The 70,926-nt window shown below is 36.9% G+C and overlaps 6 protein-coding genes across 11 annotated transcripts; 3 read left to right on the plus strand and 3 right to left on the minus strand.

Moving 5' to 3' along the window:
* The first annotated feature begins 1,559 nt into the window (after positions 1-1,559).
* On the plus strand, positions 1,560-8,873 carry LOC133851355 (kinesin-like protein KIN-7H). Of its 2 annotated transcripts, XM_062287732.1 has the most exons (15): positions 1,560-1,668; positions 1,808-1,964; positions 2,284-2,734; positions 3,192-3,281; positions 3,388-3,488; positions 3,587-3,700; positions 3,776-3,857; positions 3,944-4,011; positions 4,101-4,166; positions 4,299-4,423; positions 5,018-5,354; positions 6,486-6,590; positions 6,670-7,722; positions 7,856-8,175; positions 8,280-8,873. In XM_062287732.1, the coding sequence occupies exons 3-15, from the start codon at positions 2,524-2,526 to the stop codon at positions 8,599-8,601; spliced, it is 2,994 nt and encodes a 997-aa protein (XP_062143716.1). In that variant the 5' UTR covers positions 1,560-1,668; positions 1,808-1,964; positions 2,284-2,523; the 3' UTR covers positions 8,602-8,873. The 2 variants fall into 2 exon arrangements, with proteins under 2 accessions (XP_062143716.1, XP_062143715.1); XM_062287731.1 differs by lacking the exon at positions 1,560-1,668 and having other exon boundaries at positions 1,675-1,964.
* A 5,936-nt stretch (positions 8,874-14,809) lies between these two features.
* Positions 14,810-18,817, plus strand: LOC133851327 (probable LRR receptor-like serine/threonine-protein kinase At4g36180). Its single transcript, XM_062287683.1, has one exon. It carries the CDS (start codon positions 15,073-15,075, stop codon positions 18,478-18,480), a length of 3,408 nt encoding a protein of 1,135 aa, XP_062143667.1. The 5' UTR covers positions 14,810-15,072; the 3' UTR covers positions 18,481-18,817.
* Positions 18,818-26,211: 7,394 nt separating this feature from the next.
* Positions 26,212-28,081, minus strand: LOC133852266 (V-type proton ATPase 16 kDa proteolipid subunit). Its single transcript, XM_062288993.1, has 3 exons — positions 27,891-28,081; positions 27,531-27,816; positions 26,212-26,650 (listed from the first exon to the last, which is right to left on the minus strand). The coding sequence occupies exons 1-3, from the start codon at positions 27,967-27,969 to the stop codon at positions 26,518-26,520; spliced, it is 498 nt and encodes a 165-aa protein (XP_062144977.1). The 5' UTR covers positions 27,970-28,081; the 3' UTR covers positions 26,212-26,517.
* Positions 28,082-46,385: 18,304 nt separating this feature from the next.
* LOC133851715 (NAC domain-containing protein 37-like) lies at positions 46,386-50,784 on the plus strand. 5 transcript variants are annotated; one of them, XM_062288263.1, is made up of 5 exons: positions 46,392-46,524; positions 47,179-47,329; positions 48,275-48,451; positions 48,843-49,114; positions 50,061-50,784. In XM_062288263.1, exons 3-5 carry the CDS (start codon positions 48,286-48,288, stop codon positions 50,637-50,639), a joined length of 1,017 nt encoding a protein of 338 aa, XP_062144247.1. In that variant the 5' UTR covers positions 46,392-46,524; positions 47,179-47,329; positions 48,275-48,285; the 3' UTR covers positions 50,640-50,784. The 5 variants fall into 5 exon arrangements, with proteins under 5 accessions (XP_062144248.1, XP_062144247.1, XP_062144249.1 ...); XM_062288264.1 differs by lacking the exon at positions 47,179-47,329 and having other exon boundaries at positions 46,386-46,524; XM_062288265.1 differs by lacking the exons at positions 46,392-46,524; positions 47,179-47,329 and adding an exon at positions 46,725-46,978.
* Positions 50,785-60,271: 9,487 nt separating this feature from the next.
* On the minus strand, positions 60,272-63,040 carry LOC133852029 (uncharacterized). Its single transcript, XM_062288693.1, has 3 exons — positions 62,820-63,040; positions 61,197-61,691; positions 60,272-61,126 (listed from the first exon to the last, which is right to left on the minus strand). Exons 1-3 carry the CDS (start codon positions 62,889-62,891, stop codon positions 60,317-60,319), a joined length of 1,377 nt encoding a protein of 458 aa, XP_062144677.1. The 5' UTR covers positions 62,892-63,040; the 3' UTR covers positions 60,272-60,316.
* Positions 63,041-65,104: 2,064 nt separating this feature from the next.
* Positions 65,105-66,227, minus strand: LOC133851916 (histone H1). Its single transcript, XM_062288543.1, has 2 exons — positions 65,979-66,227; positions 65,105-65,767 (listed from the first exon to the last, which is right to left on the minus strand). The coding sequence occupies exons 1-2, from the start codon at positions 66,150-66,152 to the stop codon at positions 65,261-65,263; spliced, it is 681 nt and encodes a 226-aa protein (XP_062144527.1). The 5' UTR covers positions 66,153-66,227; the 3' UTR covers positions 65,105-65,260.
* Positions 66,228-70,926: the final 4,699 nt, after the last annotated feature.

The following is a 70,926-nucleotide window of genomic DNA, read 5'->3' on the forward strand; positions in this document are numbered from 1 at the left end:
TCGACAAATTATTTACACATTCTTGAATATTCTCATTTTTTTCATCACTTTGAATATATAACAAGTTTTTGACCTTTGTTCCTTCATTCGTGACAGCATTGTTACTATTTTTATTATTTCAACTTTATTGCACCCTATATTAGAATTGTTATTAGAAGCTGAATATTATTTACACATCTTTCATGTATGCTTCTTGTTTTAATTATTAAATCTTAATTAAACGTCAAAATCAATGGTATAAATGAGGCGAACGTTAAAAAGATACACACATAAATTCATAATATATATATATATAAATAAATAAATATCATTTTCCCTATTAAAGATACACACGTAATCTATACCAATCCTAATCCTTAATTCCCCAAGTTGATGAATAACTAACATTACTATAAGGGTATTACAAATCTTTTATAATCGTACGTGACAGTTTATATAGTATTTACGCTGCCAATAATTTTTCAAGATTCATATTCTTATTAATCTGTTGTTCGAATTGTTTTGAATATCAAATATAAAAGGATCCCTATAGAACCTATCTGTTCAAACAAAAAGATGAACTGCTTGTTGTGACATTTCACGTTACTATGGTGTAAAAAAGAGAATATTTTTATATAGAGCATGCTCTCTCTAAATAGTGTGAGATAGTGTAAAATTCAAAAATAAAATTGTGCGGACTTAATACGAAGCTGACAATATCATACCCTTTGAAGCGTTAAGTTACATTCATTGCTTGCTCGAGCAAATACACTCCCCGTTAGAATTTTCTTACGTTTTGTATTTAAATTATTAGTAATTAAAAAAAAAAAAAAAAAAAACTAAAAATCTCTCTCCAATTTTTCAACATAAAGAGAATTTGTAGAATGTGTAGAGATCCCGATCCAACTGAGTTTTACTTTTGATTTCTTTAAAAACGCATAAAGGTGTCACATGCTCAGCTAATTTCCGGGTGACAATTTATATCCATTCAATGCATTAGGCAATGGCCGGGCACGGTTGGTTGCCACGCAAATTAAGTAGAACGTCATGGACAAATCAGTCATTTGGGTCTCTGGTGTCGTCAAGGTCTGGCTTAGCGCCCAGCGCGGTAGTTTTAATTCAAAGGCTGATAATATTCAGAGCAGCGTAGAAAAGCAACCGACGAAGAAAGTGGACGCCATAACCACCACCATTCCTCGAAGCCCTTAATTTGGGACCAAAATACTGTAATTTCACAGAGAGAGAGAGAGAGAGAGAGAGAGAGAGAGAGAGAGTCTTGGCTTCTCAGTTCTCAATCTCTTTCGCCCTATTTTTTTTATTTTTTTTTTCAAAAAATATTTTATAAATATATTTTTTGGTTTTGAGTTTTGAGATTGGGATTGCATGAGGTAAGTGTTATATTTTTGTTGACAGTTGAAAGGGACGGCTTCTCTGTTGATTGAGACAGAGAACACCAATTCTACGGCTGTGTTTGGTTTGGCGGATAAAATATTGGATTTGGTATTCGATTTTTTGTTTTTATATTTAAGATTTGTACTCTTTTATACCTAGCAATGGCTAGCATTGTTGGGTCAGTTTCAAAGTTTTTTATTTTATTTTTATATAATGCGTCCAGAGTTTGGATTTGAGCTGGGGCTCCAGCTCCAATTTTAAGGTTAACTCTATATCTAACCAAACACGGCCTAGTTGGTAACCGACGAGTACTTCTGAGTTTGGTTTTTTTTATTTCGAAATTTTGATATATCCAGCTCAAATCTTCTGCAATTTCGTTGAAGTTCATCAAAATATGGAAGACTATGGTTAAGTTGTCTGGGATTTTGCTGTACAGGGCCAAATTTAGGAAATCAAATCCAATCACATCTCAGACGGCTCATTTCAGAGCTCTCTCTGCACTACACTGCATTGCACAGCACATGGAGCCAGTGAAGAATCTTCCATAGATCACAGACATTCTCTTGAAAATGACTGAATTCTCAACCCCCAAGGTAAAGTTCTCTCTCTCTCTCTCTCTCTCTCTCTCTCTCTCTCTGTGCATATCTTTTTTTTTTTTTTTTTCAATAACATCGTTTATTCAAAACGGGCTAACATGTGAGGAAGAGTTTGACAGTCTGTAATTGGGGACCATCTTAGAAAAACTACAAAATTTCCATTAAACTACATACCCCATTATTTGTTATATAATTGGTTATGTATACATGAATTGAGAAAGACAGACAAATAATACTGGTTTAATGCTTGAGACAAAACGCTGAATAAAAATTGCGGTTGAATTAGCACTGACCCATCATTAGTTTGTCGATGCAGATGATGATTGTTGGTGAAAAGTTTGAGTGGCCCTTGTGTTCTGTACAGAATAAACGAAGCTTGCTTTATTGAATAGTCAGAACCGTTATGCATTAGTCCAATAGTGCGGAAAAAGTTGTGGGGAACTGAAGATAGGAGCCAGTAGTGATAGGCGGTCTTCATTGGAATTCATTGATTTCTTGATATATGGTCTCAATTTGAGCCTTGCTTGGGAGGTGGGTTTCGGAAGAAGAGTGAGAGATGGGAGCAGCAGGGGGAGAGGAACTTGTGCAAGGGCCGAGTGGACGTGTGGAGAAAATTTTTGTTTCGATTAGGCTGAGGCCATTGAATGAGAAGGAGATTGCAAGGAATGATGTGTCGGAGTGGGAATGCATCAACGACAACACTATCATATACAGGAATAACCTTTCAGTTTCTGAGCGGTCCATGTACCCAACTGCGTATACATTTGGTAAGAAAGTGATAAAATTACATTTTCGTATGACTTGATTTTCTTTGGTGAATGCGGCTTTTGGGTCTTATTTCTCACATTGTGTCAATTATGAGATATAATTGATGCAATTGTAAATAGCACCCAATTTGACTCAAGTCTACTGGATAATGGAAGAATTTTGCTGGAATTGGTTTCAAATTTTTGGAGCTTGGAGTTTTTCTTTGATTCTTGTTTTTGTGAAATTCTTTCTGCCTGTAATGATTCTGACTTTATCCCTGGTTTTCATTTAAACTCGGCCACACTGATATGATCAACTTCTTTCCAGACGTTAGATTGTGTTTTGTGTTGCTCTGTGGTTTTGTTAGAAGAAGCATTTTGTACGGACAATACCTGTAGCGATATTTGATATGGATCTAGTTTCTCAAATTTTCTGTTCTTCTGATCGGTGTTGTTTTGTTTGGCTTTTTGGTTCTAGACAGAGTATATAGGAGTGATTGTTCCACAAGGCAGGTATACGAAGAAGCAGCCAAGGAAGTTGCACTTGTAGTTGTCAGTGGTATAAATGGTCGGTACATTCAATCTTTTTTATTTCTTTGCAATATCCTTGTTTCTTGAGCTTTGCTTTAAATTCCAACAACAGCTGCATTATTTTTTGGACAACCTATTTTCAGCAAGTATTTTTGCATATGGACAAACAAGCAGCGGAAAGACATATACGATGAGTGGAATTACTGAGTACGCTGTAGCAGATATATATGACTACATGGGGAAGGTAATTGAGACACTAATATTGATTTTCCTTTCATTCAGATATGCATTTTGTTATGTTCCTCGAGTTCCATTAATTTGATGAAATAATGTGATTCGTAGCACAATGAAAGAGACTTTCTTTTGAAGTTCTCTGCTTTGGAGATTTACAATGAATCTGTCAGGGACCTCCTAAGCGCAGATAGTACCCCGTTAAGACTTCTTGATGATCCAGAGGTGAATATCATTTTTTATATGCCGAAGAACTGTACATGTAAGGTTCTTTGCCCTAATATTTAGCTAATTTGATAGAGAGGGACAACTGTTGAGAAACTCACAGAGGAAACTCTGAGGGACTGGAACCATTTTAAAGAACTTCTCGCTGTCTGTGAAGGTAAGGAATAAAGATGCTCCCAACTAGTCTTTCTTTGATCAAATGATGCATGATGTGCACAGAAGTAATGTCCTAGTTCATTGCAGCTCAAAGACAAATTGGGGAGACATTCCTGAATGAAGCAAGCTCCAGATCTCATCAGATTCTCAGACTGGTATGAATTGTTTTCATTACAGAATTTAAACTGTTGGCCCTCCTGATAATTTTTCACATTTCCTTTCACTAAATAATGTGTTCTGTCAGACAATTGAAAGTTCAGCACGTGAGTTTCTTGGCAATGACAAGTCAAGCTCCCTTGCGGCTACTGTGGTATGAATCATTAACTTTTTTCTTCTTTTTACGAGAAAGAGAGAAGAAGAAAAAAAAAAATAGCCAAAGAAAACAGTAGTTCAACTGGTAATCAGCAACAATGACAACCATGTTTTTTTTTTTTTGGTACAGAATTTTGTTGACCTTGCAGGAAGTGAGCGTGCATCTCAGTCATTAGCAGCTGGTACAAGGTTGAAAGAAGGTTGCCACATAAATCGCAGCTTGTTAACTCTGGGAACTGTTATCCGTAAGCTCAGGTTTGTTGGTCAAGCTTGTATCTTAATTTTTTGCACTTCGGCTGAAGTCACCATGAGTTTTTTCTGCCATTACTTTAAACGTATTGGTTTCCTTTAATGAATGATCAGCAAAAGGAATTTATTATTGAACAATTCAATGATGATACTTAAGAGTTAGTGATACTATGTAAGGTGAAGGATTTAGTTATTGTGGTTCGCAGGAGTTATATGTAGGCGTTATGATTCACTAATTTTATTAGTCAGAGTTTTCAGCTGTTGTCTTCTGCCTTAAATTTGATCACAGCCGCGTGTCTTCTGAATCAAATGTGCCTTAGACTGATGCCTTATAACTTCGTATAACATTTAATCAACATTGTGTGGATATTGTGCTATCAAATAGCTCACTATTTCGATTGAGTTATGAAGATTTACTATGGTAGCGATTGTTATGGTCCTTCCCAAAACCATTTGAATTGTTAATGCTATTGTTATTGCATGTTTAGCTCTTTTTCTTAATTGATATTTTCTTTCAGAAATATGATTCAAGCCTTTGCATAGCATGCACAAATACTACACATCTATTGCAAACATAAGTAACTTTGAGTTTGGGTGCAGCAAGGGAAGAAATGGACATGTTCCTTTTAGAGATTCGAAGCTAACCCGCATACTGCAGTCCTCTTTAGGAGGCAATGCTAGAACTGCCATCATCTGTACCATGAGCCCTGCACGAAGTCATGTTGAGCAATCAAGAAACACTCTCTTGTTTGCAAGTTGTGCTAAAGAAGTGGCAACTAATGCACAGGTCAATGTAGTCATGTCAGATAAAGCATTGGTAAAGCATTTGCAGAGAGAATTGGCTAGATTGGAAAGTGGAATGAGAAGTTCAGGACCAACTTCTGTTACAACTGACTCTGCTGCTTTGCTTAGAGAAAAGGACCTTCAGATTGAAAAGGTAATGAATAGGCTTGTAGTATCAAATTTAGCTGCCTTTTAAATCTCTGGACTACCGGCAATGTCCTTAGCTTTGATTTAAAGGGGAAATGCTTACATTTAATTACAATTGAAGGTATACATCAATATTCAAGAACCATATGTGCTGATGCAACACTTATTACAGTTGGCCATCTTTGCAAGCATCACCTGTTGGTTCAGTCGAGTTGATCCAGCCATTAAAAGATTCATATTTTTCTCTAGGTTGTAGAATTTTAATTCATACCCAAAACTTCTACGATTTATCCTCTCCCCTTGTCTTTTTCACATTTAGAACTTTGAGGTCATTGCAAAGGTACTTGAAAAAATATCATATCAGTCCCATCACTCGATTCCAACTTTATCTTGCTCCTGATTCTTCTTAACCCCAGTTCAGCTATGCTTGGTATGTGATCCAAATTACATGAACAGTGACAACATATAAAGCAGGGGAAAGAGAGCAAGAGTGTTAAATTACCACTTATCATAAAAATTAAACCTGATAGGAAACGATGAATTTAATAATTTAACAAATGTTTTAACATTCCTCTTCACATGTGGACTTAGACTCTCCCTCGATAAGTAAGGCCTAACACGTGAAGCATTTAATTGAAATGAGAGCTAATTTATAAAGTTATGGCTCAAATTCATGACCCCCTCCTTTAATACCATGTTAAATCATTAGTTATTCCAAGAATATAAGTTAATAGGTAATGATAAATTTTATCACTTAATTAATGTTTTAACAAGAGTGGGGTGGCAAGGGTGACTTGGAATATCAATCATTGAAGAGCTTGAAAGAAAGGAAACCCAAAATGCTAACTGTGGAGGAACAAGAGGATAATTTACTTGTTAAGACAACATTCGACATTTTGCATTTCCTCTTAAGAGAGAATCTATCAACTTGTTTATGGTTGCTTGTGTCGTAAACTTTACAGATCCTAAATTTTACTGGCATCTGGTGCTCATACAGTAGTTATCTCTTCAAACTATGAGTTGAATGGCATATGTTTACAAGGACATGGCACAGATTTTGCCATTCATATAACAGAGCATCAATTTTATTTGATAAAACCTTGAGTTGTTTGGTTATTTTTCCTTACCCATCGTGCAGCTGAAGAAAGAGCTAAAGGAGCAGACTCTGCAACTAGACCTTGCTCAATCTCAGGTTAAGGATCTCCTACGACTGGTTGGTGATGATAGACCTGCAATAACACTGGTATGTCTAGTATATACTCAAGCATCCTTTCACCTTGGTCTACCTTCTTGATCCTCTGTTCCTCTCCATCTTTCTCCAGGCAGATCAAGATCATCATTACCCCAAATTGCGAGTACGAACTTCATGGGACTCTGAAAATCAAATATCTGAGACACCTGCTTCGGCAGATTCTCACTGCCTTGATGTTGGTGTCAGATCTTTTGATGCATCTGAATATTCAGATGGACACAGTAGGACTAGTTCTGATGAGAACTTATTCCACCTTCCTGACTTAAAAGAGAATTTTTTGCAAACCCATACCTCCCCACGCTTGTCAGTTACTATTCCTAATTTTGTTGGAATCGATCAGTATCAAGGGGCGACTGAAGAACAGACTGATGAAAAATCAGAGGATCTTTGCAAGGAAGTTCGATGCATAGAGATGGAAGAGCCAATCACAAACAGATACAGAGAGTCAAATATGTCAGATTCTAGCCCAAACGGATACATAAACACAAATATGTTAGATTCAAGCCCGAAGAGATACTTAAAATCAAATATGTTTGATTCAAGCCTGAACAAATACGTAAACTCAAATACATTGTCTCCTGTAGCAAACACAGCTACCTCAGGAGTGACAGTGGTTGAGAATGGAGATAAAGCAACTCAAGAGTTGGGGTCACCCCTGTTGAAGGAAGATAAAGAGTTAAGTAGCTTTCTTCCAAATTTTGTTGTTCCATCCCCCGAAAAGCCTTCTCCATGGTCAGTGGAAAAAGATATGCCTACCTTTAGATGCTTGAGATTAACTCGAAGTAGTAGTTGTAAAGAAAGTCTTATGACTAGTTTGTCTTCGCCTTGGTTTGATGAGGTAGAAAAGCACGTGAGCACACCACCAATTGGGTTTGAGAAAGAATTCATTGGAAGACCTGAGGGTCTTCAGATGAAGCTTTCTACCTTGAAGTATGAAGCCATTGGTGACAGGTTATCAAGAAGTAATTCTCAGACTTCGGCAGGGAGTGCTTCTGTGAACGAGCTTGAAGTGCAGGATGCCAAAAGTCCAAGTGATGAGAACAGTACCAGCAGATGCACGTCGACTGCAGGAGCAAATGAAATGTCCGATCTTCAGTGTGAGAATCAACATGCTGACCATGTGGTGAGTGTTTATACAATATCAATTCAACATGGACCATGCCAGTATTTTCTTAATAGGAAACTCCAGGAAGATTGATTTCTTTTGAGAATCTGGCTATTGTCATTTGTTTAACGTGGATTTTCATGCCTGTTAGGTACTGGAGATAGAACCAAAGCCCATAGCTTCCAAAAAGAACGTAAAAGATGTTGGCTTGGACCCTATGCAAGATGATACAACAAGTCCTTCAAATTGGCCTTCAGAATTCAAGAGGCACCAAAGGGAGATTATCGAACTTTGGCATGCTTGCAACATCTCATTGGTTCACAGGACCTACTTCTTCCTGCTATTTAAAGGTGATCCAACAGATTCTATTTACATGGAAGTAGAGCTCAGGCGGCTCTCCTTCCTCAAGGACATTTTTTCTCGAGGTTCTCAAACTGTGGAAGATGGTCATACTCTGACACCCACTTCTAGGTAACGTTAATTACATATTGTATACAAGGTTTCAGGTTTGTTAAAATTCATTTTACTTTGTTTCTGCCATTAGGAGAATCTAAATATGTTTCTTTTGTTAACAGCTTGAAGGCTCTACAACGCGAGAGGCAGATGCTGAGTAAGCAAATACAGAAGAGGCTCTCTAAACAAGATAGACAGAACCTCTTCCTTAAGTGGGGTATTGGTTTAAATGCACAGCATAGGAGGCTGCAATTGGTGCACCGCTTGTGGAGTGACACAAAAGATATGAACCACATCGCAGAGAGTGCCAGCGTTGTTGCAAAGCTTGTTGGTTCTGTTGAGCCAGGGCAGGCTTTCAAGGAGATGTTTGGGCTCAACTTTACACCCCGGCGATCGAGCCGGAAATCTCATAGTTGGAAACCCAATGTCAAGCATCTCCTGTAAGCTTGTTTCTGGAGCCCTATACAGAAAATTCGTGTGGATATGGAGTGATTCTGACGGCTCCATTTTATATATAGTTGATCATGAGAGCTAGTTATAACAAATCTTCACCTTTAATGTTTTCTGATTCTGTCTGCAGTTGAATGTAAGAAAGCTTGTAAATTTGCTTAGATTAGAAATATGTATAACGGTACTGCTTATGCTTTCCTCGTTTATTGTAAAGTAGCCTCTCCCATTTCTAATATCAAGCTGGAAACATATGGGAGAGTGTTTTATATGGTTTCTTACCTATAATATTATTATTATTATTTTTAAAAAAATGATCTTATAATTTCTTCATTTAATATTTCTCATGTTGGTCATGCTTTTCCTAAAATTCATCAAGACAATTTGCATGGACAAAAGTTTTTTCTTGAAACTTGGTAGGCCGAATTCTTCCAATTCAGTCGATTAAGCTGATAGGCTAAATTACTAACTGAATAATTAAATTTATCATTTTTTTTTAAAATAAATGATGATTTAAAATGCCACAATATTATTTTACGGGAAGAAGGTGAAATGTTACAAATCATTTCCGGTTTCGGCCTAGATATCATATAACTCTTAATTTGCATCTTCAAAACCACTGCCCCAACATCACCCTGCCCCAAAAACACATTAAAAAAAAAAAAAAAAAAAAAAGCTTTATAAATTTGGGAACTTTTACATTAACAATTAAGGGAGACCCTTCTCGTCCTGCTTAATTTCTAAGTGAAAAAAAATAGACCAATTGCTCTCTATCTGACATAAACATACCCTATTTTTCGCGCCATCTCTAAATACGATTGAGTCTTATTCTAAGATAATGGCAGTCTCATCTCTTTCACGAACAGCTATAGCCATGAGCCAGCCATCATCCGGGCAGCTCCGTCTCGAACAGTCATCTTATTGCAATAGCCAAGCCAATATATATATAGGGCAGCAAAATATATGTCGTTGTTTGGGCGCTCACGGGCCTCATATGTCTGGTTATTGGCGGCGAGCTAATCTGGGGCGCTGTAATGGAGATTAGACGTCCTGGCCACCCACATCGCAACGTAGCGTACGTTTGCGTGAGAATGGTCTTCGGCATCATCACTTGCTGTATTTTTCTCATCCCTGCCATTGCAGTTTGCGTTGAGGTGCTTCTGAATTGGTGGAAGACTTCACCTCGGTTACCTCTGCTCTTTGGGACACAGAAGATCACACCTTTACCCACTTCAACAGCCGCCGACGGTACTGCTCCGTCTACCTCAAACTCAACAATCATTATCGTCAACTGAAACGATCGACCGTAAACTGTGGAGATTTAGGGTTAAAATTATTATTTATCATAGAAGTTTGTAAATTTCTCTCCAGGGATCGTTGTCAATGGCATAATATATATATATATACCGTTAATAAAAACATGTTAGACTGTGGATAATTCAAGGCTTTAGGTTTTCCGAACAGCCAAACTTGTTGGCTAATTCAAATGGGTTGTATCTTTTGGATCTAATGGGCTTGGTTTGGCCATAAACTTCACTGACTATTGGGAGGAGCAGGTTACCAAATTTAGGGTGCGTTTGAGCTTGCGATTTTGAAAATAATAAGTGTAATTTTAAACAAAATCGTAGAACATAAATCGTTTGGAAATTGTATTTTTAAAAATTGCGATTTGAAAACGCAAGTAAGATAATGCTTTTTTGAAAACGCAAAATTTTAAAGGCTAATTTGCGATTTTATTAAACGCTTAACTGCGTTTTTAAAAATCATTTTTTTCAAAGGGATTTGATTCTTACACTACACTATCACAACAACTGCACAACAACCCCTCACATGAGGGTGAACTCCAGTGTGTGGGGCCCATCCTCATGTGAGAGGTTATTGTGCAGTTGTATTGGTGTTGTAAATCTAATATTTTTCTTTTTCAAATCACACATTTTAAAATCGTACTTTTTGAAATTGTAAACCCAAACGGACCCTTAAACTGGAAGATTGAGAATAAGCAATTAGGATCCTTTGCAATTTGTTGGAGTAGCTGGCCTTTGCAATCCTTTTCTTCGTGGATTGTTTGAATTGCAATGCAATCTGGGCACTCTAAGTGCTCTAAGTGCACGATTGCACGCAATTCAAGTAATCTCTAGAGAAAGGAAACTGCTGGATCTACCTATTTTAGAAAGTTCGAAGTGTAGGGGCAATCTTCTCGATCAAGACAGATGGGTTCTGTAGCTTCACTCTTTTCGGGGTTGCACGAATTGCATGCAATTCAGCTTTATAAGAGCACTTTTAATTAGTAATCTTATCAAATTTTACTATTCAAAATAATTAAAAATTACTTTTCTCTATTTTGACCGTTCACTTTTTTAAAGCACCTTTTTATATGATCGGATAGGATAGGAAGCCTTTTAAGCTAAATAGGTTTCTAAACTCACTTATATATATATATATATTGAGACACATTTTCGGAATCTTTTTCTTTTCAAAAAGGAACCAAATTAAAGAGAATCAATTATTTTCTCCTAAGAAAAGATAATTGTGGTTACTGGTTACGTACCTAACGAAGAACAAAGAAAAAAGAGATTGAGGTTAGTTCATATGTAGAGATTGCTCCCCGATAGCTTGCAGATTTTGGCCCACATCACTTCAATGGGCATTGTCACTTTTGTTCAAATCCAACAGTTCCACGTGATCCATATTAATATTGGAGAAATTTCATCATGTACACTAATCTCCCTTAGGAACAATACAATCTCCAACCGGTCATTTAACTCAAATTTATGGAGATCATTTATTTAATGGTCTAGGTTATATTTTATAAATTTAATTTTTAAATAATGTGCCATCATATACATTATTAAATGCATTAAAATAAAATAGATCCTCTTCATATATAAGTGAAATATAGAAGATCCTATTTTGCAAATATAAATGGATTTTTTTTTTTTTTTTTTCTAAAAAAAAATAAATTCCCTTGGAGAGTTCTTTAAATGAGAGGCCATAATATAACAAATTAAGACGTACATCAATCTAAAAGCTTAAGCTATTAGGTGTTCAATTAGGTTATATTAATCACTCATTTTTATGATATATATTTTTTGAACGTGGGACTTAACTGTTTTTCACACACATACATGTATACCTAACACGATCAATTTATATATATAAAAAAAATTAAAAAAAAAAAAAATCATTAAACCTAAGCCCTAATGCATTTGATTTTGGTCTCAACTTCATCTGGCGCAGTGAAATTAACTCATTCTTTAATAGGCAAGAAGCCTCTGCATGAGTAATTAATTACTATCTATTGGCCAGCTGGTCTAAGGCTGGATATTTATTTTTCTTTTTGAGGGTGGAGACTGGAGGCAAGAGTTTTCCGTGCTCATTACTCATTAGTGAATTTCTTTTTTATTTTTCAATTTTTGAGTTTGGCTTCTCTTGGTAAAAAATTCACTGGAACTCAACTCATGTAAAAATAAAAAATAACAGGAATTTTCTCTCAATCTTGCAATTTTTTACCGTTTATTTTTGCAAAGGAGAGATCTCAAGTGATTTTTTTATCATTTGAAGCAAGCTAAACTGTTAATTATTCTGGTTAGTTTTAAATTAATATTTGAATAAAACTTATAAACTGAATCGATTTTATAAAATTATAGAATATGTTTATAAATGATTTTGATTTTTGTTTTTGGGTTTTCCAACTATTTTGCCAGTAAGAACTACACTGGCCATCCAGTATTTCAAAACCGAGATCTATGGCTTTCCATTTCCATGCGACTTTACAAAATCTTCTCCATATATATATATATATATATATATATATATGTATGTATGTATGACATTAATCAATCGTCTCTCACTCTTAACCCTGAAAAAGAAAGAGAAGCCTCTCTCTCTGTGATCTCCATGGACAACAAGAGTGAAGAAAAGCCTTTATGGTTTCGAGCTTTGGTATCTCTCTCATGCACAGTCGTATGCAGTATAGGGATATACGCAGCCTACGCGGACATAATGCATAGAAAGCGAGGGACAAAGCAAAACTGGAGCTTCGTCTATTGCGTTGGAATTGCCTTTCTCATCATCATTTGCGTCTTGGGGTTTCTGGCTGTTGTGGTAGAATGGTTAAAGCTCATTACTAAAGCGTCCACAAATAACAAGGTTGCACCCCTGCCATTGCCAACCTTGCCTTAATTCCTAAGAATCTAAGATCATCAATTGCAGGTCTAGCTACTCAAATCATGATAACCCCATCTTTTTTTTTTTTTTTTTTTTCTTTTTTCACGAACTATAAGCAATTCTTTTTTTTTTTTTTTTGTACTATTATAAGGCTCATTCGCTCGGCTTTGGCAGAAAATTTATCTTTTTGATTATTTGTTTGTAATTTTTTTTTTAGTCTTCGTTTATAAGAAAAAAAAAAAAAAAAAAACTTTTCCCGGTGGCCAAAAAGCACTGAGAAATCTGGATAAATCATCGAAAAAAGATTTTTGGTTTTTTTAAAATTTTTAAAAAATTGGCGTATACAAACGACGTTAAACGATGTGTCGTATTAGGTATACGCCGGCGTAAACACAAAACGGCAATAGAATTTTGAACATTCTCGACGTTTTTTAGCGAAATTTTAATTTGGGCTTGTAATATATAGCTGCGCTTACCTTACCGGCTTTAATTACCAACTTATTGCATTCATCCATATTAGCCAGGAAAATAAAAGAATCGAAGAAAAATCAATGAAAGGAGAATGTGTTAGAAGTTGGGGAAATAAATTTACTCCTGCATTGAACTGTAATACATCACAACTAATAACCGGCATGTTCTGCCATCAATGATACTGCATGACCCCATTAAGATGCAATTAGATGTAAAATTCGGATGGGAATCTCTTACAATTGAACCGACCGAATTACGTTTAATTTTGACAGTTCTACCGAGCAGTCTCCCTTTTTGTGGGGTTATCTAAATCACTCTAAGTACTGAACAGTCTCTCTCTATATCTGAATCACTCCAAGTCTCTACACGTTTACGGGAATAGTGACTCGACAATTAGTTAGTTTGCGTACAACAATGCCTTAAGCAACAACACATTAATGGAAACAAGAATTAAGACACTCAATGACAGCTTTCATTGGGTAACGCATGCAAGCTCATCCTCTGTTCTGGTGATTATGCCAAGGCCAGGGTACCTCACCTGGGTAGGGTTATGAATAAACAAGCACTGACAGTACATTATAATGGCAGGCTGGTAATAAGAAACAATGAGGAAGAATTTGACATGTTATTATAGCCATAGTATGCATGTCGTATGTCCCAATCATTGTTCTTGCGCAAAGGGGGGACACTTTTTTAGTTTGCCAAGTGAATGGACATCTAAAGTAGTGAGTTAGAGAGCTCAATAGTGCAAGTACATCTCCCTCTTAACAAAAACTTATTCAAATGTGTCACAAGTCACAATTTACCGCCTAATGGCACCCAAATATGGGCCATCCTATGCATCATTCAAAGGGTTTGAGACCTTTATTTTTTTTTTTAGTTAGTTTTGGCCCACCAAGTTGATCTTGATTAACCTCCTCCACATAGTGGGTTTGCTTTTTCAAATGAACACCCCCGGATTTTAGCTCGTGTCCCTTTCCCTTCGACAGGCCAGGATTTCATCAAGATTAAAAGAATGTTTAATGACTTCTTACCTTTTCCCCTCTTTACCTCCCCACCTTTTCAAATGACATTTTGACCAATCATCTCAAAAACAAAACAAGAAAAGCTAAAAAAGGAAGAAGATCTTCAACAGAGACTTGTAGTCAGAATAATCCGACGAAAGAACAAAGGTGGAAAAGAAAAAATTGTCAAAGAATAAGAAAAAGTAGAGGATTGCTACCTAACCTTCCCTTCCCTTCCCTTCCCTTCCCCCTCCTCTCAATTCAATCAATAATTTATATACGTTTCAATTTTAAGGAGTCCAATTTCAACTAGAATCGAACCGAACCGAATTTACTGTGTTCACCAATTAGGTTTAAGAGGAAGGATTAAAAAAAAAAAAAAAAAAAAAAAAAAAAAAAACAGAAAAAGGCTAATCAAGAACAGAGCAAAGATAAAAACATCACACACAAGCCTCAATGATTCAACCCATCTCATGTCATATGAGGTTAAAAAGTGACCGGCCCAGGGCCCACCCCATATGCCGCTTTCGAAAAGTACTTCTTCAAAGGGTTTTGGGCAGAGAGATTTGTTTAGTATCTCAATATCTCTGTGGCTGTTTGTGGGTCTCTGAACACCTAACGTAAACGCTCGGCTAGCGCAACGTATGGCGACCCCTCTGCCCTCCTCCTCCACCTCCTCAAACAGCTCACCCTGGCCATCTCTGATAAAACACGCTCCTTGTGCGCACTCCCTTAATCTCCACCCCCACCCCCACCCCCACCAATCGCTTTGTTGATTTTTCATCCATTGCTCTTTTGCTTAAGCGCTTACACTTCTTGTTGTTCTATGGCCGTACCTGTTGCTGCTCTGTTCTTTGTGCTGGTGCTCTGCTCACCCTTGTTATCGTGCGCCCAGCGCGACGCTGAAACCTTAGCGGAAATCGAGGCCTTGACGTCTTTCAAGCTCAATCTCCACGACCCACTTGGAGCGCTCAGCGGCTGGGATACGTCCACGGCATCGGCTCCGTGCGACTGGCGCGGAGTCGACTGCGACACCAACCGAGTCACTGAGCTACGCCTGCCTCGTCTCCAACTTGGTGGCCGACTCAGCGACCGGCTGGCCGACCTGCGCATGTTGCGCAAGCTGAGCCTCCGCTCAAACTTCTTCAACGGGACCGTCCCTCGATCTCTCTCCAAATGCACGCTCCTACGCGCCGTGTTCCTGCAGTATAACTCGCTCTCCGGTACCCTCCCGCCGGAGATCGGGAACCTTACTGGCCTTCAGATTCTCAACCTCGCGCAGAACCGCCTCTCTGGCGAGATCTCCGGCGAGCTACCTCGGAGCCTCAAGTACCTCGATCTCTCGTCCAACGCTTTATCCGGCGATATTCCGAGGAGCGTGGCGAACCTGAGCCAGCTCCAGCTCATCAACCTCTCGTACAATCAGTTCTCCGGGCAGATTCCGGCGAGCTTCGGGGGGCTCCAAGAGCTTCAGTACCTCTGGCTCGATCACAACCTCTTGGAAGGAACAGTTCCCTCGGCGATCGCTAACTGCTCGTCGCTTGTGCACCTAAGTGCCGAGGACAATTCGCTTGGCGGAGTGGTACCGGCGGCGCTCGGGGCTCTTCCGAAGCTTCAGGTGCTCTCGCTCTCACAGAACAACCTCTCCGGTTCGGTCCCGGCCTCAATGCTCTGCAACGTCTCGACCTATGCGCCGTCGCTTCGGATTGTCCAGCTAGGATTTAATGGGTTCACGGACATCGTTAACCCCCAAATAGCAACGTGTTTCAGTGTGCTTCAGGTTCTAGATCTTCAACAAAATCAGATACACGACGTGTTTCCCTCGTTGTTAACGCGTATACCCACTTTAACAGTGGTGGATCTTTCCGATAACTTGTTCTCCGGCGTGATTCCGGCGGATATTGGAAATCTCTCGAGGTTGGAGGAACTCAACGTGGCGAATAACTCGTTCAGCGGTGCGATTCCGATAGAGATCAAGCAATGTAGCTCACTGCGCCGTCTCGATTTCGAAGGAAACCACTTTGCGGGAACGATTCCTGATTTTCTCGGTGATATGAGGGGTTTGCAGCTGTTATCCCTCGGAGGAAACTCGTTTACTGGGTCTGTTCCGGTGAGTTTTCACTATCTTTCGGTGCTTGAGACCTTGATCCTGAGAGCCAACAGGTTGAATGGGAGTCTTCCAGAGGAACTAATGGGATTGAGCAATTTGACTACACTGGACCTCAGCGGTAACGATTTTTCTGGTGAAATTCCTTCGAGCATTGGGAATTTGAGTAGGCTAATGGTCCTGAATCTGAGCGGTAATGGGTTTTCCGGGAAGGTCCCGGCGAGCTTGGGAAATCTCTTCCGGTTAACCAGTCTCGATTTGAGCAAACAGAGACTTGTCGGTGAGTTACCGTTTGAACTCTCGGGTTTGCCGAATCTGCAAGTGATTGCTCTGCAGGAGAACTCTTTGTCCGGGGACGTTCCTGAAGGGTTTAGCAGTTTGATGGGTTTGCGTTATTTAAACCTCAGTTCCAATGCCTTTTCCGGTCACATTCCGGTAAACTACGGTTTTCTACGGTCACTGGAGGTTCTCTCATTGTCCAATAATAAAGTTTCAGGCCTGATTCCACCAGAGCTCGGAAACTGTTCTGATGTCGAAGTTCTCGAGCTACGGTCGAACGCTTTGACGGGCCACATTCCGGCCGATCTCTCTGGGCTCTCGCGTTTGAACGTGCTTGATTTGGGTATGAACAATTTGACAGGTGAAATCCCAGAGGAGATTTCTAAGTGCTCGTCCTTGACCGCTTTGTTGCTGGACTCAAATCATCTTTCGGGTGGCATACCGGTCTCACTGTCTGAGCTATCCAATTTGACTAGGCTGGACCTTTCTACAAACAACTTGAGTGGGGAAATTCCTGCTAACCTTACAATGGTTTCCACCTTGGTTAGCTTCAATGTGTCGACTAATAATCTTGAAGGCGAGATCCCGGAACAGCTGGGTTCTAGGTTTAACAATCCATCGGCATTTTCGGGTAATCAATACCTATGTGGGAAGCCATTGAATCGAAATTGTAATGTTGTGGTGGAGAGGAATAGGAGGAAAAGGCTGATTCTGTTGATTGTTGTGGCTGCTTGTGGGGCTTGCCTACTGGCATTGTGTTGCTGCTTCTACATTTTCAGCCTCTTGAGGTGGCGCAAGAGGCTCAAGGAAAGAGCGTCTGGGGAGAAGAAAAGGAGTCCAGGAAGAACAAGCTCGCGAGCAAGTGGAGGCCGTGGAAGTAGCACAGATAATGGGGGTCCGATGCTTGTAATGTTCAACAACAAAATCACACTGGCGGAGACAATTGAGGCAACTAGGCAGTTCGATGAGGAGAACGTGCTGAGCAGGACACGGTATGGATTGGTCTTCAAGGCCAGCTACAGTGATGGAATGGTGCTCTCAGTCCGGAGACTCCCAGATGGGGCACTGGACGAGAACATGTTCAGAAAAGAAGCAGAGTCTCTAGGCAAAGTGAAGCACCGAAACCTGACAGTTCTTCGAGGCTTCTACGCTGGGGCCCCTGACATGAGGCTCCTAATCTACGACTACATGCCCAATGGAAACCTCGCAAGCTTGCTCCAAGAAGCGTCTCACCAAGACGGCCATGTCCTCAACTGGCCAATGCGCCACCTCATCGCTCTCGGAATCGCCCGTGGCTTGGCCTTCCTACACAGTTCCTCCATAGTGCACGGTGATGTCAAGCCTCAAAGCGTTCTATTCGACGCCGATTTCGAAGCCCATTTGTCAGATTTCGGGCTAGACCGACTCACCGCCGCAACTCCAGCGGAAGCCTCCACTTCAACTTCGGCTGGGACTTTGGGCTATGTGTCCCCGGAGGCAGTCCTAACAGGGGAAGCCACAAAAGAATCGGACGTCTACAGCTTCGGCATAGTCTTGCTGGAGCTCCTAACTGGGAAGCGACCCGTGATGTTCACACAGCAGGACGAAGACATCGTTAAGTGGGTGAAGAAGCAGTTGCAAAAGGGTCAAATCACGGAGCTATTGGAGCCTGGATTACTTGAGCTTGACCCGGAATCATCAGAGTGGGAAGAGTTCTTGTTAGGAGTCAAAGTTGGGTTGCTATGCACAGCACCGGACCCCCTCGACCGGCCCACCATGCCCGATATCGTCTTCATGCTGGAGGGTTGCCGAGTCGGGCCCGATATCCCCTCCTCCGCCGATCCCACCTCCCAACCATCTCCGGCGTAACCCGAACCACTTTCTATTTCGGAAACGTGCCTTTTTTAATTCCATATGTAACTGTAGCCGAATTTTTAGAGTTTTTCTTTCTTTCTTTTTTTAAGTTTTTGCCATTGTTTGTATTCCTATTGATGCCGGCTTGGGAGAAGGTGGGGTCCACAATGGTGGTTGAAATCCAACGCTTTCAGTCAACGATTGGAACAGCCATGGGGCCGTCACGAGCCCCATTTCCCGCCAAAAGGCTTGAATGACTTTTTTTTCTCTCTGTGTTGGTCACGTGGCTTCATGCCGAAGCCCCGGTTGTCGTTATTGTGGGGCTGAGCTAAAAAAAAGTAGCCGTTAATGTTGTGGGGACCGAGGTACACAAGCTGGCAAAAACTAGAACAACTGTTCTATCCAAAGCGCATTGGGCTTGGAAACCTTAGTTGCTTAGTGCACAGTTTCAAGGTGCTTTCGGTTCCATAGGGCGACACGTGGGCTCCTATGTTGCCGGCATTTTTTATTTATTTATTTGTTGAGGCAGTGGAGGAAGAAGACAAGGGGGCCCAAATTTTGAGGTCCCACTGGATCAGCAGGGAATGGGGAAGCCTGAGAGAGAGTTAAAAAATAGTCGCCCAATAGCTCATCCACTTTTGGAATCTTTTTTTGTGGGTCATGGTCATTGGTCGTGGAGGAAATCAAGTCTATTGGATTTTTGGAATCTAATCTGAAGTAGGACGAATGGAGAAGTACCACATATCAATCTATGTTTGCCTTGTCCTCCAATTGTTTTCACTTTGGCTGGAGATTAGTCTTTAATCTTTTGTTAGAATCATTTAATTTTGTTCTTAGGGATAAGTCTTACTTTCATATCAGGCTTGCTTTTTCCTCGAGGAGCAATGAGTGGTCTTACCCATTCTTTTACAAACTGATGTGATATTAGTTCATAATTGATAAAATGATTAAACAATAAGTTTTTATTTATCAATTTAATTAATTAATGATTGATTTGTCAATCATATTTTTCAAAATATTTAGAATGTAGTAAGGTCTAGCCGGCCAAACCAAAGGCCCATTGGCCTAGAAGCAAACCCGACCCCAACCCAAGACTCGAACTCACTAAGCAGCGCACACATTGGAACCTCTCTCTTTGCTTGCGCTCCAAACGAAAATGAGCTACATAAAGGAATTAAGATCCTCCTAATTAATGATTTACAAGCTAAGAATACATAGAAAAGGAAAATATAAGTAGCCGTCGCCTTTCCTCTACACTTTACTTGCACTCATTTTATTCATCTTCTCAAATTCATCTTCACTAACCTAAGCATCAAACGTAGTTTTAACGTCACCATGTCACTATTACTTTTGACTTTCTTGAATGTTTCCAATATTAAATGTTGGACGTGGATAATCACTATATCAACACTCTTTGTTGGGGATAAATTTCACTCAACCCGATCCAAGGAAAAAATAGACATTCAGCAACTACTTCAGAGAAATCAGGTATTAATTATCTCAGTAAATTCAGATTAAGACTCTACTCCAAGTTGAATTTGAGTAAGTAGTCGTAATCCGATCAGTACGTGATCCTATCCCCAAGAGAATTGGGATAGGACTCTAATTAGTCAAATAAGAGATCAAATAAGAAGAATGATTAGATCAGATGTCTAATAAAGGATCAAAGCCCAATTAGAACTCTAGCAATAGTTCTAGATCAACAAGGAGCAGGAATCCTACTTCAGGTTTGACTCTACCTCTTTGCCTATAAATAGGCCCATACCGCAGGTATAAACTAAGACTAAATTTTTATGCATAGAGCATTATTTTCTTATATAAGCTAATTTAAGCATCGAAGAGGACCCCCCCGAAGGGTTCCTTAGTTTTTGTTGTTTTGCAGAATTATTAAGAAGCGTGAAGAACACCATAAGAACGTGTAGATTCACATCATACCGAAAACTGTACCAACAGTTTGGCGCCGTCTGTGGGAAACGATTATTCGTTCCTCATAAAAGAAAAAGAAGATCCAGCATGGTGATGAACACATGTTCCGGAAGCCAGACCAACCGAGAGCCTAGAGCCCCACTAGAACCGGTTATTCAAAATAATCCACAACCTCCACAGCCTGATGCAGACCAGGATCGCATAGCAGCGTTGGAAGCCCAGATTGAATCCTTAACACAGCGGAATGCCGAGTTGCTGCGCAGGAGGCCGGAACAGCCCAATCTCGAGATGAACAGGGATGAGCGTGAGGAAGAATATCACAACAGCAACACTAATCCTCGGAGGGAGGATGACCGCCAAAGAGATTTGAGCAGAGTTATTGCCGAGCTGGAGAGAAGGTGCACGTACATGGAGATGGAAAGAAAGGACAAAAGCAGATCCATAGTTGTGGATAAGCTCCTAATGGGTACAGACTCACCCTTCACCAAACGAGTAGCAGACTATCAGCTACCCGAGAAGTTTAAGGTACCCCAAATTCTAAGTTATGCAGGAGACGGAGATCCCCTAAATCACCTAGAGAATTTCTGAGCTCATCTAGACCTTCACGGGACACCCGATGAAGTAGCATGTCGGGCCTTCCCCCTTACTCTTTCGGGGAATGCCCGGGACTGGTTCAAGAAGCTGCCCTCGAATTCCGTTGATCAGTTCAAGGAGTTATCCAAAATATTCCTAACGGAATTTCTAGCTTTTCGAACAAGGAAGAAGCCATCGGGATATTTGCTATCATTGCACCAGCAAAGAAACGAAAGTCTTAAGGAGTTCATGGCTCGGTTTAACTGAGAGAAGGTAACGGTCGAAGATCCGACTGAGGATATGGTCTTTGCTGCCATTTATCAAGGAATTTCACCCGAGGAGCCTTTGATGAAGAAGTTGGTCCGGAAGCAACCGAGTACCTTACAGGACCTCATGGATAATGTAGAAGAATTCATCAATCAGGAAGAGACGCTGAAGTCTATGGCCAGTTCTAGGCTACCCTGAGAGACAGCCCCAGAAAAGAAAAGGAAAGAATTCAGGAAAGCTGATGAGGAAGAGCAAAGGCAGGTAAAGAAGTTCAAAGATTACAATTTTACACCTCTCAATGCCGAGATATCAGAAGTCTTTATGGAGATCAAAAGAGATCCGGCGTTTTGGGAACCACAAAAGATACCAGGTAATCCTCCTTACAGGAATGCAGACAAGTATTGCGATTTTCATAAACAAGCAGGGCATTACACCGAGGGGTGCGTAACCCTAAGGTTGTTAATAGAAGAATTTATAAAGAATGGCAAGCTAGTTCGGTTCTTGGGAGAGCAACGAAACCAGCCAGGAAATAAAAGGCCTCGGAATCATCAGCACTATCAGCCCCGAGATCAGCAGCCACGGGATTACTATCCTCGAGACCGTCATCAGCCAAACGAAAGGGATCAGGAGAATGATCCCTGAGATGACATAAAAAGAAGAGAGGACCGAAGAAGTAGAAGCCCACGATATAGAGAGCCAAGGCAACAACATAATCTGCCCGTGATCAGGTAGAAAGAACTCTCGGAAATTTCAGGCTAGACTTTTATTTTTAGCATTTATGTTTGCAAAGAACTAGACTTTTATTTTTAACTCAGACATGTTATAATAAAAGACAGAAAATTCTCCAGATTTTGGGAATAAGTATTTCCAGAATAAAAGAATAGAGCTAACTTAAGCATCGGAGTGTTCCCGGTCTAAGGACCGAGAACCCGTAGATGTTGCTTCTTTTGCAGGCAAAAGCCTCTCGGATCAGTCCTAGCCGGGAGCAAGAAGAAAGCCTCTCGGATCAGTCCTAGCCGAGAGAAAGAAGAAAGCTCTCGGATCAATCCTAGCCGAAAGCAAGGCAAAACCTCTCGGATCAGTCCTAACCGAGAGAAAGAAGAAAGCTCTCGGATCAGTCCTAGCCGAGAGCAAGAAGAAAGGGGGGTCGGATTTAACCCTCGATTTTTGCAGGTTTTTCAGGAGTTAGCCATTCCAAGAGACAGGGAGAAAACTCTAAGGAAAAACAAGAAGGTAATGGGGGGTAAGATTTAACCCTCAAGTTTTGCAGGTTAGCAGGTTTTCAGAAGGAGACAAAGCTCGAGTTTCCTTAGACATAAAATTCCCGTTATTCAAGCAAGCTTCGGATAAGGGAATTGGGGGGTAGTTGTTGGGGATAAATTCCACTCAATCCGATCCAAGGAGAAGATAGACATTCAGCAACTACTTCAGAGAAATCAGGTACTAGTTATCTCAATAAATTCGGATTAGGACTCTACTCCAAGTTGAATTGGAGTAAGTAGTCGTAATCCGATCAGTACGTGATCCTATCCCCAAGAGAATTGGGATAGGACTCTAATTAGTCAAATAAGAGATCAGATTAGAAACTAGTAACAGTTTTAGATCAACAAGGAGCAAGAATCCTACTTCAGGTTTGACTCTACCTCTTTGTCTATAAATAGGCACATACCCCAAGTATAAACTAAGACTCAATTTTTATGCATAGAGCATTATTTTTTTACATAAGCTAATTTAGACATTGGAGAGGACCTCCTAAAGGGTTCCTTAGTTTTTATTGTTTTGCAAAATTATTAAGAAGCGTGAAGAACACCAGAAGAACGTGCAAATTCACATCATACCGGAAACTGTACCAACACTATTAATTATTTCATCCATTAGAAATTAATGCATCATTTTATAATAACCAAAATAACGAAGAACCCAATATTGTCTTGTCGTGTTAAAAGAAAAAAAGAAAAGGAGAAAAGAGGGAGCACGTGAATAAAACCCTAGAAGTGACATGAAGAAGTGGACAAATTACTTAAAATCTGAAGCAGTGACCGTTGAGCATCTTTCTCCTATTTTTTTTTAATATTTTATATTATTCATTTCTCAGTCAATGCAGCACGCCGAATGGCTCAATAATTGGGTACAGATACTGTCTACAAATTCAAACGTAGAAGTTTGTGCTGATACAATTTTAGTTCAAGGTGTAGTGTTGTACGTAAGTACGTACCTTCCCTCCAATATGGCTTAATACGAAAAACGTGGAATTAAATTCGACTGTTAATAAAATTACAAAAATAAAAAATAAAAAATAAAAAATAAAAAATAAAAAATAAAAAATCTTTTCACAAATCTTACCATGCCCGTATACTCTGAGTCATAACACACAGGCAACCAGATATAGATAATGGTTAATTTACTTTAAAGTACTTGTCTATAATGCCCAAACATCCTTTTAGGGTGGCCAACCACACCCTCAAAGGCTAAAGAAGTGGTTGGCCACTCTCTAGGGGGTGTGATCAAACACCTTAAGGGATAATCAAACCACTCATTAATATATATTTTTTCCTTTATTTTTAATGCCTACATGACGCAATTTAGGTTGTTCATTCAAAATAGACAACCCTAAGTCGAAGAAATTACATTCCTACAATTTTAAGGAATTGCGTGCTCCTATAATTGCATAGAACCTCAATCTCACCTCGCAAAATTAGAGGCCTACAACACCAAAGATTCAACTTTCAAGGTTCCTTGCATCTTGCCTATTGTGAAATCTCTCTTTTTTCTAAGCCCAACACTATACTTATAAGTCTTGTACCGATAGCCTAAGCCTCAATGCATTCATGGATCAGGATCCCCTCAAATTTCTTTTAAATTTGAGATTTTCAAATTGTTAAATCTTAACCATACATTGCATTTAACAATCCAAAATGTACTATCTATCACACAAAATAAATGCTAAAGTTAAAATGAGAATTTAATGCTCTAGAGGGAATAAATAGCAGCCCTATTCATCTTCGCCATCTCCAGTTGAATAATAATGGCATCCACTACCCACCATCGTTTCTACTCATCTTATTCCTGTTCGTCCTCTGTAGCTTGCCTCCTAGCTTTCAGCTCTTCCTATAAGAGCCATAATCATGGGATCAATGTGGCCTCTGGCAATGATTTGCATTGTAACACACAAGATTAGATTTGTTTGTCAATGATGATGCAAGTTCTCCGAGCTCTTTGAACTCAAAGTATTCCAATCTAAGTTACTACTTGGGCAATGAAGATGACTATGGTTTCAATATTATCAGAGGAGGTGAACCCATCTGCAATATTTCAAAGGCCCAAAAGTCAATAAGGTTTTCCCAAGAAACTATGGCTCAAATCAGAGGAGGTGACGTGTTCAACTGAGATGGTGAGGTCTCCAGTGGTTGTGGTTGTGTTCAACTATTCCAGATGGTGAGGAGGGCTGCCATTTATTCTCTTTAGAGCATTAAATTCTCCTTAAATTTAGTATTTATTTTGTATGACAGCTGTCACATTCTGGATTGTTAGATGCAATGTATGGCAAAGATTTACCAATTTGAGAATCTCAAATTTGGAAGAAATTTTAGGGAATCCAGATCCCGCATTCAGCCCCTGTAACAATTGCTCTAGAGTCTAGAACAGCCAAGTACTCCCCCTTCTTTTTCCAGAATATCCATTAAACGCCGTAATTTCTTCTTTGATGCTTTACGGTTAGAAATCTTTGGTTTCAAATCATTTCCGATTCTACTCATACCCAGCCAATTTTTCCAGGGAAAGGGTTGCAATCTACAAGTCACGCAAGCCTAAACCCTCCTATGTTTCAATAACCCAACCCAGTCAAAGAGCTCTTACGTGACAGGGCTTGAGCAAATTTTGGGCATAGGACTTTTTGCAAACAGGCAATTCTCAACTCAGGCAGGCCCCGGCTAATAGGATCTAGGCTTTACACCTAAAAACTCTTTGAAGACGGCCCAAAATCAGCCCATTCTCCCAAAACGAAAGGTTGGGGAGTCCAAAAATCAGGCACGTCTAAACCTCTTTTGTTACGGTAATCCAACCAACGCTCCAGCTAAAGACCTCAAACAAGACATCGCTCGAACTAAGTTCAGTCTATGCTCTTGGCAAAAACAGGCTATCCTCAATTCAGACCCGTCTCACTTTGAAGACTTTGTGAGCTACTTGAGTATTGAATGAAACTCACCGAAAAAGAAGAAAGCATCCAATTAAACTAGAAAGCATCCTCAATTCGGCACATTTCAGTCTTCACTCATCATTCCACAGGCCTAGGCTTGAGGAAAGATAGTAAAAACATCACATCTTAGCACATTCCAAAATGTTTCATGTAAATCGTTATTCAAAACTAGAGGGATCAGAACCCCTAATATCCACTCCATGTTACCTAATCATAAAATTTTGTATCAGCAATGTAATACTCAACATAGATTCTGATCTGTACCAGAAAACATAAAAGTTTGCAGTCATCTGAGGTAACGGCAATTTAGTTCTATTTGAGTAAAACAACGAAGAAGGCAACCACTGAATGCATTTGAAATTCCCTAATGAAGAAGGGACCAGTTCAGGATACTACATCATAATCTTCAGAATTTACAGACCATGCAACTAGTTCCCTTGTATCCTTGAGCTAGGCCAAACCTAATATTTGTCTCTCTCTCTCTCTCTCTCTCTCTCTCTCTCTCACACACACACACACACACACACGCGGGCGCGCGCGGACACAGAGAAAGAAAGTCAAGGACTACAACATTCTAGAATAATGACTTCGAGTACCCACACAGACATACAGAGAGTCAAGAACTACCAAGTTCCAGAAATCACTTGAAAGGGTTGTGCTACAACAGCAATTTTTAGACCTCTCTCTCTCTCTCTCACACACACACACACACACAAAGTCAAGGACTACAACATTCTAAAATAATGACTTCAAGTAACCACACACAAACATACAGAGTCAAGAACTACCAAGTTCAGAAATCACTAATGATGATCAGAAATGTAAAAGAAACACTTGAGAGGGTTGTGCTACAACAGCAATTTTTAGACTAGCTTGAACTAACATCTTAAATACAGCAATAGGTAAGCAATAGCTTTGTGAGCTTTATTTCAAAGTAAACTCAGCCACAGATTAGCACAGAACCTCTTAATGATGTAATGGAAAGTCCAGATAGAAAATGAATAACTTGAAACAACACTGCACACTAATGCATCATGAACCTGAAGTGACGCTTACACCACCAACACCAGCTGCATGCAGGACACTTTCATCTACTCTGCTCTGGATTGGCCAGCTCGCGAAGAAAGGATGATACCAACAATGAGGCCATACAAGGCCAAGGCCTCAGCAAAGATGAGAATGAGAATCATTCCAACAAAAAGCTTTGGCTGTTGTGCGTTTGCTCTGCAGAAATACAATCATATTCCAACAAAGCACACACTTACTATGGAAATAAGTCAAGTAAACAAGTGTAAAACTAGTAGTATCATCTCAATGAATGGTAAATGTAGAAAGCAGTTTACATGTATCCCAGTGAGCCGACCACACATTTGCATTTATTGCGAAAGACAAACTAATATATATCTCCAACAATTGTTTGCCAAATATCCTATCTCTCTTAAAGAACATAACGTAGGTTTTTTATCCCAACATTCATAAAAGCCTTCCTTAAGCTCTTCAGTCGATCACAACAGAATTAAGCTTCAAGCATCCCGAATCAAAAGTTTGACAAACCCAAAAGGTAGAAGGAATCTTAATCTATGCTACAGCAACGAGTCTTTACAATGTCAGGTTTCAAGAATCTATCATTATTCCCTAAGAAATATAAGCAAGACCCCAGATAAAGTTTTAGCATCATATACCCACCTACTAACTATTAGAATAGCCTAAGCATTGTTGAGATTTGAGAATATAAACACCTACCGAAGGCTCCATGTGAGACTTAACTACTCAAGCCTCTCCATTTTAAGTGAATTGGACAGGAGTCATTTTATGCTCAAGATTTAATATTGTTATATTTAAATAATGTGGTATCATCATTATTGCAGTTAGGTGCAATAATATTAAATTTTACTCATGAAACGGCTACTTTCTATTCCACTGGACAGTAAAATGTGAAATGGAGAGGATCCTATTATGTTAAGATCATTCACTCACTCTGGTGACTACCACCATACTCAAACCACCACATATTTAACCAATCACATTCACACACATATACTTCAACACATGTATAGTCCAAGAAATATGATAAATAAAGAATTAAGTAAAGGGAGAGAGTGACCTGACACCAGCATCGCCGACGATGCCGATTGCCATACCGGCGGAGAGGCCAGCGAGGCCACAAGCGAGACCGGACGAGAGGTGAGCGTAGCCGTCAAAAAGGTAATACGACTTGGCCTTAGGGTTAATCCCCGTACTGATAATGACCGCGATGATCAAACCGTAGATACCTAACACTCCCGCCATAACAACCGGCACGATCGATTTCATCACGAGCTCCGGCCGCATCACGCCCATCGACGCCACACCCACGCCGCTCTTAGCCGTGCCATAAGCCGCTCCCATACCTAAACAAAAGCAAAATCACATTTACTCGGTGGTTTTCTCGGGAACCAAACGGAGAGTAAGGGTTTGGGCTTACAGGAGAAAACTAGGGCCGCCGCGGCGCCGAGGAAGCCGAAGAACGGAGCCGTTTCGTCGCCACTAAATGCTGAAGACATTTTTTCAAGGATTGGATTGAGAGAAGTTTGGGAAATTGATCGGAAATTGCTTGAGAGAGAGAGGGAGGGAGAGAGAGAAAGAGGGAGAGGTGGGGGGGGGGGGGGTTGAAGGAAGCTTCGGGGTGGCCCTATACGGGCCGTACACTTTTCACGGTCGACGACTTGCAGCATACTGACCAATGACTCAACGGGCTAAGCTTGGGCCGATCTTGGGCTCAGGCCCTTTGTCCAATGGAGTAGAACTTGGACAAGACTTGGCCCAGCCAAATTGACATAAGCTTTTTCTCCCTCTTGCATCTTCAGCGTTATTTATTTGGAATATGATCCACAAAAATTTATACGATATAACAATGTATACATTATTAAATATAATAATTTGTAAAATTTAATTTAAACCATTAAATAAAATTTCTCTATTTCACTTGAAAATTAATATTTTAACACTTTGTTTATGTGTGGGCTCAAATTTGAGGTCCGACATAAAAATTTAAGAGAATAATATGTGAAGTCAAGGTTCGAACTTATCACTGCTTATACTTTGATACTGTATTAAATCACAACTTATCATAAAAGTTTAAGCTTATAAAAAATGATGGACTTAATCATTTAAATTAATATTCTAATAGAATATTGGTTAGCAAAAGGACCCAACCATCGGATCTATAAAATTCTTTCCTCATGAAAAAATTGTTTTCATAGAAAAGTATGATTTTGTTAAATCGACAGCTATTCCAAAAGCTTAAGTTAGCGGGTACAAAGCAAATATGGCAAAGTCTAGTAGTTCAAGCTCATTCTTAATAAGTGATACCCAACGCATAAAATATATAAATGGGCCGGAAACAATCAATGACAAATACAAAATTTAAACTCAGTACCTATTTACTTTGTTGCTATGTTAAATCAATCACTAATTATCACAAAAGCTTAAGTTATACACTTTCTTCATTTTTTCTTTCTTCTCCTCCAAAGGCATCGCACTTCTTCGGACAGTGCTCATTTGGAGCACCTTTTACATCATAATTAAGGAAAATGCATGTATATATGTTTCTTAACAAATTGGCAATTACAATACAATTCTTACTTTCTGTTCAACACTCGATCTTTTTTAGTTATGGAGAAGTACTAGTGGGTGGTGTCGTGGGTTAAGATCTGAACTTTCACTATGATGGACATAAGTACCGATAGCTTTTTCATCTTCTTGGATGATCTTCAGTGTTATCCACTTAAAGAGTACAAAAGCCATAAGAATGGACACTAATTATGACCAGTTTGATGGACTAGATCGATAAACGTGCGAATGCTTAACATCTAATACTTTGTGATTAAGCTTTGGATAAAAAGTATTCACTACATGATATTCTTGGTTTCATCATTCTATTTGTTAAAACAAAATACAAAAAACACAGGCATTGGCCACACGTGTTCACTTCAGATATGGCATGGGGCCAGTCTCCTGAGAAATATGTGAAGGAAGCCCCATGGAAAGAAGCATCAGTACTTAGAAATTATTACAGGGGTTTGTGGGCATTTGATGGAGGTGCAGTCGTTCCATAATGCCTTCCAAAACTTTTGTATTAATGTATCCATTTTCTACTGTACTTGAAATTGCCTATTCTACATAAAGGTTGCGGATCGGATAATCATTTTGAGATTTTATGGAGCCCAAAGTTTGGCTCATCACAATCACCAAAAACTAGGGTTATCGATCGACTTGTGACACGACACACGAATTTGATACGAATCCAACACAAAATTAGTGGGTTTGACCCGCTTAATTAACTCGACACACGACATACACTAGGAATGACAAACACAAAATTAACGGGTTAAGGTTGAAGGGTTTAGATTGGTTGACCTATATAGCCGTATATATGCATGTGCTTAGACACGATCCTAACCCGACACGAAAACACGAATTATCACCCCAACCGAAAATGCTTGGATTACTATAACTTTTTGGACAATCTCTTTACACACGTTAATTGTCATGTCAATTTGTAAAAAACTTGTGGTATTCATATAAGTAGTATGCTTTCAAATGTGGGTAAAAAAATGGACAAGTTCTTTTCCAAATGGTAAAGGAGACCGACCCTATAGGGATGACTAGAAACCTTAACCTATAAAAACACCATCTAGAGATCAGCTAGATCTACTGTTATAGCTTGGAGATAGAGGCATAGTTGGAATTAACCAGGAAAATGGGTGATACACAAGGATAACATATGGTGGCCAGCTCTATCCGCACTATATATCAGCTTCAAATATTCGTGCACAATCTCAACAACAGGAAGCCCACGGTAGGGCACAAAGAGTATGGGTAATTGCCTAATACTATAATTGATTGTACACGAGGATATGGCCTAGCTAATCGAAGTTTACTAAGGAATTAATTCCATTGACTTAGCTAGCTAGAAACATCCATAAAGTAAGAAGAAAAGAAGCATACTTTTTTGACAAACCAGCACAAAGAGCATTTCTTTCCACAGCAAAATCGTAGCTAGAAACCCAAAGAGCCATGTCTGCGCAATACAAGAAACAGAGATCTAACAAGTCAATTCCTACGCGTTGTCATTGATTGAAGTTGGACCCCCCACTGATCGAGATCTTAGAAAGATCTAATCAACGGGGAAGAGTCGGAACCAGCCCATTGGAAACACACCATCCATTTCGTTGCAGGACCCCTCAGCTCACCTGTGACCATCATGGCATATATTCCCCTCCCCCCCCTACATTCTTTCTCAATCAATGACCCATCTTCATTCTTCCCCCACATTTTATGCCCTAGAGAGTTCCTCTTCAAGTGAAACACCTATATATCCATCAATTTATATCATATATATATCTGCATTTCTCTCCAGACTCTCATATTTCTCCTCCTAAATTAAAATAGAGAAATGTTAGAGTTCATTCTAGCGTCCTTTTAGATGACGTAGATTTAATTTTTTTTCCTTAAAAAATTTGCATTTCATAGTTCACCTTTTGAAATATTTTTATTTATTTATTAAATTCATATCATCCAGAATGACACCAGAATGAGCTTTAACATTTTCTCATTAAAATATATCTCATAAAAAGCATATGCCTACTCGTGCGGGTGAATTTTTATCTAGTAATATTCCTTAATTACAATGTTTTTTTTTTCCCTCCAATTTTTCTAGTAGAGTAGACAACAAAAATATGTGCTAAAATATTAATTAAATGGTTAAATTTATTATTTTCTATCAATTTAAGCTTTTGGAATAAGTGGTGATTTATCGACCGAGTTTCTCTCCAATCTTTCAAGTAATATTCCTTATGAGGGTTTTTTTTATTATTATTATTTTCTCCCCAATCTTTATGTGGAGTATACAACAAAAATATGTGCTAAAATATTAATTAAATTATTAAATTATTATTATTATTATTAATTTAAGCTTTTAAGATAAGTAATAATTTATCATGGTATGGTATCAGACTGAGTTTGAACTTGACTAAATATTCCATGTGTTTGAGCCCACATATGAGAGAAGTGTTAGAATATTAATTAAAGAGTAATGTTATACACTGCACTTTTATCCAACTTTTCTGATGTGATACTGCATTGGATCAGACTAAGTTTGAACCTGACTAAATATTCCCTGTGTTTAAGCCCACACATGAGAGAAGTGTTAGAATATTAATTAAAAAGTAATGTTATATAGTACACTTTTATCCCACTTTGCTAACATGGTACTGTAAATCAACCAATGGATCAGCCCCTGTTTAAAAGAAAAAAAATCCAAGGGCTGATGGGCACATACTGCCACATCAGCCATGTGGAATGAGGATAAGATGGGGATATAGTATATACACTCTAAAAGTATCGAATGACTAATTGGCAGTACTGTCACATCCGCAAAGTGAGATAAAAATGTGATAAAAGTATGATATATAGCATTTTTCTTAATTAAATGATTACATTCACCATTTCTTATATATTAGTTTTAATTTTTAAGATAAGTGATAATTTATTAATTTGTCGTTGTTCCTCGATGTTTCCCCTTTTGTTTTTTTATATTTTCTTCCAATTCTCAACCATTGTTATGTTGACCTGACATTGATGTTTTGATACACCATGAGTACTAAAGTTAAACCCCCAATACTCTTCTTGTCATATATCTTCAATTCTCTTATAATGATTATAAGATGAAAAACTCTAATTGCTACAAATATGCAACCATTTGAGAAATTTGGTTTGGTTCAGTTTCAATCACTCCCCAACTTTTCAATTCTGATCATATATATAAATTAGCCACAGGAACGTCCACTCTAATTCACATGATGATCAATCATCACCATATAGAATGACAAAATTACAAGTATAAATTAACCTTTTTCTCCCCCACAAATGGGTCTAGAAATTTTTTTGCTCATAATCATAGACTCTTGAGTGAAATGTTAGGGGGTCTAGAAAGTAATATAAATTATTCAATTTAATTCAACGAGATGTTAGAATTAATACCTACAAGGGGCGCAATGATAGTTTTGTGTCCCTTGAAAGAAGCTTGTGTTTCACACCTTACAATAAAGAGAGTGAAGTTGAAGATCGAGTTTGGGTAAAAAAAATAAAACTATTTGATTCAGCAAATTCATACTGATTTCTCATCACCAACCACCGTCAACCATAAATTAGAGTTCCTTAACTAACATAAGTTTCTAAAGGGTAGAGTGTTGTTCTTAGATTAAGAGAGAGACGGAGACAATATGAAAGAGAGTTTGGAGGAGGGTCGATGTCAAAAGGGTTAAGATCCTGTAGGTCCCCGCAAGGATCTCCTTTATATTTGCTGGTTACGCTATCCTATGCCTATCTCCACATTTTTCACTTTTTCTTCGTTTATATATTCTTTTTCCCCACAATTTGATGGCTAAATGCTTCCTCTTTTAAAGCATTTAAAACACATCGTCTTAGCTTATTTTCAAACTAAGTTTGAAGATTTTTTTTTTTTTTTTTAAACTCAAGCTATTAAGCTGTTCGTTTAATAGATTGGATTGGATATATGAATCTAACCCTATTAAAAAATCAATGTGAGAATCACATGTTCTAAAAATATAAGTAAGTTTAGTAAAGTAAGGGAGAGTTCGTTTGGTTTTGTGGTTTCGGTTTCAAAATATGCGATCTAAAACATAGTGATTTTAAAACGTGCGATTTAAAAATCGAAGTTAAGTGTTTGGTAAAATTGTGGTTGAACAACTTTAAAATTGCGGTTTAAAGTTTAAAATCATGCATTTTAAAAAATGCACTTCTTGCTTGCGAGATGAAAACGTAGATTTTTTTTTTTAATGTTTTTAAACCTTCATTTTTTAAAAAATGCATTCCAAAATAAAACAAAATGCTTCTTTTAAAAAAAAAACGTACTTCCCGCAAAATTTCAGGGCTACAGAGACTCTAAATCTGAAGAATCTTACTCAATTTGAAGGAAAATTGTGTCTTTTCTTATATAACAATTAAAGTTTAAAACACAAATAAATGTTCTTAAACAATATCCTTAAAACACTAGCTAACATGATCCTAAATTAATTTAAAATTTTATCAATGAGTGATCGGAAAAGATAAGTCAAGTTGTATTATCAAATACTCTTTTACTTGACACATGTATCTTTTTTAAAATATATATATATATATATATTAAGTAATAATTAAATATTCAATATTCCTTAACCTATACCCTTAATAGTTAATACAACCGTTAATAAGACCCATTATAATCTATACCGTCTTTGCGTGGCTCACCGCCCCAGCTTTGAGAGTGGGGGGTGGGGCCCAGTGGAGGCGCTTGTGGTAGGGACCACTGAGAGTCCCATGAGTTCAATGATGTGGTCCGCCGCATGATTGGAGACCACAGCCGACCATCACCGTCCTACGTGGAACTACATGTCCACATCAGTAGCCACAAAAGCTTGTGTACCTCTAAGGCTCTAAGTATTTTAAAATTCCGTAACTCCCCACGAACTTTGTTCAATATTTCATGTGTACCCTTCGTAGAAGGGATAGGATCTCCACCTTCCAACTTCCAAGTAAAATAGAGATAAATTATTTTATAATTTAGATTTTGCAATATTTAATAATATATATTGTTTCCCAAATTACCATCTCTAACATTTCCTCAATGAATTCCTACCGACCATAAAGAGCGGTGGAGTTAAGAATCTGTTTTAGTAGAGACAGAATTAACATAATAATTTGAGACGTAGGAGAAGCGTAGCAGCTCGGCTTCGGCGACAAGGGACTGAAGAACTAAAGAAGAAGATTTGAGAAAGATTTGCATGTAGAGGAAGATTTGTTAGTACTGTAGTAGCGTGTAGAGGAAGATTTGAGACGTGTCGATCATTAATGATGTCTAATTTTGGTTTGGAGTTGTGTTTTCTTAGTTTTTAATTGGGTTTTCTTAGTTCAATATCGGCTCAAATTTGAGGGTAACTTTCATTTTTTTAAGGGTGATTGCTGCTGAACTGGGGCTGGGCTAAGTTGTCCTATTTTTTTTTTTTTTTTTTTTTTATGATGAGCAAATATAAGAAAATGAATGTTTTGATTTAATTTCTAGGGGCTTGTAGCCTTATAAGAGCATTGTTGTAGGGGCAGAATAGAGTTAATGTTAAAAAATTACATGTTTATTTTTTCCCCCAGACATTTAGGGGGGGTTGGCGCCCCTGCCCACCCCCATTTATCTCCGCCACCGACCATAAAGATAGAAAAAGGCAGGATTCACAAGCGTGCAAGCAGAAGCCTCTGATCCTGTGTTATCTTTGACGTTCAAAATCACAACCAACAAGATAGAGGCATGTCAGCGGTTATCAGTATATCAACCTAATTTGATTATTAGACCCATGCCAAGATCTACCGGTATACTTTAGCATTTACAGATTTACGTTGTTATATTATTTAAAAGTTTACATGTATATCATTAAATACCGTAAAATTCAATCTAAAGATGAAATAATTGATTTTCAATTGCAAGTCCTCGTCAGAGCTGGTTGGTGTGCTAAAGACCTCAACCCGTACCACATGAATGAATCTGAGCTCCTACCATATGACGAAGGACCACCTGGTCTAACACCAGAACCACTTGTCTTGTTGACTGTTTTTTATTTTAGTTTTTCCTGAAAAAAGTTGGCTTCTTAGCAAGGATTTCTAGAACATTATGTCAATTTTAATCATTCCTTTCATGGGTGCATTAAAATAGTTTAATTAATTCCTTTCAATCATTATCCCTTGTAAACACGTGAACCGTTGAACTATAGAGATGAAATTTAACTCGAATCACCATTTGCTTTCAAAAGTATGATATGCTTAAAACATATGAATTTAATGATTTATTTAAATTCCATGGGCTTAGTGGGCAAAAGAGTTCACAAAGTGCAAACCTTTTGAAACTTGGAGAGAATTTGCCTTCTAAGAATCCAAAAAATAATATTAAAACAGCGCCGTTTGATCAAATTTTTATCTATTTTCAAATAATAAAAATATAAAAGAAAAGATTTGTCACGATTCCAGCTTATTGTCAATCATATTTGGTTGAGACAAGCAAAATCAATTTTATTGATTTTTTATTTTTTATTATTTTAGATAGGATTTTTACCGTTTATTTGAATTTTCTATTTTAGTTTATTTTATTGCCTTTAAGATTTTAGATTTTGAAATATTTTCCTTTAAGGTAATTTAGTTGCTTATTTTCTTTTATCTACGCTTCCCGTGCCGCATCATAATTTGTCATATCTAAAAAAATTGTAATAGTAATAGTAACTTAGAAAAATTATTAAAAGTTATATTTTTAAATTGAAAGATAACGCATTTTAATTAATATATATTCCCTTTAAAAAAAAAAAAAGGACTTTCTTTAAAATACCATTAATATGAAAGAATCTAATGTGCGAATAACCCATTAATTAACAAATTAGGTGTGTTAGCATCAGCATTTGATTAAAGAGTCATAATGGTTCGTTGTCGCATCGGTTTCCAAATGAAGTTGCACATTATGGGCAGGGCAAGGTGATAAGGAGCTTTAAACCCCTCAATTGTGAATTATACCAAGAAACGTACATCCCAACAAAAAAGAAAAAGTCTACCAAATAAATAACTCTATTTGTTGAATGTCGATCTTTTTGAGATTTTTTTTCCCCCCCTCTTTTCAGTACGAGGACTTAGACTTGTCTTCTTTCTTCTCATAAATGTATACAAGAAGCATTACTCAAATGTTTAAAGTCAGTCCTCCCTACTCGAGGGGGCTTAATTAGTCAAGCTACAACAGCCTACAGTACTTAATTAGATAGGCCTTTGGAAAGTTACTTTCAACAAGTGTATAGTTTTCTCTCCGTTTCCTTCTAGTAACTCTAGAAATTATATGTTTTATTTGGTTGATGTGTTAGTTTTAATCAGTTCTTCAATTAGCTTTTGTTAAAAATAAGAGAAATTTTACTTAAAGGTACTGAACTTTTACTATTTTTGATAGAAGATATATACCTGAACTTCAAACTATCTCAATTTAGAATATCCATTTTTCAGAAAATCTCAATTAAGGATCATCCGTTAAGATTTTTCGTTAAATCCTATCAAAATTTTCAAAATACCCCTCATTTTATTAGGAAAAAAAAAACAGAAAATTGCTAGAATTTAAGTGTTGTTTAGAATTTAACGGAATTTGCAAAAAAAAAAAAAAAATTCATGCCGGAATCTTTGAAAGTTTTTATAAAAAATAAGCACATGGGTATTTTCGAAATTTTGATAGAATTTAACGGAAAATCCTACCGGAAGACCCCTAATTAATTGAGACTTTCCGAAAAATTGATACTCTAAATTGAGACGGATTGAAGTTCAGGTATATATCTTCTTTCAAAAATGGTGAAAGTTTGGCATCTTTTAGTGAAGTTATCTCTAAAAATAAATTTAAAGGCTAATTAACACTGCTACTTCAACAAGATAAAATAGTGATAGAAGAAAAAAATAGTTTTAGCATTATTCTTTCGCTATCGATTCCATTCAGGTGTTGAAAAATGCTGCACATATTTTTAATGCAATAGAGATATCGGTATGTGATTAAAGGATACTAAAGAGCGATAAATACTTATAACTTTTGTCTCCAATCACATAATGACACATCAAGAGTAATAAAAAAGTTTATATGTAATTATGTATAACGTTACTCTTTGTCATTGATTACCTTGTGCTTTCCATGTAGTTATATATCTCTAGGAAGCTTGACTAGCTAGAACGATTTTCTTATTCCTTTCTCTCTATATATTGTGCATTCACATCTCAAATTTATCTTTTGAACAGATCGATCAGCTCTTTTGCTTCTGAATAGTGGTAATATTCAATTAAAAGGAGAAAATAGAAGCTAGATAATTTAACTCAAAAAAAAAAAAAAAAAAAACTAGATAATCGATCTCAAAAGCTAGATAATTTGACACGTGTACCATGTTTTGGATCCAAAATCACTCAAAAGTCAACAAATTCTCAAAGCCACCCATGCGGCTTTTTTATGGCACAATGTGATCCACCTGTCATTACTCCTCCAAATCAATATGAACATGACCTTAATTTTTCAGCCACCCTGGCCTATTTGCTGTTTTTGGTCTTGGCAATGGAAACCTATATATATCTGTAAACAAATGATGATCCATGAGATCCACATTTATTCATTCATATTAGAAATTCTATCTTATTTTTTTAATTTAAAAAAAAAAAAAAAAAAAAACCAAGAATATTATAAAATGAAACCTCACTAGTAAACTTGGAGCATCTTTTTGTTCACTGGCTCCTTACATAATTGCTTGTCAAGGAACCATCGATGTGGCCGGATGGATCGACCACTTTGAATATTGCTAAATATTAACCCATAAAGACTTTTTTTTTTGTTCTTTTAATCTTCTTTAGGAAATGGAATGTAGGAAAGAGACTAGTAATAATTACATATCACGTAAAACTTCAGACATCAACACCACCGCCTATAACCTGTCTTTAAAAATTTATATTATGATCGATCGGGATATTGCAGCTAGTAGGATATACCTGATCCAGACCTTCATATACAGAGATCAATTCGATCTCCACCGTTGGCAGAAAGTCCATAATAAAAATATCTACAGATATCACAGTGACAATTTTATATCTCCCATGGATAGAGTATACATATACCGACCTTGTATTTCTTATGATCGTTAATTACCAAAAAACTATTCAGATCACATCCACTAGCGACCACGTAGATTCTCCAATCTCCTAGCTAGCACACAAAATAATAATATACTAAAATACACATCGAAAAAAAAAAATCATAATTACTTTCAATCATATTTATTCAAGCAATTTAAAGAACCCAATTAATTAAAGAAATATTTCAGAAGAACTGTATCTTCTAACCTATATATGTTCGCTAATGTCTTATCAATGGAATAAACAAATTTTGTATATATTTATAAGTTAAGTCAAAGACCCGCAAATGTTGGGGCTCTAGAATCTGAAACCCTATAAATTGGCTGGCTGCAATACTACGTTTAGCTAGCAAGATTAATTAAGTCTTTGCAAAATTAACATGACAAGTTCACTATTGTAGTGACCCAGAAAAAAACGCTAATCATATCTGCACTATCACTTCAAAAGAATTATTCAATTTGAAGCTTCCTTAGAATCCCTTATAAAGTCCAATTTCACCTAGTTACTAGGCAATGTGGGACTTAGCACTCATGACTATCTTTATAAACCACTCATTCTATGTGGGCTACTCATCTTTCCAATATGAGACCGGGGTGTTACAACTATAACTTAACAACAAAGTGTTTTATTGCTATATATGCATATATGTGTTAGGGAGATTAATATTTTGGAAAGTCTTTTAGCAAGATCATAATGGATAGAGATCTCGTACAATTGGGCGGCTGCTCTATTGCAGTAGCAGCCCATGTGAGAGCTTGCCTTAAACCTTGCTTTATTGGCTGCCTGCACAAGCATGTAAGACTCAATCAGACTCTAACATAGAATTAATTACCACTTAATTCAAAAGTTTAAGTCTATGAATTATAGTCAAATTACGCTAAATTAATCACTCATCTTTGTGACATCTTTTTAATATAAGAATAAATCTTTTTATACCTACGCGTATACGCATCACCATGTTCTACATAAATAAATCTTTAAAAGACTTCGAACTCAAGCCAATATATATAATATTTGTTGAGATCGATCCCATAAACTCTTAACTTGAAGATAGAATAATATATACAACCAAAGCTCCAATTTAAGTATGAGTTATGCACAAATATTTCATCTAAATTAAACCTGTGGAAATTTAATAACCATTTCATGTGCCACTCTTTAATATGCTGTTTTAGAATTTTCAAAATTAGATTGCTAGCCGGAATCATCATGTCGTCGTTTTAAACGTGTTAGCTAAACATACAGGATAAAGTTAGTTTAGACATTGAGACAGTATTTGTGGGATTCATGTGAAGCCTATGATGCTTCACGTTATATAATTAAGACCTTAAACCAGAATATTGTTCTGAAGAAACAGTACTGAATGTCACCCCGTTTAAAGGTCCTCCAAGTGGGGGTCCTCGTAATCAAAGGCTGGCCTTGCGATATTTTTTTGTCTTTGCTTTGTTTATCTTCTACGGAAAGAAGGATAACTCTCCGCCAACTAATGGATGACACGTGGCTCCCACTGTTCTCCTCCGCGTACGTTTCATCTGCTTTCCGACAGTTCCTTGTCTAAAAAACTTGTCGAGAAATCATTTGGCATTTGGAGCCCGTAATTGAGGATGGAAATGACAGAAACACCCCTGAAAACGACTTAACACGGACTCGCTGGCTTGCAGATGTGCCTGTGCCGGATCGGCGGATCGTCACTTGGAGTAAGGACGTTTTGGTAAATTGAATGCACAGTGAGCCATATGTGCCGCGAGTCGCGCGGGTCAAGAGCTCGGCGTGGACGGGGGGTCAAGGGGCGGCAACACGTGGCACAAGTTTGTCATCTTTCGCCAGCGTGGCAGGTGTGTCAGAATTGAAAACGAAAAGTGAATGAAAAGGAACTAGGTGATATTTCGTGAGATTTCAAACGACATTTTGAGGTTGAATGATTTAGAAAAAAAAAAAAAAAAAAAAAAAACTCGACGAAATAAGATCACGTGGAGTTTTCAGTTTGGCCCTAGGGGAGTTGGCAGTCAAAGCCAAAACAGGAGAGAGAAACAACGATAGTTTTTGCACTTATTTCACAAAATTAGATTCATAGACATCTCTCTTAGCTAAATACGTTAACAAACATAGTCTTAATTTCTTTTTTAAATTGATTACAAGAGTATGTTTCTCTGTCTTTTAAAGGTTTTAGAATGGAAGTCTTTGTTTATAGAACCGCATAGTAGATTTCGTCTCCGTTTCTATTAGGGGATCGAGAACAAACAATTATTTTATTAGGAGTTCTATAATTTTTACTTCCTTACAAACTGATGTGAAAGTTCATACGGAACTTACCTCATTAGCTATTAACAATTAATTTTGATTGAGTCTGATATAACAATGTCACATGGACTGTCACGTCAGTATGTAAGTCTACATGACACTTACTATATCAGTCACTAAACAATTAAATTTGATTATATTGATTGACATAAGAGTACCGCATGGATTGTCACGTTAACTTGTAAAAACTTATAGTAGAAGTTGTATTAATACTCCAAGCATTTTCTTAACAAACAATATATTGTTTTTAGATAACTTTATAGAGATTGATTTCACTAGACTAATACGTAGTATTCTCTAAATAAAAGACTAACAAGTGAAACTCTTTTCAAGCACCTCATTTATATTCTTTTGCTCATATAAATAATTTGTTATAAGTTTTCCTAATAATTATAAATTTTTGAGAGAAATAATGTATGTGCATGTTTTTAAATTAATATCACAAATTGATGGTATAAAATGATTACTCAAACAGCGGATATATAATTCAAGTATTTTTGGTTACAGAGAGTGTCAAATGTGTGTACGTATATATATATAGGTGACAAAATCTCTCCTTCTCTCTCAAATATATACAATATATGCATTCATATACTCATACGTACATACACATTTATATAAATGGATTTATTTTTAATACATAGAAAACTTATGGCCATTTTTTCATGAAAGGTTGTGATTGGCAGAGAGCTTGAGTGGTTTTAAGAAAACAAAAATACACTGATCAACTGTTGGGGTAAACGAGTCATCATGAGTTTGGTTATTAGTTCATATTGAAGATAGGTTCGTCTCAACAAAGTGAAAGGTAGGGCAAAAAAAATGTATGAAAACAACAATTAACGAAAAAAAGAAAATTAATACTCTAAAAGGTTTGGAGGATCGGCCGCTTCTTCTTCGCGTCTCCGGTGGATCTCTTGCCGTGCTCACGGTTTGCTTTCTGTGCTAGATCTGTTATTTTCTACTGGGTTCCTTATGACACGAGCTTCCCATCTGCATTCACTGTCACCATCTGGTTCGGCCGACTCAAGCTAGTGGTCTTGCCGCTCGTTCTTCCCGGCGCGTGGTCTGCACGTTGAGAATGACTTCTTTCTTTGGTAGGCGCGTGTGGGTCACGCCATTTATTTCAGGCCCTAGCTGGTGGTGGGTGGTGGTTGGTCGTTGGCGGTGGTTGTTTGCTGTGTGGGGTGCCTCGGGGGACGGCGCGTGTTTCGCACGCGCCATCTCTGTTTAGGCAGTGGTCCTCTTCTTTGACGCTTGCTGTGTTGGTTTTTTGGTGTTGTATATTCTCTTGTTGCTTTGTTTTCACAGTTTGTCTATGTAATGCACAAATTTTACTAGGCTATTTGGTGTCTGTGTAAGGAGAGGCTTTAAGGAGTGTCCTTGTAATTTTTGTGTATTAGTTTAGACAGCTGCTTTTAAGTCAGACCTGGTTCTGACTTAGGATGTAGAGGTTTCTTTGTACCTCTAGTCTATCTCTGTAATGCCTGATGGCTTTGTTTAGCTTTTAATGTAGCACATGCATCATGTTCAAAAAAAAAAAAAAAGGTTGAATGATCCATTTTTACTTTCATCGATATTAATGGGGAAGAATTATTATCATTTTCAAACAGCAATAATGTGTATAGTATTAATATGAATCAGTGTTACTAGGGGTATTACAGACTTTATTATAATTATTTATAAATTGATATGACAGTCCATAATTAGTGAAATGATTAAGCAAAAAATTTAATTTGTTAATTTAATTAGTTAGTGACTGATTAGTGTTGATCGGGCCACTTTTTCGGTTGTCGTCCAGTTGTCATAAATCAGGTGGACAACCCCCTTTGGGACCAGATGCATTACAAAGGGAGTCAAGCCCAAAACTCACGCTAACTGGAGGAGCTGATAGCTACCGAGGCACCATAGGCTTGTAGAGGACTTAGGCCCAAAATCCCACAAGAAAAAAAATAAAAAAATCTATCTCATGTGAAAACAATTAATAGTCATTATATTTAATTGCAGCAGTAGTGATAATCATGACTTCATTATCAACAATAATTGTAGTTCCATGAGTAATGACGAGTATAGATTCAATGGAAACAATAATGGTTGCTCCATTTGGGATAATATGTTTAGGTTCAACAAGAGCAACTTTGATGAGTTCAACAATGGTAGCCATGTCACGATCAGGAATAACAACAGATGCACGTTGCACATTTAATAGTAACAAAAAATGTGAGTCGTGTGTCGATCGGTAACTGTAGTTGTGTGTTCAATAATAATAGCAGATATTAGCGTCAATAGCTATTGCACATCTAGCAAATGATAATAGTAGATAGGGATAACTTCACAAAATGGTACTGAACTACCATGCGTTTTGACGGAAGGGTATCAAACTAGTAAACCTCTCGAATTAGGGTATCAAACTATCAAAACGTATCATGGAATGGTATTCCGTCAGGATTCGCTATTAAATCCTAATAGAGCCCGCAACACGTGCCTGTCACGTGATTTTTAAGGGCGAAATACCCATTTTACCCCTCATTGAAGACGTTTTGATACAAATCCTAATGGAATACCCTTCCATCAGACGTTTTGATAGTTTGATACCCCAATTCAAAACGTTTACTAGTTTGGTACCATTCCGTCAAAACGCGTGGTAATCAAGTGTTACGCGTGGTAGTCAAGTGTTACTACCTTAAACACTAACTATCAAAGTAAAATATAGCGAAAAGCAAAATAATAATGATCTGAGTCAAATTAAAATAACTTCGATAATTTTATTCACTATTATCCGAGGAAATATAACTACAATAATCAACATAATCTAACTATGCTACGCAAACTTGACTAATTGAGCCCTTCGCTTAGTCATCTCTAGCCCAACAAAATGCTCTAACCCAATAGTCCGTCAAAACTAATAATCTGCAAAACACCAAAGTGTTTCACAGGTGTCAATGACTTAGTAAATTATCATGAATTTTGTCATGCGAAAAGCCTTAAGTGACAAACTGTATTCCTTAAAATCTCGTTTAAAAATGTCATCGGTTTTACAAAATTAATAAGTGTTGCCTCAGTTATTATGCCAATAAAAAAAAAAAATTAGTTTATTTTGAAATAGAGTAATCATAATTCTAGGGACAATTCATATATATATATATATAAGCCGAATCCTTCCACAGAGACCTAGAATTGCGACATGTGGCGTGAACCTATAATTTTTAATGAATGAACCAATCCTTTAAATACTAAACCGGTTATTTAAGTAAAACTAAACTGATCTATATATTTAGGAATAACTTCACAAAATGGTATTGAACAACCACGCGTTTTGACAGAAGGGTATCAAACTATTAAACGTCTCAAATTGGGGTATCAAACTATTAAAACGTCTCATGGAAGGGTATTCTGTCAGGATTTGTATCAAAACGTCTTCAATGAGGGGCAAAATGGGTACTTTGCCCTTAAAAAATCACGTGACAGGCACGTGTTGCGACCGATGTCGTGATTTAACAACAAATCCTGACGGAATACCCTTCCATGAGATGTTTTGATAGTTTGATATCCCAATTCGACAAGTTTACTAATTTTATACCTTTCTGTCAAAACGAGTAGATATGTGGTCATAGTTTGACGACTGCTGAATAACATCTATGCCTTCCAAACCACAACTTCCCATTTTCCCTATTAGGCAACTCAAGGGTTTGATTCATGGTTGAAAAAATGTTATTGGTAAGTATTGATAGTTTGTTTAGCTAGTGCCTAGATTTCTTTTATTTCGATGTTTACTCGAGTATGAGGTAGCCTCATGTTGTCTTGCCCATTGAAGCATCTTTGGTCTATTGGGGAAGGTGATCACGTGATCGCTTTTAACGCTAAAGGAACTCTTATAAACCTTAAGTTTTTATGTTTGGTTTGGGAAGCTTACAAAACTTATGACCCTATTTTGGTTGTTCGTTTTGCTTTGATCAACTACCTAGCAATGGGTTATTAGGGGTATACGGTTGTATGCTGGCCAAATGCCAAATACAATCCATGCAATTCGGGCTACACGACTATTTACTGACCAATTGCCCATTGTGATCTAATCTGGGGTACACAACTATATACTTAACAATTGCCCAATTATGTAAGTTGTACATTACTGGCAATCATATTTTGCAAGCCTATTTCATAGATGTTTAGTCATAACACATTGGCTCCATCGTGAGTCCTTAGAAATTGTGCCTCAATCGGATAACCAGCTTCCATTTATGTCGTCTTACGGGATCGTGGTCGTTTAGTAGCCTTTTGGCTTTGTAACAAAGACCTTGTAGATCTTTGTCAAAATGGTTTGGTGAGATTGCAATTGTCCAGCACCCTTATATATAATAGTGTAGTTGCAACCTCTCAATAATTTTTATTTGTTAAAAGTGGCCTAAGTAGCCCCCCTTTATTCTGACCCCTCTTGAGTTCATTGGACTACTCCGTGTGGAGGAAACGACTCATAGGTTGAAACCCGACTTTGATCCGCTTCTCCTTGTAGACCATGAGCCCAATAAAACAATATGATATGAGCATCAATCCTAATAAAATATGAAATTGATGGAGATATTGTGAATTCTTTTTAATGAAACTTTTAGCCCATCTTGATACATTTAGTTTGGGTTGACCTCTAGGATCGTGTCACACAGGGCCGGCTTGATAAATTTTGAAGCATAAGATGACAAGTTTACGTGAAGTCATTTTCTTATGCTTAAATATTAATTAAATTAAATTTATTTTAATATTTATATTATACTTTTTTTTTATTTAATATGTCAATTTTTTTTATTTAATATGTCAATTAGAGCACTTTCTTCTATTTGTAAAATGTATTTTAATTTTTTTTATTTTATTTTATAACTTATTAGATATAAAATGACTTATCATTTAATTCAAAGACATGCAATAATAAGATTTAAAGAGAAATAAAGAGAAAAATAGAAATAAGTTGTATAAATATTGATATGTAATAAAACTTAATGTGCACAGGAAAAATAGTTGGACATTGAAGACTTACCGAGTGTGTGATTCTATCTATTATACACAACGCAAACAATGAGAATTTATGCACTTTAAAGACTTTTCATATTTTTCTAAACATTCAATTCAAATAAACATTGGAGAAAAAAATTATGCACGTTGAACTAATTTCATGAATATAAAAATATATGAGACCTTTAAAAAGAGTAAATAAGTTTGACTTTTCAAGAATTTATGGATTTTTTTTTTCTTAATGTACGTAAATAATGAGTCTTTCAATTTGTAATTACATTTATCATCATAGAAGGCCTTAATTAGAAACTAATTATTAAATTTTTACCATATTAGTGTCTTAAAATTTGTTTTGAAAATAACATGTACTATGCAATTATTAAGTGGGGACCTTAATTAATAAGTATTTTATATTAGAGCCTTAATTTTGTTTAAAAATATATATATATTTATTGTATAATTATTAGTTGAGGGTCTTATGCCTTTAGACGACTGCCTAAGGCTCGAGCCACCCATGGTGTCACATAGACAGAGTGCAAAAAATCAGCTCTCAACAACTAGTAAACTCTTAATAATTTCACCGATTATCATTAATTTGTAAATAGATTATAGTAAAAAACTGTAGCATTCAAAATATTTACCGATATGAATTTAGAAACAAAAGAAAATTTTAATCTGCTAGGTAGCTAAGTATTTGCAGTCTCCCCATGGAACCAGAAGTTTTTACTTAGGGAGGGCCTCAAAGCCGGCCGGCCTTGTAAAGGAAACCTTTGAAAATCTCACGAGACGCTATAGATTATGGACAAAAGAAAGAGAATGAACGGGAAAAAGGGGGTTTCTATAGGAAGCTAGGCAGTGATGTCACCTACTGGGGACAACCATCAAGCCATGCGCAATCGAGCGGTCCTCCCTTCATCCTTTTATATTCTCTCCCCCTCTCCCTCCCAACGGAATTCTCTCTTATCTCTCTCTCTCTCTCTCTTTAGTTTTTGTTTTTCTCATCTTCTTCTTCATCAACCTCCTTTGTCCTTTCTTCTTCATTGATTCTGTCTTAAACAAGTAAATAGACCCGAGCCCTCCAATATCAGGTATTTAAGCTTATATATCTTGTAGTTTTGCATGCATGGCCGATTATCTTTCTAGGAACTTCAAAGAAAATTTCATTCCAAATTAAAGTTTCAATATGTACTCTTGATTACGAATAAGATCTTATATAAATAGGAGCTCGATCTCTCCTACTCTCTCTCTGTCTCTCAGCAAGAATGCTTTCAAATGGAATGCAAATTTTGTATCTAGGAAAGAAAATAAGTCGGCATCATTTCAAATCTTTTTCCTGAGTTCCCATTTTGAAAGAGTTTCTTCCTAAGGCCTTTCTCTTGTATGATGTTCTGATCACTCCTCTCTCTCTCTCTCTCTCTCTGAGACAGCACATCACTTACCTAGATTTCCATTTATCCTACTATCTATCTATTTTCATTCTGTCTAATAGTGGAAAAGATTGATCAAGTACTAAACGATCGAAGGCACCTGAAGAAGCTTAAGGTTTGTGGAAGATTGTTAGAATGTACTTTTCCATGTAATTAGAGCAGGTTCACCCACAGACACATCAATCTCCTAAACTTCTGTTTTTTGTTTTTTTTCCTTTTTTTTTCTGGTGGATATATATACGGGTAGTTTCAGAACTCTCTCTCACTCACTCTTAGTGTGCGCGCATTACAAATCAAATTCATTTAATCCTGTAGGAGTTCAGAGAATATTATATTGACTGACTCAAATGCGAGTGGAAAGACGCACACCCATGTATAGCTTCTCTTTTGGGTCAGCATTTTCTCAGAGTCTATCAAAGAAAGAGGTCAGAAGTGCTGTGAAAATTCTCGACAAACAGACAAAGAGGTCAGAACCCCGTTTCAGCATTGAGACACACAGACGCTGCAAGCCTGCCTAAAAGAGTGCTATCTTTTTCCCTTTTTATTATCCTCGATCAGCAGGCTTGATCCAATAGACCGGTGCCCTCTCTTTTTGCCTCTCATCAGCCTTTTCTCTTTCGAGAAACGCGTGCTAAATCGTGATCACGTCATCCACCGGCCATTCTGTTCCAAAATCAAAACTTTCCAAACAAAAAAGCTTCAAAGTTCTTTACTTTGTTTCCAACTTAACTCAAATTCCAACCTCAAACGGGTCTAACTTTTTGTTATTATTTTCGTTTAAAAATTAGTATTTACTTAAAAGTATATTTTGCTTGATTTATCATTAATTAATGTTATTTATTTTTTTAGTTCTGTTCTATTAATATAATAAAATTAATTAATTAATTGTTTATTGGTATTGTAATGGGAACCCCGTTCTTGATGCATCATTTCTACCATTCACCAACACAAGACAGCATCATTAGCACAAACCTCTTCTTGTCCGTTTCTTACAGACCCCTGCACACATAAGAAGGCTAAGCTCCAACTTCTCTTGGTTTTTATCAAACTCATGATTTGGTTTTCCTTTCCTTTTCACCTCCTCTTCATTATTGTTTCTGAAATAATGGTTTTTGTTTACAAACACGCGCTTATTTTCCTTTGAGAAACTAAATAGGGTGGGTGTTGCTTGCTCACCACCAAATGAGTTGATGATTATCTCCGATAACACCTGTCACCTTTTTGCTCCGAGAGTTCATTATTTCTTTCTCTTTTTTTTCTTTTTTTTTTTTTCTTTTTAACTTTTTCTCTCTTTTATTCCTGCTTCTTTGGTTTCTAGCTATCTAATTCCTCTCTCTTTATAACCTCACATTCGTTATGATTTAAAGATGATGGAAGTAATTAAAGGGTTGTGGTGGTGAATTTGATGCAGTACCAACTGATATGATGGAGTCGATGGAGTCATCTGTCCCACCCGGTTTCCGGTTTCATCCAACAGACGAGGAGCTCGTTGGGTATTATCTGAGGAAGAAGGTTGCGTCACAAAAGATCGATCTTGACGTCATCAGAGATATCGACCTTTACAGGATCGAACCATGGGATCTCCAAGGTACGTATAGCATGTTCCATTCCTTTGCTAATTCATCATTATTTAGTATTAGGGTTTCACCTACATATACCAACTTGTAGATGGTGGTATAGATAAACGTCGTTGAGTTTGGATCCATGCTATTAGGGTTTGCATTTTCTGCTTCTAGTTCCATCCTTCTAGAGCCTCAAAGGGTTTCACTTTCAATGACCATGATCTTCAAGCTTATTCGTGTTAGCTGTAATTAGAGCATATATAGGTCTTGAGTTCGAATTGATCATGTCTTTGTCTTTCTTTCTATCAGCTAAATTTTTTTGGGATAACATTAGCATCCAAGTTTTACCGTGTGTGTTTGTGTATGCATATATGTGTATGGATTTATAGGATGAGTGATCTGATTTGAAATGGACAGAGAGATGCCGGATCGGTTATGAAGAGCAAAATGAGTGGTATTTCTTCAGCCACAAGGATAAGAAGTATCCGACAGGGACGAGGACTAATAGAGCTACCATGGCCGGGTTTTGGAAGGCGACAGGCAGGGACAAGGCTGTGTATGACAAGGCAAAACTCATTGGCATGAGGAAAACCCTCGTCTTCTACAAGGGCCGGGCACCAAATGGACAGAAAACTGACTGGATCATGCATGAATACAGGCTTGAATCTGAGGAAAATGGACCTCCACAGGCAAGCATCATCCTATGCTATTATTCACCAATCTCTCTCTCTCTCTCGGATGAATTAAGTATTTTAGCTAAAGTAAATATCAAGTATACAGATACTTCCAACTATAAAGCTGGAAACCTGCTACATATTAGCAGCTACACAAAGAATCAAAAATAAAAAAATAAAAAAATAGGACCATTTCTCAATTTATTCGTGTCATCCTTGCACAAGAGTCATAATTTTATCGTATGTTCCTCCCCCTCTCTCTCTCCCTTTCTTGACCTACTATGCAGTCTATGCTCTTTTTCTGATTTGCATAAACAAATCTATGGTTGTGTTAGTAGATCTTTCTCTTTCTCCAAAGTGCGTACATTTCTTTTCGTGACCTTGTTCGAGAATCGCGGGTTTTATGGTGTCGATTGATTTTCTACAACCTAATTATTCAACACTTCTGAGTCGCTTTTGCTTTCCTCGCATAGACCACTATAATATCTGCAATCTCACCGTATGTTTTCAACGAAGATGACTTCCACCAACTCTAAGTCAAAAGTTAATACTTCCAAAATAATGAATATTGCTTTCTTCCAATTCCTTTTCTGTTATGGGCTTTGACGTCCTCATTCATTTTGACAAATCAAAATTCCAATTCTCCTCTTCACTCATCACCTCTGACTGTATCTTCTACTACTACTACTCTTTATCAAACGTACAGAAAGAAAACTCACAAAAGTGATCAAAAAGAAACACATGCCAATTAAAAAGAAGACGCAGGGAGGAGCTTATCAATCTCTTTTTACAGATAAAAACTGAAAATCTTATCGTTAAATTAACTTTTCTTTTATATATTTTAGTTTAAACTTTTAAGATAAGTAATGATTTTATATATATAGTATCAGAGATAGTGGTTTTGAATTCAAACACTGACTCACAATTTTATTTTAATTAAATATTTAACTCATTTTTACAGGAAGAAGGATGGGTAGTATGCAGAGCTTTCAAGAAGCGAACGACAAGCCAAAGCAAGAGCATTGAAGGGTGGGACTCAGGCTACTTCTATGACGAACCGAGTGGGGTGAGCTCGGTGGTGGATCCCATTGATTTCATCTCAAGGCAGCCCCAGAACTTTTTATCACAGAATTTCATGTGTAAGCAAGAGATAGAAGCGGATAACATGGGTTTCATGCCCTCTGATCAGTTTGTTCAGCTTCCTCAACTAGAGAGCCCATCTCTGCCGTTAATAAAGAGGCCGAGCTCAATATCTCTGATATCAGAAAATAATGAAGAAGAAGAGCAAATGAATAGCGGGTGCAACAACACCAAGAAAGTGACCGACTGGAGGGCCCTTGACAAGTTCGTTGCTTCTCAATTGAGTCAAGAAGATAGATTTGAGGGTGATGGAGAATCGAGCTTTGGCGCAAATCAGAACTCGGATATGTCATTGCTGTTATTGCAGAGTAGTAGGGTCGACGATGAAGAGACGAAGTTGAATGGGTTCTTGAATTCAAGCTCAGACTGTGACATTGGGATATGCATATTTGAGAAATGAAGATCGATTCAATTAAGAGATTAAGAGATTTTCTATTTGTGGTATTATAAATGTATGAGCTTTTATGGATCTTTGAGATCAGATCATAAATATTCTTGTAAAATATGCTTGTGAACGATCGAGTGAAGCATCTCTCTCTCTCTCTCTCTCTCTCTCTCTCTCTCTTTCAAACCATGCATGCATCAGAATTGGTACACAGAAATTATTTGAACCAGCAACAAAGTGAATAGTAAAGTCAAAAAAAAAAAGCAGGAAAAGGACTTTAGGTAGAGTACTTATCTTATAACATGCTATGTTTGAAAAAGATTCTTTGCCGTTCAAGGGGCAAAAAAAAAAGGAAATAAATAAATAAAAGAAAAAAAGAGATACATTATGCGTCATTCTATATCAAGAAATGAAATCTTCATTTATAATTAAGCTGGTCATAATTTCAATGATTACTAGTCTAATACTAATTTAGGGTTCCAATATCTGTACTGAAATTGGATTGGAGTGATCGAACATGAAATGAAGCTCGATCGGATGATGGAAATAATTAGTGGGATGCGTATATAAACCATGCGAAGCATTAATAATATTAAAGTCCATTTTGACGTCTTCAATTATATCATAACAATGTTAAAATATTAATTAATAATTTAATTTACGGGTTCTTACCGGCATAAATTTTTGAGACAACTGGTAAATTAACAACCAGTCAGTAAGTGGCAAATTAGAGAAACTGACAACCCAAGCAAATTAACAAAGGTATAAATCTTATACCTGTCCATAGACGAAGTGAAATCTATCTGTGTGAGAATTCAAGAATCAAATTCAGCCGAAGCTATCCAAATTTAGCTGCTTCCCGGTTAAACGACCCACAAGTCGTTATTTATGGGGAGTAATTAATAGTTGAGTTTAGGGCTTGATTAACAAGATCAAGTCTGACTTCTTTATTGTAAATGTTCTTGTCTTGTTACTACTTTAGAGTTTAGATCTCCGGGGGTTGGCTGGTAAAGATCGAGCATGGGTTAAAATATTAATTAAAATAATTAAATTTATTATTTTTTATCAGTTTAAACTTTTTTTTAAAAATAATGATTTATCATAGTATCATAACAAAGTTAAGGTTTTGAGTTCGAATCTTGTATCTATCATTTATCTTCCATTTCAATAAAATAGTTCACATGCATGTATGTTGAGCATCGGTTGATCACCCATGTAGTTTATCTTAACTACACACAAGTTATACATGATTTTTACAAGAATCACTTCAATAAACGACGAGATGGAAGTTCAATATTGTGACAATAAATTCTTAAATATATGGAGCTACAAAAGCTCTAATACAATCAAGGAAAAGCACAAATGCAGCCAGACTTGAAGTAATCGCCTGCATTTGCTAGAAGAGATTGAAAGAGTACTTGGTTATCCTTGCAAAGGGCACCTAGCTCCTACCGATCGAACTTGTTCAAGAAGTGCATAAATATTAAGAAATATACTAAATTTTTATTTCATGATTCCATAATGCTAACCTAGCAATGTCAACCAACTTCAATTTTTAAAAAAAAAAAATTAAAAAGTTATCCAAAGGTTGAATTGAGACTTTCATGTTAGTATTATGGAATAGTTGTGAAATAAAAATGTGGTTTAGCATTACTCAAATATTAATGGTAGGCAACTATAGGTGAAGTACAAGATATTAATCACAACATTTTTTTTTTCTTCTCTGTTTTGGATATGGAATTACAGTATACATAAGAACATGTTAATTGTGAATATGCGGTAAAACTTGTAGAAATGTTAAAAGAATATAACAATATTATATATGATTGTTAAAACCGACACATATATGTACGTCCTTAATTAAAGTATATAAAAATTATATGTATAAATTAAAATATATGTAAAAATTATGTGTATAAATTAGATTGAATTTTTTAAAAAAAATAAATAAATAAATCTCCCTGTAGGATTATTGTGGAAGTTAGAACCCTGGAAGAAATTATTTGTGAGTGTAGACTGGTAGACACCAAAGCATAAAGGGGAGAGTAAAGGGGAGAGTATGAGAAAGGTTAATTGATTGAATTAGATTGATCGTGGTCAGCATGGGAGCATCTCTCGGGTGTGGGTTTTGGTGGGCCCATGGCCTGTCTAGCATGCGTTGTGCAACGTGGCTCCTGTTGGGCATGCTTTGTCTGTATGGTCATTTTGACCCTCTTGTGTTTTAGCCTCTCATGTCCTCCTAGTGCTACAACACCACACATCGATCACTAATTAATTAATCTCAGGTTTAATATTCTAACCCTGTTTGCTTCTCTGATTTATGTTTATGACCAAAGTGATTATTTGATTGAGCAAACACAAAACATAAATTCAGCCTACTTTTCAGCCTTGGTGTCATGTAAATGGTGCTTTTATACGTACTACAACTTTTATTATAATTTTTTTTTATAAATTGATGTGGCCGTTTATATCACATGCATGTCACTATTATCACGTTAGTCACTTAATTAAATTTACTTATCAAATTTTTGAACTTATATTAAATTTGTATAAAGATCAAGTGTAGGACGATTTTAACATGAAATTTATTTTATTATTATTATTTTCAGTTGCAAGGACCGACACCCCGTTAAAAGAAAAATACCGGTGATTTTTTGTTAATATATATATGTAAGTAATTCATTTTATTAAAAATGCATATGGACATAACCTTAGTACGCAAGATATATACAAATATAGTCTTCATTAAAGGCTAAAAGAAGAACAAAATTCACAAATTATGAAAAGTTAATAAAAAAAAAAAAAAGCATTGTACGCCCCTAGCCAATTTATAAAGAGCGATTTGACCAAAATGTTCTCGAACTCTTGCTTTGATTTCTCACAATTTTCAAAACATCATGCATTCTACTCTCTCCATATATATGATCCACATTAAGCATAACGGGGCAATTGCACCTCATAAGTCTCTTTCCACTTAGCAACGGAGAAGAAGATTCTACTAGGGAAATTAACAGTAATATTACAAAATTTTCACCAAGCGCATGCATAAATCACCTTATGCAGCATTCAATTTGTAGAAACTTATGATAAACAGAAAATAAGGGAGAAATAGCATAAGCAAAAAGAAAGAAAAGAGACAGGAAATTTTGGAATAGCTCAATCTTAGAGGCCTATATATGTATGTGTGTGTGTGTGTGTTCACCACTATGAAGTGCACCTTTATTGTATTAAATTTGCTGGTATTTACAGAGAATATAAGGTGTGGTAAATAAGGTTATGTAGGCTAAATAATGTATGGAATTTATGATAGAACTACAAGTAAACTAAATCATGAATAAGCATGGAATACATTCTAACATCTCCTCTCAATTAATTCAAAATAGAAGCTTGAGTTTGGAAAGAAAAAAAAAAATTATATATATATTTCTAAAAGAGATCGGTTGTGGCAAGCATCAAAAGCTAAGTGTGAGCTCATCGTTTAGAACCGTTGATGAAGTAGATAATGATCTTGTGTGGCAAGAGTAGAAAATTTAATGTGAGCTTAGATGAGAAATAATTTGATGATGCCAAAGAAGAATTTGATTGTGAGCTCAAGTGGAACATATTTGGTTGTGGCGGTGAACGTGACAGAAGTAGAGAAAACAAATAGAGGAGAACACCGGTGAGGACGGTGGTCGAAACATTACAGTTGACTACCAAAGACAGTGACGATAGGGAGGTCGTTGGAGCCGGTGGTAGCGGACAATGAAGGTTGGGGAACGGCGGCTAGAGGAACGCTAGATAACAGCGATCGAATTTCATAACGGCAGTGGTTTCCAAAGCTACATAAAGGCGGTGCCTACAATAACAACTAAGGAGTGGTGGCTAAAGGGAAACACAGAGAACGCATACCAGCTGTCTCCAGCAAGCTGGTCGTGGAAGTCTGATTATGGGTCGGGTCACACAGGGTCGTGGATCACAGGAAAATGGGTCGTTGAGCTGGGACGAATTGGGTCATTAACTAGGTCTGGAAGCCGTGAAACCCGATGGACTGATTCCAACAGTATTAGAAATGTCTTCAAGCTTTTGAATATTGGTGCGGTCACTGATTCAAAAAGACACTCGAAAAAACTGTAGGAGCGCTGAAGAAAATGCCAATAGGGAGGCCTCCAGGAAAATGCTAGGAGAAGATGTTTATGAAAAGCCACGGAAAAGTAGCTCTGATACTATGTAGAAATTTATGAGAAATATAAAATAAGGATGAAATAGCGGAAACAAAGAGATGAAAGAGACAATGAGTTTTGGAGTGGTTCAGCTTTAAAGGTCTACGTCAACCACCGTGAATTACCATCGCGGCTACATCCTTGTTGTATATATTATATATTGAATTGTAGGTTGAATTGTATCACATTAGATGGTATTTAATTATAAAGAATTTAAGACGTGGTGAATTAGGTAAAGTAGGCTAAATAAGATAGCTAGGAAATTTATGATAAGCCTTAAAAAAAAAAATGAATTAAATCACGAATTACAAACATGGAATATATTCTAACCCAGTTTAATTATAATTGCTATAGCTTTATGTCAATCAGAGTGCGTATTTAATTTAGAAACTATTGCATCGGGAATAATGGCAATGCCTTTAGTCGATCACTCCAATAATGCATGGTCTCTACTGTATGCGACATTATCTTTAAAGCCATTATTCCGACCTAATTTGCAAAAGCAAAACAAGCCAATATCATGGTTCGTTTGCAACGAGAGAATCATCTAACATTTCTTTGTCGTTTTCTTCATAATTTTATGTCAATATTGAGTTATTAATTACTTTGTTCCCTAAAAAAAAAAAAAAAAAAAAAAAAACCGTGTTCCCTCAACCGAACGACTTCATGATCATGCCACAATTAAATTCTTATTAGGATTGTCGTGAACCATGTGATTCAGTGAAAAGTAAGAGAAAAGGGAGAAAAAAAACAAAACACAGCTGAGAATTTGTGTGGTTTAGCAGTACTATGTTAACGTCTATATATAAGAGCGAGCGGCTAATTTCATTATGTCCAAAAAAAAAAGAAAAAAAAGAGGACCATCTTTAGTTAAAACTCTAACCCGATACAACGTCCTAGTCTCCACCCATGTGGCCTGTATAGTACTAGAGACTAATATTAATTACTTTCTCATGCAGAATATAAGCCCACATTTCTATTATGACAGTGAGTACTGCACACCGTTCGCCAAAGAGAGAAACTACAAGGAAAAAAAAGGGTTATAGGGTGTCGCTAGGGTTAGATCTGGAGAGATCACTTTTGACACTCAAACCTGTTGGCATGGTGTATAAGAAGAAAAAAATTTAGTAGAGTTTTGTTAAGCCAAATAAGGCATACCTGAGTGAATATTCCGGCTTCTTTTATATAGGTCATCGTCTTTGCCCTAGCTTCCTCTTTAGGTTTTTAAGATTTACTACCAGTAAATTATTATTGACGTGGAGATTCCCTCCCTAAATCTATAGGGAAGGCCAGGATGCATGACGTGGGGAAGGTAGTTAACTAAATTGATCGAGGGAGAATCAACTGCTAGGCGTGTTATTTGAACAAGGTTGCACTCGGATCTTGGATGGCTATTTGGGTTGTGGGCCAGTGGACCTTTTGGGCTCTTCGGTGGGTGGTCGATCATAGGGGGCTTGCCGGTAACCAAACCCTCTAGTAATTAATTTCCTAATTTCTTTAAGCAATTGAGTTGATAATGGTTCATGAAAATTTTGTCTAGATGACCACTAATAAAATCCAAGAGCCCGGCAGCCGTCGGTGACGAGGCACTCCAATCTCTATCTTTGGCCTTCCACATAATAAGTAATTTCATGAGTAGTGTTGAAATCCAACAAAAGGGCATCTACCAATCACTGCCATTGATCACTAGCAAGGTAGCACAGTGTTTTTCCACTTTTTAAATTAATTATTTTGCTATTACAAACAAACATGCATGTTCTTGCCGACCCCGCCGCTGAAACGTCTCATTCAGGTGCAATAATAATTAAGCAACTCGACCAATCACGTTCTCTCAAATGAGTGCAGTGAAAACGAATTGAAGTTGAATCAACGATCGATGCCAAAAGAATATATGATCTCCAGGTGTGATAGTTTCCGAGCGTTAAATAAAAACAACAATTGTTAGACGACGTGCTGTCTGATCGAGTATTGGTCGGGCATGTATTTAAGCTTTAGCGCCAACCAAAAGCTTCCACGTAAAGTGACGTTAAGCTTTTGAAAATGGAGTAGACAGTGTCGGAAAGGTGATGAGCATGGATCGATGGCAATCAGTGTAATGGTTGACTCAAACGAGCTTCCTTTTTGGAGAACAATGATACCTATCATGGCACGCAACAATGCAACTGAGAGCCCATTTTTTATGAACTTTAATTTCATGCAAAGATAAGGATGAACACCTCTCAAAAGTAAGTAGAAGATATATTTCACGAATAATAAAAAGAAAAATTAAAGAAAAAGAACAGCCTTTGCTAGCTAAGCCTCTCATCGACCTCCCGAGAACGGTATTAAATTTTTCATTTCTTATTAGTTTAAGCTTTTAAATTTTATCTCTACTAATATTCCTGCAAATTAATATCTAATAGAAAAGAGTGATCGACCATCGTATTTGATAGCTAGATCAAAATTTAGCTTAAGGAATCAATATGATAATGGGATTCGATCATCTCAAATTCTTTTTTTTTTTTTTAATTCTTTTTTGAGGATTTTCTTCGCCATTTTATTTAAACAAGCACGTTTAGCCTGCAAAATTACGGGGCAAATCCAACTCTTAATTGTAAAGCTGTCGTTAAAAATCACTTACTGGCCAATTTTAATATGAAATCTTTCGAAATTGTTACGTCCTAATCCTTCTCAAACACACTTTCGGCAAGAAACCATATATTGTCGAAAAAGAGCAACAACTCATGGATTCTTTTCCGACAGGTCTATTCTCTAAAACTGAGACAAACTATGAACCCGGCCGCCTCACGAATTGGAACCCAATGTCAGAAGGAGAGCATTTTGGACCCCCATTTGAAAGGGCCATAATTAAAGACGTTAATTAATTTATTATATCTGAACCAGTTGTGCAAGATCCCAATCTAAGTCAAGTACTGTATAAATTCGATCTTTATCACCTGTCACAACGTAACCTAATTTCAATCTCAATCAGGTGAATAAATTAAAGCTCATTCTTATCTAGTAAGTAATAAACGGAGCAGCTGTCAAGCAAGTATGTCCTTTAAAGAGCCTTCTCACAATTGCCTACTTGAAAGTATGATAGAGTTACAAAAAAAATTGTTTACGCAGATAAAAAGCGTAAATCATTTTATGTCTCGTGAAGGTTATTTTTCATAGTCAACTAAAAATATTTTCAAGCTGAGCAATATTTTACATCGTATCAAATACTTAAAAATTAGAAAACTCTTTTCCACAAAATATTTTACGCTGAAACAAACGAGGCCTTAGTAGTTATGATTCATGAGTGTCTTTATAATCCATGCATTCAATGTGAGCAAAACCACTCGCCCAATGTGCGACTAACTTTTTAGAGTGTCATTACATGAACATGGAAGAGCCGAAACCTCGGGTTATCCATCTCCCCGTTGGTAAATACATGCCTACTCTTTTTTGTTACCCATTTTTCACGAGACTCTAGGAGGTGTTATAACTACTGGATGCACAAAAATACAATAGTGGTTTCGTTTGTTAATACTTTTTAAAATGTGTTTTTTATCTGAAAATGTTCTAATGTCATAAAAGAGAAAATAATTTTGAGTGTTTTGTATTTTAGTTTATTTGGTAATAATTTTTTTCTTTTTTCTTTTTCTTTTATTTTCTCTTTTCCAAACAAAAATATTAACAAATAAAGTTGTTTGTTCCTGAGTACTATGGGCTGCTACTATAATGAGAAAGCTACGAGAGAGCTTTTCCTCACACCAACAGAAAATGCTAATAAAGGCCCAATACATCTTACAACAATTTCATCATTTAAAATAGGGTTAAATAGGAGATAGATTTTTTTATTTTTTATTTATTTTTTTTTCATATGATTCATTTTGTATCGCAGATAGTACCTTGACTTCGGGAAAAGATGAAGATTGTACTTCCGTCTAAATTTCCATCCAAAAATTAATGGTTGTTCACGTGTCTACTCACAAAGGTGGTTCGGCCACCTCTAAAGGCCAAACTCCCTTAAATTTAATTTTTTTTTTTTTTCTCTCTTTGGCCCTTGGTGGTGGCTGAACCACCTCCATGGGCCACAAGGGTGGTTCGGCCACCCCCAAACCGGCCAAGGGGGTGGCTCCTCCTTTTGTTTTTATTTTTATTTTTTTAAAGCTTTATTTTTTTAAGTTCTTAATTTTTTTTATTAATGCATAGGACACATGTTAATACCTGAGATTAGACGCGTGGTCTACCATTAGTTTTTAGACGAAAATTTGGAAGGAGGAACCATCTCCGTCTTTTCCCAAAGTCAAGGTACCATCTGCAATACAAAATGAACTACAATAAGTAAAAAATAAAAAAGTTAAACCACACGAGGCAAAAATATGTTTAACTCAAAATAAACTAGAGACTTTGGGCACCTTTAAAAAAATAAGGACAAAATTGTTATTTTACATTATTATTTTGGGTACAATTTTGCCCTTCTGTTTGGGAATTTGCAAGTTCGTTAGCTCCAATAATTAACTGCATCAAAGGCAAAAAAAAAAAAAAAAAAAAAAAAAAAAAAAAAAAGCTCTGGCACCACAAGTTGGTTGCAAGTCTACAGAAAAAATTTACTGATAACAGCCAGCCGCCACCTAAAAGCCTCAACTGGTGTTTAAGCTCTAGGCATACAGAGCATTAACAACAACGAGCATCTTTACAGGACCCAAAGCAGAGCCAAAAAAAAATTGATTAAACACATACCGGGTTTGGTTGAAAGTAGGTGAATATTCACTTAATTTATGATCACATCTATCTAGATCCACTAGCCCTTGATTTTGAGAATTGTAGATCACATCTAGCAGAAATGCAGATCCAGTAGCACTTCCTTCCAGCCCTTCATTATACCAAACATTCATCTAGAACACAGACATGCATGCAAATTGAGCTTGATCTTCTCTAACCAGTCCAGGCGAAAAAAGAGAATATTAGGCCATGCTTTCACAAATGCAACAAAAGAATCAAACTGTGCGATATCAACTATATTCAATTTTCGTAATAAACTTTTAAACAGCTACACATGTACTCGAAGCAACTCAACAGGTTAATACCAACTCAGTAGTAATATAATTTTTTATCCAATGAAATTATATAAATCACTTAATATCTTTTTTTTTTTTCTAGGCCACTTAATACCAGCTACCGCTCAAAAATTATATATGGTCACTGCATAAACATAAACGACAATCGAGACATCCCCCCACCAAAAACTAAAAGGCCTCTCCTAAATGTGTTGTTACCGTACACAACAATGATGAATAATATGTAATCAGAAAAAAAAAAAAAAAAAAAAAAAAAAAAAAAAAAAAAAATCTAGACATAGATTTACATGGTTCGACAATGTGCCTACGTCCACAGGAGTGCGGCTATATTCAATAAGGATTTAGGGTTACAGCACAATTTTGATTGATTAAACTCAAGTTTTAATTAATAGAGGTATGAAGACAAAAAATTTTGATTAAAGAAAATTTGGATTACAAAAATTTACAAGTCTTCATCACCATCACCCTCAACAGCTATATCGGATGTGGGCTCGGAAATCGAGTGCAGAGGAGAGAGACCAACCTCCCAGGGGCTAGCAGCAAACTCGCCCCATTCTGGAACATCCGGGAAATGATCCACTCCCATCTGTTCGAGCTCGTGGATCGCCTCGTCCGGAATACCCAAAAGGGCGTGACTCACAGTTTCGGGACAGAAGTTGAAACACTGAGGATTGAGAACCAAAGTCCTATAGTTCTCAAAACCCCAAATGAAGCCGCGAGCCCAACCTAGATCCCGAAGCCAGGGCACGAGAGAAAGCTGCTTCAAGTACCGCTTTGCCTTAGCCTTATAGTGATGATACTTCTTGTGAAGTCTTTTATATCGGCTCTCGGCATCCTTCTGCAGCTCGGTTGCAACTTTCTGCTCGGCCACAGCTTTTTCCTTCGCGGAATTGGCAGTGTTCAACTCCGACTCTAGCATTTTCCCTCGGGCCTGAGACGATCCAAGCTCCGCAGCCAAATTATCCTTGGCTTCCCCTACTTTGGTCAACTCAACCAACGCCTCACACATAAGTGTCTTGACCTTGGAAGCACGATCCTCCAATGCCTCTCGCTGCCTTTGGCCCTCCGCTATCTCTTGGTCCCGGGCCTGGAGTAAGTTCTGCAATCGCTCCACTTCAGGCTCCAGCCCTTTCAGCCGAGAGACTTCGTAGTTAAGGCTTCGGATTTTGGCCCGCATATCGGCCACCTCCTGTGGATAAGTGCTCATGTGACTTTGGAAGTTCCGGTACAAAGCGGCCAATTTGACTATGAACTAAAACATCAAGAAAAATATTAGTAAAAAAAAAAAAATAGAAGTACGAAAGGAAAAGAACAAATCGTACCGAGAACTGATGATGGACTATCAGATCGGCGAATCTCTCGGGAGTAGTCCTCCCGGCATCCTGAACGAAATCTTCAGGAACAATCGCGAAGATAGCCTCCAAAGGGCATCCTAGCAAATCGTCCCTAAGAGACCTGATCGGGACCTTCCTCTCGGAAACTCCCGCTCCGACAGTCAGCGGAGTAGAACCGAAGGGACCCGCTCCCTCAGAAGTAGACGAATTTGAAGATGGCACGGCCTGCTGTGAAGACGGGAGAACAGGCGGACGATCCTCGGCTTGAGCGGGAGCCAAGGAGTGTGGAAGAGAACCCGACTGAGTCGCCAGAAGTGGAGGAGATCTCGGCCCTTCTTCATTTGAGGGGATGGGAGCTCCAGACTCCACATGCCTAGAAGCTGTAACCGGGCTCGGAGGGGGAGAATTAGTTTGATACTCACGATCCGAGGCTTTAGGCTTTACTCTCCGGCGGTAACGGTGGCGTTTCTTGACTCCATCAGCCTTCACATCCAAAGCAAACACATTACCGATCAATAAAATCCAAAATTACAGATTATGTAACCATAAACAGCGTTTCTACACCCAAAAAATCCAAATAGTTTCGCTAGCCTCGGCTCATTGAGTTTCTACAATCCTCACGCTCTAGAAAATGAAAGATTATGGAAACCAGAGAAACGCCCATTCAAAAACAATTTCTCAATTTATTCACTACAAAGAAAGCATCTATGCATACACATAAATCGAACACTATAATGGGACTGACAGCATGAGTTCGATTTTACTATTTCACAAAATGCCACAATTTCCCTCTTCGTTTTTTTTTTCACTACAATTCGTGATCATGTACGCATACAACGCAATAAGAAAGTCAATTTCTAAGGATCATCTTCGAAAATTTGAGGGTACAAATAGACAATGCTTATACAGCAATGCTCTACAATTTTCCTTTCACTTCCTTCTGACATTTAAACCCATGCTCCTCCACATTCAAATTCTGCAATTTCATTCGTTCTGTTTCCAAACCCAGCAACTCATACAAAACCAAGAACACAAAACCAACTCTAGCTAGCCCTAATGGCATACATATATGATATTAAAAACAAGTGCGCCCAATTTGTTTCCAAATAAAAAATGGAAATAAATAAACACAGAATTAAACAGTGAAACTAAACCCTAAGAGCAACTGTATCAAGCTAGCTAATTCAAACTTTATTCCAAAATTTGGAGAATACCTTCAAAAACTATGCTGCATCGAGCTCTTTATTATTTCTCTAATTTATCTCTTGTCAGATTCCCACTACAAGTCTAGCTCACAAATTGTATTTTCTATTGAGTTTTTTAACATTTTTTTTTTCCGTTTGCACCCAAAATCAATAAAAAATAATTTCTAATTAAAATGGAGAAATATTTAAAGAGCTTAACGTAAAAAAAAAAACATTTTAAAAGTAACAGATAAAATAAAAAGTAGATTATTTTGTTAAAATTTGGAAAAAAAATTAAGAATTCGATACTTATGCTCTTTCCCCCAAATCCCTTGAATTACAGACATGAACACAAATGGAGAATCACAAAAATACGAAATCTAAAACACATATTACACAGAGAGAGAAGAAGAAGAAGAAAAGAGACCTTAGTGGCGAGCTGCTTTCTGGGGGCCTTTCCTCCTTTGGATTTGCGGGCGGTTTGCTTGGTACGGGCCATTATGAGTCTAAGACTTACCTGTTGTTAGTGCGAATCTATAAGATTTGAGGGAAGGAACCACTAGGGTTTTCAGTTTCTTTATAAATTTCCTGAGACCAGACGAACTAATTCCCGAGTTCAGAAATATCACTTTTGTAGGTAGACGCGCGGTTAAGGCGGTTTAAGAATTACAAAATCGACGGCGACTATCACAACTCTGTCACCGTTTACATCCCATCCCGCTTAGGAATTTTTTTTATTATTATTATTTTAACTAAAAAAAATATATCATTTTTTTTTTCTAATTTTTATACCACTTTTTTAAATAACTTACGGCTCGATCAGTCTCGATCAAAAGGAGTGAAAGATAGAATGAAAAAAATATATAGTTTTTTACATTTGGTGAGTATTATAGCACCTTGTTTGAAAAAATTATCATTAATTCCCAAAATTCATACAAGCCCGCGACTAGGCCCATTTGGTCCATCAAGCCTAGCAAAGAGTCACATTTCGTCAAAGGCCCACGAAGATCTGAGTAGTCTTAAATGCCTCGAATAGTGTATGCCTCGAATAGTGGACACCTCGAATGCTGCTTAGAAAATCTTATGAATATCCCTCGGTTACCAGGACCAATGATGAATACAGCTGATGAGCCTCGGAACATCACTGTTCCGAGAATAAAAGAAAAATTCATACGAAAAGCCCATATCCAGATGGTTCGGGGACCAGATTTCTCAGGACTACCACAAGGTGATTGGGATGGAATATGCTAAGATCCTTATACCGAAATTATCGCAAAGAATTATGGGAAGATCTTGTCCATAATCCTTGGAAAGGCGCTAGAAGGTCTAATCCTGAAAATACCGGGATTACCTCTTATCTCACACGATATGAGATAAAAGATCTGTTTGAACTCAGCAAATTAAAGAGTTATCATATTCGAACAGAACTCCCCAAGGGATAAGATCTAATCTCACACGCTCGGTCTGGGATTAGAATCATAATTGAATTCTAATCAAAACATTCTCAATGTACCAAAACTACATGCCTATAACTAGGCCACTAGGCATCGGAATGTGACCCGTCAGCATACCCGACAAGCTCATTTATTTAATCTTTTTGTCTTGTAGGTGATGAAGATGGAGCATTTTCACCCAAATTTACATTTCAACTAGCTAAAATAACATTTAACTTGTCAGTTGTTAGTTGTCAATGCTTTGATAGGTTAATCTCCCCTTTTTCGACTAATAATAAATATAGTAACATTTGAAGAGCATTAAGATCACTAGTATTTGACTAACCAAATTTTTTTAACCAAAATTTGGTCAGAACCCATAAAGATTAATCAACATTGGACTCATCAGTGCTACAATATATTTTGGAGTTGCTATAGTTTTAGATAAATGTAGTTAGCACTGTATAAAAACCAAATAATTTTGCCCAATTTTTTTATTCATTGTCGATCTCTCTCTCCCCTTGGCTAGGTACATAAGCACAGCGGCATAAATGCGGTGACAGCAAGCATGGCGGGACAATTTTTTGGCTGTTTCTTTGATGACTCTTTGATTTGTCTTGCCTTGGTGGTTGTTGGGGGCCTTGGGGCTAATTTTGTGTAGGTGTTGAGGTGGGTTTTGTAGGTTGATGGTGTTTGGATAGTTTGATTCAGCTGTGCAGGGCGATTTAATAGGTTATTTTATAATGAAAATAACCTATGAAATTTGAGACTATCTTTTCTTTTCTTTTTCTGTTCATACTATTGTTTTTAAACTTGAAAAGTTACAAAATAAGGATAAAAATTTTCAAAAAAGATTAAAAGATTATAAATTTATTTAAAAATAATTGAATAACGTTATATATTACCATTGTCCCCCCAAAATTACTATTAAATTTACGATAAATCATTATTAAATTTTAATTCAATTTTAATTTTAAGAGTTACATTAATTTAAAAAAAATAATAATAATAATCCAACAAAAATAATAAGACAAAAAAAAAAGAAAAAAAAAACATAAAAATGATATGCTGCATCAAACCTTGCAAGGAGAAATGGGGGGGAAGAGAAAAAGAGAGGTACAGTTTTTCTCTTAGGGCATTTTTTTTTTCCCCCTTTAATTGGGAGGTCATATATTCTCCATAACTTTCTTCTCCATTTCCTTACGGCCCATTCGCGAGAATTGATTAATTCGATGAAAGACTAAAATGGATAAATCAGTGGGCACATTGAAAACAAAAAGGCTGAAAATGTTAATTCCATTATAACTCCTAAAAGCAGATTACGAGTGCAGCATTACATCTATTGCTCGAAAGTTAAAAAGTAAACACTTTCTTCATAGAAACCAGAGATTCCATTTCCTATACATAAGAGAGACGACTAGACTTTTTTTAACACCTATTTAGCAGCAGCCTTCCTGGCCCTCTTGGCGGCAGGGGACTTGATGGACTTGGGCTTAGCAGGGGTCGACTTCTTGGGCTTTTTAGGCGCAGGCCCAACCTTCTTAGTACTCGCCTTCCTCTTCGGCGCCTTTTTAGCGGCGGCCTCCGGCTTCTTCGCCACCGCCTCGGGCTTTTTCGCCGCTGCCTTGGCCTTCGGAGCGGCCTTGGTAGTCAGCTTGGGCTTGGCCTTGGTAGTCTGCTTGGACTTGGCCTGGGGCTTGGGCTTTTTCTCTGCGTTTGTGGGCTTTGCGACCGTGACCTTCTTGCCAGCCTCGGAAAGCTTGTACGAGGCCTTGATCTTGATGAGCTTTCCTCTAGCGGCCGAATTCTTCAATTGCAGACCCAATATCTTCTTGTAGTTTGATGGAAGCTCGAGCTTGTGCTTCTCTTCCATGTACTTGGCGATTGCGTACGGGCTCGACCCGCTCTTCTCGTCCAGGGCCAATAGAGCCTCCTTGATCATCTGCAAAAATCAACAAAATAATTTGAATTCCGCTCTAGAACTTCCCTAATTCAAGTTTTCAGACCTAAGAATGCAAGCGATTCAAAAAAAAAATTCAGATCTAACAATGAAAATCAAAATTCACATGAGTACAAAAGAAGCTTCCAGAATCAACATGACAAACTCAAAATTCAATTATACATATTATCGACGATTTGGTAAGCGAAAATACCTGGAAGTACGGAGGATGAGCAGCGATTTTGGGCTGTTTGGGCTTCTTCTCTTTGGGGGCCTTGGGCTTCTTCTCCTTGACAGGCTTCTCGGTCTTCTGCTTGGGCACGACGGCGGCAAGTGCCTCCGGAGCCGGTTGCTCTACGGCCGGGGCTACAACTTCGGTGGCCGACATTACGAATCACAGAAACGAAAATTTATTTCGCACACAAATCCTGAGAATACGACTTTACTCTGACGCCATTTAGAAATGGCTCTCTGGGTATGTATAGCGAGGGAGCGATCCGTGTGGGAGCCAGCCTCTGCTTCTGATTGGTCCGTTTGGGGTCACGCGGATCGCCAGCTGTGTGCATGGAGAGTTCTGGAACATACACGTGGAGGAATATCTGAGCGTTGGGTTTTTTTTGGGGGGAGAGGGGGTAGTGGGTCAAATGGGAGACAGGTGTGCTGAATGGGGATAGGAATTCCAGCTTGTATTATCTTTTTGTTTTCCTTCTCCATGGTGTGCGAGGAGAGTGTGTTTTCTGATTGAGTTTGTGACTGATTTTCTTTGGATTGGTATGGAATTTCAAGATGAATTTTTTTTTCAGATTAAGGCTGAGAAACCAGGGATTATAATGTGGGTTGAATGGAGTAAAATGGTTAGCAATTGGGTGTGATATAAAGGAATGAAACCAAAACAGTTTTCCATATACAATCCAAAGTTTATTGCATAGCAAAATAATGAGAAAACATTAGGGTAATAAAAGTTAGATACATTTTCTCCAATATGAATATGTATGTGTGCATATACACTCTATCAAGATTGATGAATGAGTTTTTAGTTGATTTTTTTTTTTTTTTTTTTTTTTATAAAAGTAATTCCATTAAAGCATGTGGTCTTTAATATGCTCTCTTTAAAAGTGACTCGCCCTCCAAAAATCTTGATACGGTATACTATTGTGATTATTCATATTCATTTATGTGTGACGTCTAATATTACCTGGGAATGGGGATAAAGATGTATTTATATGTATATTCGTACATTTCTTAACACAGCTCGTTTTAAAGTCGTAATAGTCATATACTTATCAGAACTCCGCAGTTAAGCGCGCTTCTACAAAAGTAATATTGAATAGTCATACTTCCCGTGCGAATTAAACACACTGCTTTTTGAAACTAGTGAGAATAATGATATTCATGACCCACGGTGCTTTCAAAATAAGGTGCATACTGCAAAGCGAATGTTCAATGCATATCGAATTTTACGGTTCTTAGAAATTACACGGGTGAGTAGGAAATAAGAATTCATATATAATGTTATTTTGTTAATAACAAATTCTAGTTATCATGCTATAGATTTAAAAGGGACAAAAAGGATCCGTTTGAATTTGTGATAGCAATACTTGCAATTTAAAAATGCAATTTTTAAAAACGTTGTTAAACATTTGGTAAACTAGCGATTTGGCCTTTAAAATCGCGGTTTTAGCTTTTAAAATCGTGCATTTTTAAAAAGCTCATTTCCTTGTATTTTTTATGTTTTCAAGCTATAAATGTTTAAAAACAAACTCCCAAATGATACACATTCTGCAATTTTAAACACTTTTGACATGTGAAATCGCAAAGCCAAACATATTGAAGTTTTCCTTCATATTGGGTTGAAAAAAATTTCTTCAATATAATCTATTAAATTTATCCTTATTTTTTGAACACATCAACTTTTTTTTCTTTTTTTTTTTTGATAGATAGACTGAATCAAATTTTATATATATAAAAGAACTCCAACCAAGTTTGAGTAAATTTTTTCATTTAGCCGTTTTGCCTAAAAAGAGTCCTATTTTTGTTCCCACAAAATTGATGTGGCTTTTAAAATCACTATTGAATTTTTGATATATCACTCATGAATTTTGATTCAATAGTAATTTTAAGAGCCTCAGTAATTTTAGGGGATAAAAAAAAGGAAAAAAAAAAAAAAAAAAATGATGTGTAGCATTATTAAAAAAGAAGAGTGACAGTCGTTTCCAGATTTCTTAATTTGTTGGCAAGCTGCTGCGGGGCCATAACGTGTCCACTCCGTAGATCTGAGTGGCCTCTGGGTCTGGGCCAAGCATGGGACAAATTGGCAAGGCACATCAATGTAGATTTTGACGAGAAAGATGCAGTGCACGATGAAGGACGAATTATTACAAAGGAATGCTTTTTTTTTTTCTTTTTTTTTTTTTTTTGGATAAGTTCTTAATTTTGTGAGAAAAGAGAGAAGGAACTGGATTGAGTAGGACCAACGAGATTTGGTCATTTTCTTGAGGGGATGGTTAGGCTTAATAGTGATTCGCTCACCCTAGATTCAATCCAAGGCCAAAGAAGACCACATCGTGCTCCACAAGAACAGCACCCTCAAGCATCGCATCACCTTGCCCAACATCCTTGGTGGTAGGTGATAATAGTTTAAATATGCATATTTTATCTATTAAAGTAAACATTATTATACCTTATTATGATTTAATTTTTATATTTTATAATTAATTGTAAAATTTTGTTTAATTATTGATCTTAAACTTAAATGATATATTAATTCAAGAGATTGTATTTTTGTAAGAAATACAAAAGAAACAAAAGAGAAAAGAAAAGAAGACAAATAAGAATTGTAAGCCATCAGCTTATAAGAAAAAGAAGACTGGGCACCATACTCAACGCCTTAAGGGCAGTTGAGCCACCCCCAACGCGAACCTTCTTTTAAAAAAATAAAATAAAATAAAATTATACTTTTATACTTTTATTTTTTGTAATTTATTAAGAATAAACTTGTAATTACATAATGATCCCATTAAAAAAAAATGGTCAGAATTCATATGGAAGGACTTTAAAAACCTCATAGTTATTTGGCACAACCTAAAACCATAACAATCAATTTAATAATTTTTCCATAATTGTTTTTTAATAATTTTCTGCTATACTATATGTTCTAAAACCATAACAATCAATTTAATAATTTTTCCATAATTGTTTTTTAATAATTTTCTGCTATACTATATGTTCTTGTAGTTTTGCAATTTGCCCGAGGTGGAATGAATCAAAAAAGCATAGTTAAGAAGACTTCTTCTTATATATGTGCATAATGTCGAGGGTGACTCATGTTTTCTACAATCATCTAAAAGATCGACTTAAATTAAAAGGGTTAAATACACCTTTGGTCCCTGAGTTTTGACAACTTTATATTTTAATCCCTGAGTTTCAATTCACATTATAAATGATATCTTAATTTTGAAAAAAAAAAAAAAAAATCAAATTAGTACCTCAGTTAAGTTTTCCGTCTAGAAACTAACAGTTCGCCACGTGTCAACCTCTGAGGTCGACACGTGGCACTATATAAAAAAAGGGATAATTGCATTGTTGGTCCCTGTGGTATACTATAATTATTTTTCACTCCTTATGGTTTAAAAAGTTCATGGGAGGTCCTCGTGGTATGCAATAATTACAAATCGATCCCTGGCGTCAAATTCTGTTAAAATTTTTAATAAATTCCGTCAAATGCCACGTCAGCGACATGTGTTCATCTTAATAAAAAAATATAAATTTATTAAAAAATAAATAAAAATACTTATTTTTAAAAAAAAAAAATCAAAAAAAAAAAAAAAAAAAAAAAAAAAGCTCAAAGGGGTGGCCCAGCCGGGGGTGGCCATCGGGCCACCCCCTGTGGTTTGGGGGTGGCCGCGCGCCACCCCCTGCGGCCACCCCCAGTGGCTGGGGGCGGCCAGGCCAGCCCTTTGAGCTTTCTTCTTTTTTTTTTTTCTTTTGAAATTTTTTTTTTTAAAAAAAAAGTATTTTTATTTATTTTTTAATAAATTTATATTTTTTATTACGATAGACACGTGTCGCCATCTTGTTGGCAACACGTGTCACTGACGTGGCATTTGACGAAATCTGTCAAAAATTTTAACAGAATTTGACGCTAGGGATCAATTTGTAATTATTGCATATCACGAGGACCTCCCATGAACTTTTTAAACCATAGGGAGTAAAAAATAATTATAGCATACCACAGGGACCAACTGTGCAATTATTCCATAAAAAAAATTAAAAACCTTTAAAAATTAATTAAAAAATACAAAAATTTAAAAAATAAAAAATTGAAAGCCACCCCCTGGTTTTTTATTTTTAATTTTTTAATATTTTTAAATTTTAATATTTTTTAATTAATTTTTAATGATTTTTCATTTTTCATTTTTTTTATATAGTGCCACATGTTAACCTTTGAGGTTGACACATGGCGAACCATTAGTTTTTGGATTAAAAACTTAACTGGAGTACTAATTTGATCTTTTTTCTAAAATTGAAATAATATATGTGATACGAATTGAAACTCAGAAATTAAAAAATAAAATTATCAAAACTCAGGGACCAAAAAAGATGTTTAACCCTAAATTAATAGACGATCAATCAAGATAATTAATTTAGTTGAAAAAAAAAAAAAAAAAAGCCGCAATTGTTGTTAACGTGTATTCACATGTAAGATTTCTTGGCAACTCAGTAACTCAACCTCCTTAATTGCTTAATTGGGCCTCGTGCAATGACTGCCACCATAGAGTATGGCAGGCCAGAACATGCCTGTTACGGCCTAAACAGGTGATATGTCTTGTAATTGGACATTTCTAACTAATTGAGTGCATGCACAATTGAGGGCAATTTTGATTATGTAAATTTCCATTTTCCCCCAAATAGGTTCGGAATAAATCCCTCCAACCCAATCTATCACGTTAATATATGTCTTTAGAGCTGGTGAAAATCACATGCTCTAAAAATGTGTCAATTTTAATAAACCAAGTTGGAAGAAAACTTTGTCCTCAAATATGCATTTTTAAGTAGAGACCTCTGTGTGTTGCGGCTCAAATGAGCAACTAATACATAAAAAATAAAAAAAATAAAAACAATGCTTAGGACAAAAAAATACCATGCAACTATGCAAGTTCAAT

Source organism: Alnus glutinosa, chromosome 12 (genome assembly GCF_958979055.1).
Source record: "Alnus glutinosa chromosome 12, dhAlnGlut1.1, whole genome shotgun sequence".
Taxonomy (NCBI): domain Eukaryota; kingdom Viridiplantae; phylum Streptophyta; class Magnoliopsida; order Fagales; family Betulaceae; genus Alnus; species Alnus glutinosa.

Bases quoted from the DNA above. Each gene is read 5' to 3' on its own strand.
- LOC133851916 (XM_062288543.1), bottom strand. From the start codon at position 66,152: ATGTCGGCCACCGAAGTTGTAGCCCCGGCCGTAGAGCAACCGGCTCCG. The intron at 65,768-65,978 runs GTATTTTCGCTT...TGATTTTTGCAG, and splicing joins CTCATCCTCCGTACTTCCAG to ATGATCAAGGAGGCTCTATT.
- LOC133851715 (XM_062288264.1), top strand. From the start codon at position 48,286: ATGATGGAGTCGATGGAGTCATCTGTCCCACCCGGTTTCCGGTTTCAT. The intron at 48,452-48,842 runs GTACGTATAGCA...TGAAATGGACAG, and splicing joins CGAACCATGGGATCTCCAAG to AGAGATGCCGGATCGGTTAT. The intron at 49,115-50,060 runs GCAAGCATCATC...TCATTTTTACAG, and splicing joins AGGAAAATGGACCTCCACAG to GAAGAAGGATGGGTAGTATG.
- LOC133851355 (XM_062287732.1), top strand. From the start codon at position 2,524: ATGGGAGCAGCAGGGGGAGAGGAACTTGTGCAAGGGCCGAGTGGACGT. The intron at 2,735-3,191 runs GTAAGAAAGTGA...TTTTGGTTCTAG, and splicing joins CCCAACTGCGTATACATTTG to ACAGAGTATATAGGAGTGAT. The intron at 7,723-7,855 runs GTGAGTGTTTAT...CATGCCTGTTAG, and splicing joins ATCAACATGCTGACCATGTG to GTACTGGAGATAGAACCAAA.
- LOC133851327 (XM_062287683.1), top strand. From the start codon at position 15,073: ATGGCCGTACCTGTTGCTGCTCTGTTCTTTGTGCTGGTGCTCTGCTCA.
- LOC133852266 (XM_062288993.1), bottom strand. From the start codon at position 27,969: ATGTCTTCAGCATTTAGTGGCGACGAAACGGCTCCGTTCTTCGGCTTC. The intron at 27,817-27,890 runs GTAAGCCCAAAC...GCTTTTGTTTAG, and splicing joins GGCGGCCCTAGTTTTCTCCT to GTATGGGAGCGGCTTATGGC. The intron at 26,651-27,530 runs GTCACTCTCTCC...GTATTTCTGCAG, and splicing joins GTCGGCGATGCTGGTGTCAG to AGCAAACGCACAACAGCCAA.
- LOC133852029 (XM_062288693.1), bottom strand. From the start codon at position 62,891: ATGGCCCGTACCAAGCAAACCGCCCGCAAATCCAAAGGAGGAAAGGCC. The intron at 61,692-62,819 runs GTCTCTTTTCTT...TTGGATGTGAAG, and splicing joins GAAAGCAGCTCGCCACTAAG to GCTGATGGAGTCAAGAAACG. The intron at 61,127-61,196 runs GTACGATTTGTT...TTGATGTTTTAG, and splicing joins TAGTCCATCATCAGTTCTCG to TTCATAGTCAAATTGGCCGC.